Source organism: Helianthus annuus, chromosome 13 (assembly GCF_002127325.2).
Source record: "Helianthus annuus cultivar XRQ/B chromosome 13, HanXRQr2.0-SUNRISE, whole genome shotgun sequence".
NCBI classification, from domain to species: Eukaryota; Viridiplantae; Streptophyta; class Magnoliopsida; order Asterales; family Asteraceae; genus Helianthus; species Helianthus annuus.
The window spans coordinates 1,708,134-1,780,222 of record NC_035445.2 but is presented as its reverse complement, the minus strand read 5'-3'; the positions used below and the strand labels follow the sequence as shown (position 1 = coordinate 1,780,222).

Sequence of the window (72,089 nt, the reverse complement as noted above, 5' to 3'; positions counted from 1 at the left end):
CATGTGATGGTGATTATCCCCGTAGATTCGCCGCCCGAGGCAACGAGGATCCTGACCTTATCTATGATTCTTCTCCCGTATTTGATGAGTATGAGGATGATGTGTGGTATGCTTGGGCAACCGGTGGTTTAGATCGTTGTGGTTTCGATGAAGCCGTGAGATTGAATGAGAATTCCTTGAGTCTAAAGATCGCAGCGGTAGAAAACGGTGGTGTTGCTATGACTCCCCTTGGTGAGGTGATGGCTAATGATGGTGTTAATAAGATCGATGGCGGTGGTCGTGCGATTTCCTTGGCTGACCCACAAATTTCGAAGGTTAGCTTGGTTAATTTATTTACTAATTCAAATAAGTTATCTCGTAATAATGTGAATGCTTTGGATCATTCCTATGGTGATGAATTTGAGGAGGGATCTCATGCAAAGTCTTCGGAATATACCAAATATTATGGAGAGTTAAAATTTTTGAAACACCAATCCAAGGAAAATATTGTTGTTGAGAGTTACCATAATTATGATGAGTTTTCGTGTGAAGCAAACATATTAGAAATTCTAAATGAAAGTGATATTAGTCAAGTACCAAACATCGAGGTTGAAAATAGTGGGAAAAAGGTTGTTAAACTCATTGGCCATGTTATGAAAGAATTCAATGAGTTCTATGGTTTACAACCATATGAGTTTCTAGTTCGGGTTGAGATAATTGAGCAAGTCAAGCCTACAGTAAACAAGAGACGGTTGAATGACCCAGGTGGTACAAATTTAAACTCGGGCGAGATGGTTCGTGAGGTTGAAATTTTTATGTGGGTCGTGATAATAAAAAAATGGAATCGGGTTGATGTTCCTTTTGACCCAGGTGGGTTTGGTTCGAAGGCAAAACTCGAGGACGAGTTTTTTTCGAAGAGGGGGAGTATGATGCAGGGATATCAGATATTATTTTATATTTATTTGAATTTTAATTTCCTAATATTTTGTTATTTAGTTTCCTATTTAAATTGTAATGCCCAACTATAAAATGAGATTTAGGGTTTATTGTTTACTCAGTTTTGTTGAATTTGATTATAAAGAACTTTGTTCTTGGAACCTTTGGTTCGTTTTATCGTCTTTGATTAATCAATTGTTCTTGAGCCATTTGATCGCACGCGATCCGTATCAAGATCATGGATATGTTAAAAAATTCAAACTTTGATTTGAATTAAACTTGCATGGATTTAGGGATGTTTTAATAATTATTTTTAATTAGTTATAAATAAATATGGTGAAAAGGTCTAAATTACCCCTAAACTAATTTTTTATTGAGGGACACTTGTCAATTATATGTTGGTTCTTACGGTTCTTACAAAGACAACTGTTTGTATTTGATCTCATTCCATGTATGTATTACTCATTAAAATTTTTATATGCAATGATATCAGTTTTAACTATAAAAAAAGTTGCCTCATTTAACCAAAAAATAAATTCATGACATGCCCAAAAGATATGTAATCTGAGTTGATGGACACCTGAATGCCGAAACTTAGTGACCTTGTTGGAAAAGTTTCATGGGTCGGCCATTACGTCCGGAACAAGATTGGTCCGACTGATACTTCCCAAAACTAAATTAACTGCAACGAAAGACGATAGAGCTTTGATTATCGATTACATTACAGGTTGGCTTTGACTCTTAATGTTAACTACCTTATCAAAAGATATAAATATAATAGATAATTTTAAACACTAGTGAATATGTTATACTCTTGGTAGCTATGAGTAGTGGCCAATCTCATACTTCGTATTTACTGAATGAGCATTTAGTAGCCTCATCAGTCATCAATGAGACTGTGACCATAATTGAACACCATTTACTTTTACATATTTTGCATATATATATCTTTTAGTTGTGGTATATAACTTTTAACCGATTAACTTTATAGAATTCAAAGCATCACTTATGTTGAAGACACTTAACTTGTTACAATTCAGGTGTACAAAAAAGCCAAAAACCAAACCTAAAATCAAAAGAAAACCAAATTATTGCAAAAATCTGTGTGATATATTTTTTCATATATTTTTTCCCGGCCTGGTTTAAATTTTGCATTATAAGTTAAACTATATAAAATCACACCATTTTTACCAAACAAACATTGTTTAGTGTTAATAGATTACTAACTTGTTTATTTTCTTTCTTATTCTGATCCATGCCATCTAAATCCAAATAGAATCTAAACGCCACAAAAAAAAATGTTATCTACAAAGATTTCCTTCTTTCACATATCTATATTTGACTACAAAGATATTTTACAAATCACATGATGTCTCCAATTTTTTGAAATTCTTACTTGATCTGGAAATATGTCGATTTCAAGATACAAACAAATCCCAAATTATTTTACTTTTGTTTCTCCTTGATTATCCATGATTAAACATACAATATACACATATAAGGCTATAGGGTGTGGTCATGGCCCTTATGACCATCATGACCCTCCATGTTAGTACCATGTAACTCATCTTTAATCCATCATCCAAAACCACTACCCTAAGGGTATGATCATGACCCAAACCATTAGCCCCTTATTTAGTATCTTTGTCTAAACAAAAAGGAAATGATTTGTTGAAAAATGGAAAGGAGGACCATGGTTGCCATGGTTTAATCCATGCAAACCATGGTGGATCAATCAAGGGGGTGGTGTAGCCTTCCATTCATGTTCCTAGATGGCAAATCATGTCCCAACCATGATCCTCACACCCTATAGCCTAATACGGGTTATATATCTAAAATAATCTTATCAAAATATATAGTGGCTCACATCAAAGTTGAAATTCTTAATCTTATTATTATTATAACTTATAGTATTATGGCTCACATTAAAGTTGAATATCGTAATTACATGCTTGCAACAAGTAAATTCCCAAGTTGAATTTCTTAACATGGTTGCAACAAGTAAAATACCACCCGCATAACTTGTTATTTGTGACTCGTATAACTCCTTATATATGACCCGTATAAATTTACATGAGTCATTTAGCTCTGCAAGAAAACACATACTTTTATGATAATATAAATAATATTGTTTACTTATTTTTGCAAAAATAAAAAATAAGTAAACAATATTATTTATATTATCATAAAAGCATGTGGTTGTTATTTTTATTAAAAAGAATTTAAGTTTTTACAAAGAAACTATCAATTGGATGTTTAGTTCTATTAATAAAAGTCACAGTTTTATAAATAATTTTTACTATAATTTACTTAGTTTTATTACAAAGTGTTACGGTGTTTACTTAATTACTTTATTATTAAAAGTGTTGTTATTTCACAAAGAAAATATCTTATGGTTATTTGTTCCATTAGTAAAATCTAAAGAAAAATATTATGGACTGTTTAGTTTTATTACAAAGTCTGAAATTTTTATAAAAAAAATACATGATTTTCCTATAAAAAATAAAATATATACGGACGGACTAGAGTAACCATGAAGATTAAACCTCGTGATCAAGCTCAACGATACAAGTAACTTGAGACAATCTCCAAGGAGAAAATGTAATATACTAATGACTAGTGTATATATTTCGAGTGGAACTAGAGTCCATACCATATTCGTCGATGGGAGTATTAATATGGCCATTCATGGTTTATCTAGTGTGGTGGTACTGTAACACATTCAATGTGACCCATGCAGCAACTAGCATACCATGTGTTATGGGGTGATAGGTTGAGCCTAGTGTATGATCCGATTGATCGATAATGTAACTATCTATACCTTGTATTGTATGAGTACACTATCGGCTCTTTATCATATAGTTTAATGTTATGTCATTATTCTGGACAACGTCTGCACCTCTGGACCTATATTGTGTCTTCTCAAAACTAATTAACCGTAACTAAATTAAGACTATGGAGCATTGATTATTGGTTACCTTGCAGGTCCGCATTGCTCCTCGTTGAGTTACCCCACAGGACAGGAGCTTATTGTAAGAGATTCATAAACTCATCAGATACTTCCAAATACTCCACGGGTTTATTTTAGTAAGAGAATGAGCAAAGGCCTTTAATGATTATTTAGTGGCGCCTCATTAATGAGACCGTGACCACATCTTCTATAAGACCATATGTAATGGGGCTTTATAAGGGCATGAAAGATTTTGATAATGCCCTTACACCATTACTCGTGAGCATTATAGGGGCATGAAGAGTGAGGGGCATTTCTAGAATAATGCCCAATAAGAAGGAAAAATAAGGAAACTAATAAATAAAAGGGCATTATAAAGTCAACTACCTTGATGTCCTCTTTCTTGAATAACATTTGCCTATATTCTAGTTTTTTCATTTTTTTAAATCGTGGTATTTAACCATCAACAGATTAACTTTAGAATTAAATCTTGCATCCAGACCTAAATAAAAATAAAGGCGTCACAATTGCATACTCAAAAATTTATAAAACATATTATCTTATAAGAGAAGAACAAAGTATGCTTAAAATTCATTATCATAAAAAAAATTAAATGACAAGTATTATATTTACTATTGTAAAGTTATTTTATATTTTCAACATCAGTTGATATGGGATACCTGTAGATTTGGAATACTCATATGATTATTATCGTAAAATATATATTATAAAAAATTTGGGGACCTAATCAATAAAAAAAACCCTGGAAATCTGAAGAGCGAAACAATGTGATAGCAGTAAAAAAACATTTTAACGTCCACAACTGATTAGGAGCATCTCATCGTGTAGTTTTATCAGATCATAGCTCAGTCCAATGTTTGATCTGATGGCTATTGTCAATGATACATTGTGTTGCGTGAGGAAGCTATTATTCTATTTGTTGTTTCGGACACCGTGTGTTTCCGAACCAACATTGGTCCAGTTATTCTTTTCAAAAGTAATTAGCCGTAATCCTAGACTATGGAGCTTTGATCATTGCTTACCTTGTAGCCGTATCTTTAGTTTTTTTTATTTAAGTTACCCCAAAAGACCTATATGTATAATGCCTTGTCAAAAATTCATAAATTTTTATAAACATATAGTTCTAAACACTCATGAATGTGCGACACTCTTGGGTAGTTGGGTGTAAGGGAATGAGCAATGGCCATTAATGTAACACATCACATTAAGTGAAAGGTGATTTAGTAGCCTCATTAATGAGTCCGTGATCATATCTCCCATAAAATGTCAACTACCTTGATATCCGCTTTCTTGAATGGCACCTACCTTATTTTAGTGTTCTATTTTATTCGTGGTATTTAACTTTTAGCAGCCGTTCTCAAAAAAAAAAAAAAAAAAAAAAAAAAAAAAAAAAAGTTTAACTTTTAACAATTAGAGTTTATAACCAACAGTAAGTGAAGAAGAAATCTTGTCCAAAAGATCTGCCAGGATTATAGTTATGCACATTGTTTTATTGAGTACACAAAGAAACATACGAACATTTGTGGTATACTGGTATGAGTTAGGTTCATTTGTGAACAACCACTTTGATAGTGAACTAAGCCTAGCCCTTGATTATCAATATACAAGTGTAAATCAATGCTCAGGATTTGATGATGAAAATACATTAGTTATTTTACGATTTGATAATGTGAATCAATGGTCAAGATTTGTTCACTCAGTTCACAACTACACTAATTTTCACTCTAGAACCCCACCTATACTGGTATTGGGGAAAAATGTTATATACCTCTTTATTGTTTCCTCTCTAAGACCATGTGTAGTGGTAACAACTTATAATGCCCCCACCATGGGGCATTATCCGACACGTGGCGTCCTAGTTAGCAATGGGGCATTATAGCAAAAGTGGTGTAGTGGGGATAATGCCCAAATAATGTCCCTTCCAATCATTAAAGAAAAAAAAAGCAACTTAAATCATATTGGCTGGTCAAACATTGGAATAAATGCCCATTGGCCACATGCAGCACATGGAGCGTTTTCATTATGACGCCAAACATCATTTGCAGAAAATTTTTTTTTTTTTTGATATAACGCCTAGTGTAATGGTTAGGGGGGCGTTTTGGGGCGTTATTTTTCAATTTTTTTTAAAAATCACACCCCACTACGGGTGGTCTAAAGCCTATCTTTCTTTTTTCAACAAGAAGTTCCTCCACCCAAATTTACTCGGTTCCTTTTTCTCAAATCTACATTTTTTTTTTTTTTGATCGAGTTACATGACTAGTAAAGACTCAAAGACCGGCTGCTCCAAGCTGGATGAAGAATAGAGTCTCAGAGATCTTCGTTGTAACCTGTAAGATCACAACAGAGAAGGAAACACCGCTAGCCTCGTCACATGGAGGGGGGTCTCTCTGTGACCAAGCTCGGGCGTGAGAATAAGTATGGGAGTAGATGGAGAAGGTCAGTGAAAGAGAAGGAGAGTTAGAGAGAGAGAAAGTAGTGATTACCTGTTTTTGGAGGTCTAAGTGTGATATTTATACCTTTTGGGTATGCTGACGTGGCGAAGATAGTTATGGCCGAACCAGTCATTGTCAGACATTTAGAGTTGTGGGCCCCTAGTTAGTTAGGGATGATCCTTTATACCGATTGTGCCTTTAGAGTTGTTCGACCCGTATCGGGTGACGTTCAATCCTTGTCGGGTGATGTTCGGTCCGGTGCTTTGCACGTTACCTCATCAACTCCTCCTAATTCCTGGCGTTTGCTTGTAATGTTATGAACTAGTCTCGGAGCTTTATTCGGTTTCATATGGGCGGACTTTTTGATTTTTAAATTCTCCTTTTGGCGGTTACTTAATCTGGTGACCGTCAGTCGTTTTACTTTTTCCTTTTGATGTGACGTTTCGAGTACGTCACCATGGTGACGTGCCTGCCTCCTATTGGTGGAAGTAAGGCGGTGATAAGATGTCTATAAAAAGGGATAGAAAAGTGAAAATCATTTACACTTTTTACCTTTCTTTTTCACAATTGTTCCTTCTTGTTTCTTCCATCCCTTTTTCTTCGAGCTTCTGCCATTTTCTCAGATTCGTCACACCTTCTGATATGGGAAACATAAATAATATGTCTGCAAGTTTTAATATTTTAAACCAATCAAGGCTGAACTGGATTATTGAGAAGTATCGGATTCCTTCTTCTCTTAATCCAGTCCTTCCGGAGAAGGACACCGCTATCTACCCTTTCAAACCGGGGAAAATATTTGTATATACTAGAATGTTGACTATTGCAACTATAGTAGGCTCACTCTTACCAAATTCTTACCTGATTTGAACATATGCCGTTTAAGGTTCAACATACAAACAAATACCAAATTATTTAACTTTCTCTTTCTAGTTCTCCTCCTTGAAACTAGAAAGTCAAAAGTGTTTTTGTTTGTATGTTGTGTTACTGTTATCCATGATTAAACATTCAATACACATATCTTTTTAATATTAGTTATCTAGCTAATACAAAATTTAACATTATAAAAACTGATATATTATGAACCACATCAAAGTTAAAAATTTTCAAGTAGTTACAAACAGTAAATTACGTTTAAGAATGAAAAAGAAAATAGGTTTAAATTGAAAAACTACAAAATATAAAATGTTGGAAGTAAACTAATTTACTTATATTAAATGTCAAAGAGAAAAAAAAAATGTAAATGATTGGAATCTGAAACTCAAAATTACTTTTGTTTTTCAAAAATTTGGTACAAAGTTATGGGCATTTTTGAGCATTTCTAAGCATGCATTCGCCATTAAAACGTGCAAACGATGCACATATGAAGATGATGGGGAACAAGGGGTGTGATAAATATACCCATCATAAGGATTAATATACCCAAAAGTCAAATTATGTAATGATTTTGTAATGATTAACTACTTTATTATATTATTTTATTATAAAGTAAAAAGTAATAATTATGTTTTATTATAAAGTCAAAAGTAATGATTGTGTTTTTTATCTTATTTTATTTTATAATACTTTTGTTTGTTTTTTATATTTTGTTATGCTATTATTTGTATTAATATCAGTATTAATAAATAAATAAATACGAAAGTGAAAAAAGTTAATTATAAATAAATAATGAGTCTCTAATAAAACAGTAAACGTGCAAACATTAAAATATTTAATCCCCTAGATCGACAAAATCACTTTCACGACGATAAAGTTGGGTATATCATCTTAATTACAGAATAATAGAAATAGCTGATTTTATGAAAAATAAAAAAACATTAACAGCGAAATTAATGTTGCAAAATTTAAAATAATATTATATAAAAAGAGACCTACAAAAAAGAGAATTTTTGTGCTATCGAATCTTACTTAAAAAAAATCTCCATAGCAATAACAATAGAGTTTTTGTGCTATCTGTTCTTTAAATAAGAATTTAAATTAAATTTAGATAGACAACTAAATAATTATTACGTATGTTTCGATTAAGAGGAAAGAGAATTTTAAATTTTGTGATTTACCGTTAAAAAAAAAAGAGGAAAGAGAATTTTAAGGAGAAGAACCAGCTAATGTTTCAAGACCAAATTTTATTGGGCCCTATAGTCAAACTATAATTAATTATAGTAGATGGGGGTGTTGAAAGTAAAACTTGACTGAGCTAATTTATGAAAAAAAGTAAAAAAAGTTGACTTTTTGGGTATATTTAACAATACCCGGGAACAATCCCCCTCTCCACGTGGTTACTTGATATTTTTCATACTCACCCCTTCCAAAGAAACCATATTTCAGATTATAATATGATTCAAATTATATTCATAAAATAATATTGACAACTTTGTAAAAGCTTTTTAGTATTATACTGATATGTAGTTTTTTAAGACTGTAATTCAGTTCACTTTTATGAAACTCTTGAAATATGTTTTAGTGTGTTTTGATTAGATAATCCTCTAAAGTTATTTGCTTTATAAAATGTTTTTGAAGTGAATTAGAATATGGTAAAAGAATTAAGTTTTAATTTTAAATATTTCAGAATGTGAACAAAAAATGTGTTGTTTGTTTGGTTTATCAGAAAATAAAAACTCAAGTTTAATTTTAAAACATAAATTTGGCTTATTTAAAAATCGATCATATGAAAGTAAAATAAATAGATAAAAACAAATGATTAACGTGCAATTTGTTGAATTTAATTTTATTTGTAAATTTGCCATGACTTATTATAACCGCAGAGTTATAAGTCGTTTTTCTCTCTTGTTACGTCTTGACAATACTTATAAGTTTCTTGACAATACTATCCATATGTATATATTAAAGAAATAAAACCACACGTCTCGGATCTAATATTTCCACAGGGTAATTTTTTAATATCAAAGAACAACACAATCGACTAGATGACTCTGGAAAACAAAAAACACCGTTCGTCTCGTCATAGGAAGAGAGGTCTTCCTGTGACAATGGAAGTAACAAGGCAATAAGAGAGTGGAGAATACTATACCTGTTGATAGACAGTGAGAAATTACTGGAGAAATTACTAGATAAATTATAGGAAATCAAATAATTAGATTGATTACATTTTCTTTATTATTTATTTGTTTCCTTTTTCTGTAATGTCCTATATATAGGACTCTATGTTTTGTATTGCAATTCAATCAATAACAACTCAAATTCTATGATTTATCTTAGTATCACAGCCTTCTCTCTTTTTTTTACCCTACAACAACCTGCAGGCGGCTTCTTTCCCTACCCCTGCCTTCACTTCCCCTCTTCTTCTTTCTGATCAACAGCAAACCACCCAACCAGCTCCATGGCAATGATTTCTGCCTTCACCACTACTGAGAAAACAGCACATAACTCCCACAAATTTGCCTTTAAACTTACCCCTACCAACTATGGCTTCTGGAAAAACATGATACACCCCTTTTTAATCACCAATCACCTCTTTGGTTATGTTGACGGGACCATCCGCTGCCCTCCATCACGGACTGCTGCCACCACCGAAACAGCAGCCATGGACAACCCGAGCTACTCCAATTGGCTCGCGAATGATGCTCATGTTCGCATGGTCATTATTTCAACCATCTCCGAATCCTCTTTTCAACATGTTCAAGGTGAAACCTCTCGTGACCTTTGGCTCTCCTTGGAACGGGCATATGCTTCGCATAACTGATCTAGGGAATACACCCTCAAAACTCAGTTGCTGAAAATAGAGATGAAGCCTGATGAAACATTTGCTGCCTATCTCACCCGTGCCCAAGATTATGCCACGACTCTAGCGAACATTGGGGAACCATTTAAGGACAAGGATATCACCATGTTGGTACTCTCTGGCCTACGTGAGGAATATGATGGCCTCAAAGCTAATCTCCTGGCTTGCTCTCCGCCAATTACTTTTAATGAATTACATGGCCTTCTAAGTGACCATGAGTTCATGATAAATAGGAAGCCACCAAACTCGCTGCAGGCTTACTCGGTCGCTGCACAGCCTGCGAGTCTGCCCTCCCCCTCGGCAGACCTGCTGCCTCTTCCTCACCACAGCCCTACCCTCACTACGCTGCAGCAACAAGTCGCCCTTCTTGGGTACCAACTCAGCCCCGTAATTAATCAGACCAACCAGCAACCACACGCCTATTTCTCCAGCCGCTCCCAAAACAATTCTCGCAACAACTGGCATGGAAATTACCGTGCCAACTCACGTGGTGCTAACACCAGAGGTCGTGATGAGTACCGTGCATCCACCATTCAAAACCGAAATTCTCAGTTTGCTTGGGCATCCACCCAAAACACCGTTTACGGGCACTGCAATCGTTGTGGCATATGACACATTCCTGCTCAATGTCCAACTCAGTCCACATCAGCCCGAGAGTCTTCTCAGGCTAACTATGTTGCTTTTGCTGAAACTGGATCCCCATCAGGCTCACATTGGAAACCAGACACAGGTGCGAATGGCCATGCTACTCCTGATCTTGCAAGCTTGGATAACTCTGAAGCCTACTTTGGTAACCATTCACTTCATGTTGGCGATGGTAATCCTCTTCCTATCTGTCATATTGGCTCATCAAAATTTTATTCTCCTAACAAAACCTTTACTTTAAATAATATTCTTCACGTACCCCAACTCAAACAAAATCTCTTATCAGTCCAGCAATTTTGTTCAGATAATAACGTGTTTTTTGAATTTCATTCTTCTTTCTTTGTTGTGAAGGACGAGTCTACACATACCATCTACTCACGGGCCCAAGTGATAACGGTCTTTACTCGCTTTATCTTCCAAAGTTGAAGTCCCTACCACATGTCTCCTTTACAGCAGTCAAAGCTCCTTCAACAATTTGGCATCAACGACTCGGACATCCCCATGCACGAGTTTTTAATTATATTTTGTCTGGCAATAATTTACCAGTTTTAAATAAATTGTCTTCTTCATTATGTTCTTCTTGTCAAATGGGGAAATCCTCCAAACTGTCTTTGAAACTTTCAAATTTTCGTAGTAATAATGTCTTGGATTTAGTTTACTGCGATGTTTGGGGCCCTGCTCCTTCTGTTTCTTTTACCGGTTGTCGATTCTTTTTACTATGTGTGGACCATCACTCGAGATATATGTGGTTTTACCCTTTAAAACATAAATCTGATGTTTTCTCTACCTTCAAATTGTTTGTTAAAATGTCCGAAAGACAATTCAACACTAAACTCAAACGGGTTCAATCCGATTGGGGGTGAATTTCGTCCTCTTGCGCCTTTTCTTTCTTCACTTGGCATCATTCACCAACGCTCGTGCCCACACACGAGTGAACAAAATGGTATTGTCGAACGCCGGCATAAACATGTTGTTGAAACCGGTTTAACCCTTCTTGCTCACTCTCACACTCCCCAACGTTTTTGGGATTTTGCATTTGAAACATCGGTTTATCTAATCAATCGCATGCCCTCCAGAACCAACTCAAACAAATCTCCCTTTGAATGCTTATTTCACCGACCACCTGATTACTCTTTCCTACGAGTTTTTGGGTGTGAATGCTTCCCTTACCTACGACCTTATAACCCTCACAAAATGGACTTTAGGTCCATACCTTGTGTCTTTCTGGGTTACAGTTTAATCCATCATGGATATCGCTGCCTAGACCTACAAACTGACCGCATCTACATTGCTCGTCACGTACGATTTAACGAGCACCTCTTTCCTTTCAACCCACCTGACACAACCACCTTACCGGAAGAATCCTCACCATATTACTCTTCCTATCCTACTCCACCTCCACCAAACTATGAACCCAGCCCTGTCCCACATCCTATCACCGAACCTGTCAATCAACCCGTACCCGAATCTGTCCAACAAACTTCTTCTGTCCCTACCACCGACCCTCTTCCTGACCCGAACCCATGTTCCTCGGGTGACCATGTCCTCACTTCCCAGCCCTCGACTACCTCCCAGCCCTTGGCTCACACTAATCCACCACCTCGTGCTCGTCCACCCAATCTCCGTCAAAATCCCAAACCTACCATTCGCTATAATCCTTCCGCTTATCATGTCTCTACCGATCCTCCCAATTCTGTTGAGCCATCTTCCTTTACTATCGCCAACAAATCTCCCGAATGGCGCCAAGCCATGGCTGAAGAGTTTGATGCTCTTGTTAGAAACGGAACATGGTCACTTGTACCTTGTGTCAAAAACACTAACGTTATTGATTCTAAGTGGGTTTACAGGATTAAAAGGGATGCAAATGGTAATGTTACACGCTACAAGGCGAGACTGGTTGCTAAGGGCTTTAACCAACGGCCTGGTATTGATTATCAAGAAACTTTCAGCCCTGTTGTCAAAGCAACAACAATACAAGTTTTGTTGTCTCTTGCTGTAACGAATCAATGGTCGCTTCGCCAACTAGATGTTCAAAATGCTTTTCTTCACGGCGAATTGAACGACACTGTTTATTTATGCCAACCACCTGGCTTTATTGATGCATCCAAACCTGATCATGTCTGCTTGCTGCATAAGTCCCTCTACGGACTCAAACAGGCACCACGTGCATGGTTTGAACGCCTCAGTAACACTTTGCATCATCTGGGTTTCACTGGCTCCAAAACGGATCCATCACTCTTTATTCTTAACAATGGTGGAACTTTGGTCTATGTTTTAGTCTATGTAGATGATATTATTGTTACAGGCAACAACACCAATGTTATTAATGATGTTATTTCAAACTTGGGCACCTCCTTTGCAGTCAAAGACCTGGGGGACCTGCACTATTTTCTGGGTATTGAAGTTATTCGTCATGGCAGCCACTTAATTCTCTCCCAGCAAAGATATATATCTGACCTGATCCAGAAGGCAGGTTTGTCAGATTGCAAACCAGTTCCCTCTCCTATGAGTACCTCTCAGATTCTCACTCGCAATGACAGTCCAACTCTTGCTGACCCAACCAAGTATCGTCAAATAGTGGGAGCTCTTCAGTATGCTTCTTTATCCAGACCTGACATTACTTTTGCTGTCAACAAAGTATGTCAGTATATGCACACTCCCACTGAAAACCATTGGTCGGCTGTTAAGCGTATATTACGCTATCTGAAAGGTACTTCTCACTTTGGCCTTTTTATTCGTCATGGCTCAGGTTCCACCCTACACGCCTTTACCGAAGTCAACTGGAACTCAACTTTGAGGGCCTTTTCTGATGCTGATTGGGCTGGCTGTCCCGATGATCGTCACTCCACGGGGGGGGGGGTTGCCATATACTTGGGATCGAACCTCGTCTCATGGAATGCTAGGAAGCAACGCACAGTATCTCGCTCCTCTACTGAATCTGAATATAAAGCCATGGTTGACACTGTGGCTGAATTAACATGGCTAGAGGCCCTTTTACAGGAACTTGGAATTTCCTCAATAGTCACTCCTACGCTTTGGTGTGACAACTTAGGTGCCACGTACTTGTCTGCTAATCCCGTTTTCCATGCTCGGACAAAGCATGTTGAGTGTGATTATCATTTTGTTCGCGAGAAGGTTTCTCAAGGAAAACTACAGGTCAAATTCATTTCAACACATGACCAGCTAGCCGATGTGTTCACTAAGCCTCTACCTACTCAAAGATTTTTAATGCTTCGGTCCAAGTGCAGGTCGTTCCCCGCCCTCAACTTGCGAGGGGATGATAGACAGTGAGAAATTATTGGATAAATTATAGGAAATCAAATAATTACATTGATTACATTTTCTTGATTATTTATTTGTTTCCTTTTTCTGTAATGTCCTATATACAGGACTCTATGTTTTGTATTGCAATTCAATCAATAACAACTCAAATTCAGTGATTTATCTCCTGTGAATAATGATCACACCTTTAATTATACTAAGGTGTTGTTTGTTTTTTTCAGGGGTAAAACGTTTGCAGTCTGCGGACCACATCTACAGGCATCTGCAGCTGAAGAGATGGACCAAATCTCTGCAGTCTGCAAGAAGAAGACTGTTTGTTTTTTAACTTAACAAAGCAAAGATCTGCTGAAAATTCCGAACAATTCTCACAGTTTAACATAATCAATTTCATCACAATTCTCATAGTTTAACATACTTATGAACCTAAATTATATGAACATACATACATCTTCTCAACAATACAACAAATCAATTTTTTCAATCAGTCATAACAAAACTCTCAAAAACAAGAACCTAATCGAACAATTCAACAATCAAATCCACAAAACATAATCAAACACTAACCTGAGACCACATCAGCGGCCTCAAATGAATGTCAATCATATGATTCACTAAATAATGCACATACATACATCTTATCGATTGATCAACAAAATTCCAACACACCACACCAATTCACTAACCAATCACAACAAAAACATAATCAATCATTCAATCACTAACCTGAAACCCTAGCTTTCGACAAATCACTTATGCAGAGCAGCAACAACATGAGTACCTAGCAAACTCGCCTGTTGAAGCTCGAGCTCCTTATACTGAGCCTCACGGTCCATCTCAATGATCAACGGAACCATAAGGATCAAAAACGTCGTTCCGGCGATCCACGCCTTTGTAAACGATCGGTGCTCTTCAACAGCTTTTTGGCCATAAATCCGCCGTCAGATGCGACTCTTTTGCCTCTGTAAACGATCGGTGATTCGGATATTGTTGATGAAACCCTAGCAAGTACTCCGTCTCCGGTTGATTTCCTCGCCGCCATGATCGAGTCAAGGGTTAGGATTTTGATTCGATCGGTTCAAGGGTGGAGGTGACGGAGATGTGGTAGTGGCAAAGGAAGTGGAGGTTGTGACGGAGGAAGTGGTGGTGTCGGCTGGGAGGAAGATGCTAGGGTTTTGAGAAGTCTTGTTTTGAAAGAGCAGAAGAGAAGGAGGTGAGGAAAGATGAGAAGAGGGGAGTCCACATCTTCTTGGACAAGAGGTCTAAAAGACCTTTTTTAATGAAATCACTTCCAAAAAACAAACACCTTGCGGACCCATACATCTGCGCGTGGTCTGCGTGAAGCAGACATAAGAGGTCCAGAAGTACTTTTCATAAAAAAACAAACACCCCCTAAATGTTGTTGGTTGTAGCTTTCATCAGGGATCGGTAGTCCCCAATCAGTTGTAACCAAATCGTGTCGTCACTTGCAAGAATTGATCTAGTGTCACGTCAGCTCAACATATCCAAATTTGGCCATAGAGATTGGATTACGAATGAATTTTAAGCCACAAATTACGAGCTTTTAATGGAAAATATGATACTATTCCACTACATTTTAAATATATTTTAACCACCAAATTGTATATGTTACTAAATACAACCCTCTAGGGCCTCACCCACCCAAATCGAAACTGATACCCAGAAACCATCAACATACAACTTCAACATCACCAAGTAGCATCGCATGGTATAGCAAGACGATGAAATACGATTAAAATAATTGCATGTCACAATTAAAAAACAAACATTTATATATATAGCACAATCCTTTCCTAGTATAGATATTTGATGATGTTTCATATTTTGGAACATAAATGTAAGTTATTTGTAACGTTTATTCGGGAAATCTTTGGTAGGGTAAAATCATAAACACTACAAAAAATGTGAGCAATAGAGGCGATGGTATAAGCGACGACTTCTAAAAAGTTTCTTGTAGTGAAATGTGTGTATGTCATATGGTATGAATATATTTCATTCGAATTCAAAACTTTCCAACTGATAAGCATAGGACAGTTATCTTTGGTAAAGGAAGGAAGTTTTTCGAATTTTAAACCAAATAAATTATTGAATGGGAATTCAAATTTCAATTATTAATTAGACAGGTACTTTATGTTAAAGGGAAAACTTATGATAAAATAATCATAAAAGTGGGGTACGGAGTATTTTGATGCTCTTCATATATCATATTGAGATTTTGATGTGTAATGCATTACCTTTTTTCCCATCAAGTGTAAATAAATATTGACAAAATAGTGTGAAGTTAAAAAAGAGCGAGGTAAACAATTATATAATGATAAAATTTATCATAATTTTAAACTAAATGTCTAAGTATTTATGTGATTGTTACAACACTCTACTAACCATATATGTGATGAGTGTTCCCTTTAATTGTTGTCAATACTAGAATTTTTCTTACGCTCTTTTTTTATCTTTAGGTTTATTTTATACACAAATCTAGCCCTTTTATTTATTATGTCACTCTATGATGTAGAGCGGAAATAAAAATAATGAAAGGAACACTCTTAGTGAGAAAATCGATATGATATCGAACGCTTATCTCATTACATCAAACCTTCTATATAAGCATATAAATTACTCAAATCAAAGATTTCCATACTTTTATTATGAAAATGAAACTATTAACGTGTTAAAGTTAAAGAAAGATCATTGATTTCAAAATCAGGGCTCCGTATGATGTAATTAGTGTATGACAATTGTGACTAATTAACTATCGATGGACGTTTGTCACATGGTTTGGCTCCATATTTGTATAGCACAAGTTATGTCCTTTTAGTTACATCCTATTACGTCTCACTGGTTACAAGACCACTAGCTAGCTGGTAAGATAGACTCATATCACTCACATTACCAAAACAAACATCAACAAAAGATACATTTATAGTAAACTATGAACTATATAATATGCAAAGAATTAATCAAATTCAGATCCATCGTATACATTGCTATAAACATGATATTCTACAGTTTCTACTATCTATCAAAATTTCTAGTTAAAGTACTCCTATATAAGAACAAAAAAAAAAACTTTTGCAAACTTACATGGAGGTTTAAACTTTATACTTTTACCACAACTTATGTCATATCCGTTGCATAAAAAGAGCAAAGGATATAAAGAGCAATGGATAAAAACAAAAAAGCTTATTTTGAAACTAACGGTTTACTAACCCTACTGACATAAAACATTATCCATTAAACTTTAACCAAAAGGAAAACAAAATTTAAAAAAAAAAAGTTAAAAATAAAAATAAAAAGACTGTTTAAGAAAAAATAAAAAATTCATCAACCCTTTTTCCCTCCTCAAATTTACCTCAGATTCACACCTCGTTAAAAGAAGCAAAACACCTTTCAAAGGCATCTCTCTCTCTTTCTTCCTCATAACAATATTTCTTTCTCTCATTCTTATTCTTTCCTGCAACACCTTGTTGTACTCTCATTCATGGCGGTCTTGCAACTCTCACCCTCTCAAACCCACAAAGTACAACCCACAAAGCGTAGAAGAAGACATCACCCACAAAACCCTAAACCAAAACAACGACACCAACAACAACAAACACTTCAAACAGCATCACCAACATCATGGGACCAGATCAAGAATCTTCTGAAGTGCAAGCAGATGGATGCTGGCGGGTCGGATCCAAAAATCCAACCCGACCCGGTGAGGAACTCAAATGGGTATTCAAAGTTGAGTTCTTGTAGCTCCATATGCAGTTTTAGAGATGTTGCTAATGGGAATACTAGGGTTGTTCATAGGCCGGATAACTCGCCGGAAAGTACCACTGTTGTTCAAGATTCCGGTGTCCTCAGGAGGAAGAAGCATCTGAGTAATGGTGTGTCGTCGTCTTCTTCGAATAATGCGGGTTCTGATAAATCTAATGGTCATGGGAGTTACATGTCGTCTTCTAGAGGCATGCAGTTGAGAAAGCTCTCAGGGTGTTATGAATGCCATGCTATTGTGGATCCTGCAAGGTTTGTTTTAGGTTTATTTCTATTACTACTCGTTTACCTGTTATTTGTTTTTAATTTTTTTTTTTTTTGGCATTTTAATGAAAGTAGTAACTTTATAACTAGATTGTAAGCCTAAAAAATAATATATATTTCTATTTAAACCTATAATCTAGTTATAGGTTTAATGATTGGATTAACATAAGTAGTAAACTTAATCACTCACGTGAGTGTGATACTGGACTGGGTGGTCAGACCGGTTTTACTAAAACTTGTCCGTTGGTTCAAGTTTTATGAACTAACGGACCAGGATATAATAAACCGGCTAGTTTTAAAATAACTGCTTAAAACTAGTCAACTATTGGGAAACCGCCTATTTAACTAGTATGGATTAGTTTTCAAAACTCATGCCATTGTGAATCAGACCGGTTCAACTAAACCATGTTTGTGGTATAAGTTTTATGATCTAAAGGAGTGGGCTACAATAAACCGGGCAGTTTTAAGATAACCGCTTAAAATTAACCAGTCAAAACGATTGGGAAACCGCCTATGGTTGCCTCTTTCCTTTGCACATGGATCGGTGACCGGCCATCTGTTGAGCTAGACTGGTTCGGTTTTCAAAACATTGAATAATTGGCCTATGATTTTGTGAAACATTTAACTTAATTATTGTTTAGTTGTTAATTAATATATTGATAAAAGTAATGAAGTGTTACAAAAGCTGATTTGACCATGCAGGAATGTTATTGCAAGAAGTACAATTTGTATATGTTCAGAATGTGGAGAAGTGTTTCCTAAGATCGAAAGCTTGGAACATCATCAAGCTGTTAGGCATGCTGGTATTCATTCTTCTTTTAATTTACATTTCTTTAAGTTATTAATTTTATTCTTTTTATACATATATAAAGAAAAAAAATAAAGTAAATGGTAAATAGTAGACAACTAAATAACGAAACAAATTTATAAATATACTAATATATTTTGTATTTGTCATTATGGAAGAATTATAACACGTAACATCATTAAAGTTAAGCAAATATAAAATAGTGAATTTATAGAATAATTTAAAGTTTAGTTATATATAATTTATAAATTTTTGGCTTTAACTATAACTAGAGTTATAATATGGATTTATATGGAACAAATGTGTTATTGGATTTATTCAATCATGAAGGTGACCTTTTGTGTCTTTACCATGGAGAATTGTGTGCATGTGGGTAATCAATGAAATCACATTCCTTTGGGACCATATTGTATTCATTTTAAATTTGCCTTCATTCTAAGGGAAAAAAAACATCTGTTCATTGAAATGTCAATATCCATCTCATACAAATCATTTTGTATATACTTGTAGTGAGACAAATCAACTATTTTCATGATACCATGTAGTTTTTTTTATCGCCACATCTTCTAACATGTGTTATGTTATATAATATGATGTTATTGATATTGTAACATAATTTTAACTTTTAAGGATTCTTTTGGATAAAAGACACGTTACGAGAAAAATAATGAAAGAAGAACACAAATGAAACTCACCCGTGACATATCCCTCAGATGCTATAAAAATACAAAGAAAAAAAAGCGCTAAACCTAGCGGTCTAGACATTAACTCAAACAACCACCACCACTAAAACAATGGTAACATCTTTTAGATTAGGTGGCAATCCCTCTCATATGTGTAACTTTTGATGTTATGTCGCTATGTCGCATTTGTGGTAATAATGGACCTCTAGAACTTAGTCGACTAGAGCTAGCTAGATTCCGTTGTTATAACAAAATTTACATGTTGATTACCTCTTTGTCTAGTGATATCAGGTGTGTATCTCTGTTAAAATAGTCCGCATTGTAGTCTCACAAGTGGGCATTAGATGCATTTTTGGAGTAAATTTTAAGGACGTTTGTTTGCGATATAAAAACAATGGTAGATACTTTTCATGTATAGAAGGGCTTAATTGCATTTATCATTGAAGTAAATTATTTTTATTTGATTTAGTATCGGAGCTCGGGCCAGAAGATTCGGGTCGAAACATAGTGGAAATAATATTCAAATCCAGCTGGCAAAACAAGGACCATCCGATCTTCACAATCGAACGTATCTTAAAAGTCAACAACACACGTCGAACCCTCCAACGTTTCGAAGACTGCCGCAACACCGTGAAGCTACGCGCTACCGCCACCACCTCACGCTGCGCCGCCGACGGCAACGAGCTCCTCCGCTTCCACTGCACCACTCTCACCTGCTCCCTCGGCTCAAACGGCTCATCCACCCTCTGCGGCTCCACGCCGAGCTGCGGCGTCTGCACCATCATCCGGCACGGCTTCCAAAGCCCAAAATCCGGCGACGGCGGAAGAAAAGGGGTGTGCACCACCGCCAGTAGTGGTAGGGCCCACAATTCTGAAGTGGTTGGGGCGGCGCGTGGGCTTAGGGCCATGCTGGTTTGTCGTGTGATTGCTGGGAATATGAAGCGCGTGAAGTTAGACGCGTCGCCGGAAGAAGATGGGCCGTACGATTCGGTTGGCGGGTATCCCGGGTCATACTCGGGTATTGAGGAGTTGTATGTCTATAACCCGAGGGCCATACTTCCATGTTTTGTTGTTATTTACAAGGTGTTGGAAAGTTGATATATCATATTATTTTAACTTTTGAATTCAGTTTTATATTTAGTGTTTTGATTATTAGAGACCTAAACTTAAGTTGTGATGAGAACTCTTTGATTATCTACTTAATTTGTATATAAAGTTAGTGAGTTTGTATAATGTGTAGCTTTTATATGATTTAACTCATGAGTAGATTTCTTGCTTATATCTTGACATGTTATATAAAACATTATCGGCCATCACTAAACACACCGACTTTATTTTGTTATTAGACTATACGTTGTGGATTGGCACCTCCATGAAAAAGCAGCATGGAGGCGCTAAACACCACGCCGGGACATCAAGGGAGTTAGGCGCTGGAGAGATGGGTCCTCCCTTTTTAGCCAATATGTCCTTTTCATTTACTATTTTATTTTTTTCTTTAATTATATATATATTGGGTTTATTTTTTTTTATCTTATATATATTGGGTGTAGTTATTCCACAACACATAATTAGTGAGTATTTAGTTATCGTTCAATGTCCTACGTGACAATGATATGACAAGAGTTTAGTTATTCCACAACACATAGCCTTAGACGATGTGTTGTTGAATAACAATCTCACTCAACAACTAGCAAAAAGTGATGTTGCCTCAACGTCACGTAAGCAAAGGGCAATAAGTAAATCATCCAATAATTAGGTGTGTTTGGTTGTTGGAGCGGGTCCCACGTTCTTCCCCAAAGTCTTCCTCACTCACGCCCGTCATTAAATGACAATGGCAGGCAATGTCGCCTCCATTAACTAGCCATCGCGGTGTTTGGCACCCCTACATGGTGAGTTGTCATGGGACATCAACCTGCATCACATAGCCTTACAACTATCATGTCATATTGGAGACTCAACAAAATCGGTCATCCTAATGTTCTTGTATAAGATGGCACGTCGGAAGCTAAAACTGTTATATATTACATACGTAACATGTGAAAATACATGGTATATTAAGGGAACTAGAATTAAGCACTCCGCGTTACGATGGGACGTAAATCCATGACAAATATTACCAGACAGCAAAATAAATCTTTTTTTAAACATGGTGTAGCATTACTCAGTGAATGCACAACATTATTGAATTTAAGGTTTTTTTTTTTTTGAACGGCCAACAAACTCAATCCCGAGCACTCTCGGGGCACCCACTGGACAAACGGAGTACTCCGAGAGTAACCCGAGTCCACCACCAATTCCGGGGAAAACCCGGTAACCTACCCGCCCGTAGGCACGACGGTGAAATTACCGGTAAAACCCGTTTGGCTCAAGGATCCAACCCAGGTTTCCCTGGGTCTCCTATCATTGCCCACCAATGCCTCACTCTGCACCAAGTGGGAGTCGAACTTGCATCTCTCAAGAGAAATGCAAGCCCTCCACCACTTGATCTAGAGATCATTGGCAAAATTATAATGAAGCACAATTTAAGGTTTATTTTATGAATACCAAGACTATTTTGAATGCAACAAAAGTAAGAGCTAATAAATGAAGCACATTAGTCCATGCATTTTTGTGAAATTATAATTGGCAACACATGTTGATGCTCCAATTTCTCGACATAACCAACCACTAAAAAAAGATTCTTCTAATGCAAAAAAAAAAAGGTAAATAAAAGTAATACTGCCATAGGAGGATTTTAGTCGAGGTCCGGGTGTCTCAACCCTCTTGTTTTACGATTTGGAATGAAAATTTGGATATTTTCAAAAACATTTATATGTATTGAGTCTCATTCTTTATTATATTTTTCTATGGCTGACAATAGATATCTATATAAGACACGATTAGAATTGTGTACTAAAAAAGTACATTACCTTTTTAAAAATAAATAAAATTATGAGATTAGAATCCATCATTTCTTTTTCTTGGACCTTGGTACATAAAACATAAAACTGTATTATAGACATAAGATATCAAGTAGTTGAACAAGTTGTATTCATATTTAATACTTGTGTTATACGCGTCGTCAGAGACCTGTTAAACTCGGTAAGACACGATTTGCCAACCCTAATTTTTCGTTCGCAGTGTTAACTTTATCGAAAATTTTCAAAAAAGAATATTATTGTAATGTAAAATATTGGATTTTTAAGAGTGTAACCCCCTGCCGATTTAGATTTTAAAAGTCTGTCCCCATCGAATTTTAGCTCACGTTTTGTCAGTGGACTTATATCATCATGGTGTTTAAAAAAATGTGGTTGCCCATGAAGTGCTTAGAAGTTAGAGCTTAGAGCATTCACAAGGCTAATATGTTGTAAGACACTTACTTGATTTAATGATATTTCATATAAGTTTTGCATAAAAATGTGTTTATATGATTACACATACTTTTATGATACGAGTTTGTTAAAATATTTTAAGATTTAAAACAGTATATTCGTGGTTTAAAAACGCGACGACGAAACGTAGTGTGGAAGCTTGAATCTTGATTGTGTTCGGTTCTTTATTGAGCTTGCTCGTCATCCGGTACTTCTAGGCAATATCTACATTTCATAAATCATGAAATGAGTTAGTCATACTGAAGGGGTATGGTCCCAAAACGACCATTACCCGCATCAAACAAACCCCTACCAGTAAGCAAACCGCACCCATGCGGTCACATCCTTCGAACCCATTCGGTTCGAAGATGAATAGCTTGACCCAAGTACGAAAGAAGATGAACATATCGATGCGGCTGGCACCGCATCATATGGCCATTTTCGTCACGACAAGGGAAGCGAGCAAATAGTCTCCACATACGATGATGCGGCCAACACCGCATCTCGCGTATTTCTTGATCACAAGTAGGAGACGCGGTAACTTCAGACGTTACCGCATGCAGCGATGCGGCTCGCACCGCACCCTGCATATCCAACAAGTGGACTGACACGCCAGGCAAGTGGCTGACACCACGAGGCAAGTGGCGCCGACGACAGTCCCCTGTCAGAGCTATTAAAGCAATGGGCTGACGTGGCGTAACCCCCACGGCCGGCGAGACTGACACACCTGCAACGGTGCAGCTCGTCGTCAGCCCATCCATCAATCTCCTCCTTCACTCCTCGGCTATAAATACCGACCCCAAACCAGGTTTGAGGTATCTCTTCACAACTCTTTAACTACTACTATAATCTTGCTTTGCTTCCCAAGCAAACTACTGATTCTCACGCCGGAGAGTGGTAACAAGGAGCACCCCCCACCCCATCCTCCTTGTTACGAGTCACGGCTTGTTTCCTTGTGCAGGAGATCATCCACCGGTGACCCAGCCAGCGATCTCCGAGAGGAAGGGATTAACCCTTCTTGACGAGACCAGTGTGTTAACCCTGCCCGGTTAACCATTGTTTCATCACATACTAAGTTTATAACGTGTCTAATCAAGTCCGTATGTCAAAACGAGCAAGAAAACAAATTTTTGCCAGTTAGTCATACTAAGTTTAGAAGTTAGAGCTTACAGGCTTCGTCAGTGGACTTATATCATTATGCGTCTGCAGCACTTTAAAGCCTCACCACCTCCTCTCTCCTCACCCTAAAGCACCACCACAAAAATCATTTTTTTACACGGTCAGAGTGAAAATCAAAGAAGGATCTTTATGAAATCACATTACTTAACTTTGATGGTCTAACCTTGTTGATGTTTTTGTGCAAGTGGACTAAAAGATTGATTTAAAATAAATAATAAATAGGTTAAGATGATTGGAGGTGTTTGATGAAAGTTTCAAAATGAGGACAAACAAGTAAAGCGAAACATGTGAAATATGTGCCGGCATCTATGGACTGTAAATATGGAAAACTCGCCGGAAACCTGCAAGTCGCCTGAAACCTGTAACTCGTCGGACAACTCACCGGACGCTTCAGAAACTCACCGGACGCATCCTGTGCATCATGCCTCGCTCTAAGGATGCATCCCGTGGCCACGTGTCCATTTTTTATTGGGGTTCACTCCGCAGACGCATCCCATGCTTGAGAGACGCATCCCACGCTTGATGCGTCTCTCCACCAACACAGGAGGATGACATTTTTGAAAAATGTTTGGTCAACTGATATTTTGATAATTTTCCCAATAATAAGGTAAGATATTCATTAGTTAAAAAATGATAGTCATGAAAACCATTTCTTCAAACAATTTAAAACAATCACTAAAATTTAAATAAGCTATTTTATATATAAGTTTTATCAATAACGGAAATTTAGGCATTAACAAAATACATTGTGTTTTGGATTGTCAAGAAAATAATATTTCTTTTCAAGAGTGGAGATACAATAGGAAGTTTATTTGGCTAGGAAAGCTAGTAAATGATCTTAACCATCCATTTAGTTAATCAAGGGCTAAGATTAAATGAATGAAATTGAAGCAAAAAAAAAAGAGGCTCGTGGGTTTGTTAAGGGCATTATAGTCAATAAAGCACAATAGTTTCTCTCTCCTCCAATTCCCCTCCATTTTTTAAACGTTAATAACTTTTTCATACGACATTATTTTTTTATAAAAATTGCACCAAAAAACGAGCGTTTTTTTTTATCTTTAAAACGAGTATACTATTGCTATATTTTCGAATTTTTTTTTGAAAACCCAGTTGCGTAAAACGCAATAGAGAAAACCCAGTTGCGTAAAACGCAATGAAAAAAAAAACGTAAAAAATGACTTTTTCTAAAACGCAACGCACCAAAAACACAAAGAAATGTCTTATTTCTAAAACGCAATGATCAGAAAACACAAATAAATGTCTTATTTCTAAAACGCAATAGCCTAAAAACACAAAAGAAAGTATACTTTCTAAAACGCAATGGACTGGATGTGTTTTACCTAAAACGCAATGCACCCAAAACATTTAAAAATGTCTTATTTCTAAAACGCAATGGCCAGAAAACACTTAAAAATGTCTTATTTCTAAAACGCAATGGCCAGAAAATACTTAAAAATGTCTTATTTCTAAAACGCAATGGCCAGAAAACACTTAAAAATGTCTTATTTCTACAACGCAATGCCTAGAAAACACATAAAAATGTCTTATTTCTAAAACTCAATGGCCTAAAACACAAAAGAACTTGTTCTCTCTAAAACGCAATGAACTGAATACACATAAAAATGTGTTTACCTAAAACGCAATGAGTAAAAACACTTCAAAAATGTTTTATTTCTAAAACGCAATGACCAGAAACTGTTGTTCACAGAACCAGAATCTAACTAAAACGCAATGACCAGAACCTGTTGTTTACAGAACCAGAAACACTGTCTACGAATGCAGTTTTGTATGTGAATTGTCTGAACCAGGAAGCAGGAGATAAAAATCTGTCTACGAATGCAGTTTTCCAAAGGCAATTTACAGAAAATTAATTTTTCTGATGCATTTTTATTACAGCAATTTAATCGGCAATTTACAGAAAATTAATTTTGGCAGCTCAACCCCAGCCAGGGGCTCTGCCCCTTGGACCCCGCCAGGCGCTGCCACCCCTGGGACCCCGCTACCAGGGGGCTGCCGCCCCTGGGACCCCGCTACCAGGGGGCTGCCCCCGGACCCCCCGCCAAGATCGTAAAAATGAAATTAAAGAATTTCTTACATGGATCGAAGTGATTTCTTCAACAATTCACGAAGTTTGAATGATTGAAACACTTATCAGCGCTCGAATGAACGAATCGAGTGATTATCTCCAAAATCACCGGAAAAAACGAGATTTTTTATGAAATTAAACTGGGTTTTCTTCATAAAAGCTGAAGAACACGTTGATCGGGTGTTTGAATCATTGATTGGTGATGAAAATCGCACTATAATGTAGTGATTATTGAGATAGAAAGTGAAGAAATGGTTGAAGATGGGGGGTTTTGAAAAAGGGGGGTTTTGAAGTTACTGGGTTTTGAAAAGGAAGAAGAAAGGGTTGGATTGACTAAAATACTCTTTTTCTTTATTTTAAATGTTGCCACATGTCCTAATCCTATTGCTTCCTACACTTCCTAGCTAAAATAAACTTTCTATTTAATCTTTTCCCTTCTTTTCAATAGTAATATTTTCATTTAAATAAAATAAATTCCTATTTGCTACTCAACACTTAGTAAAATTTTATTTTAATTTTTTGTTTTGAAGTGATGACTTTCTTGTGTTAGGCCACAACACTTCACAAACTGGAGAGCCACGTTGTCTCCCTTCGACCAGACTATGGTGTCTTAACCAGACCCACATTGGCTTCAAAGTTTGGCTTGAGTGTTCCACCGGGAAACCATACCACCGACTATCACTTGACAGACGTGCCACCACAAGAGCTAAACACTCTCTGGCGTAACACACAGTGAGACGAAAACCCGAGTAGACTCAGGATGGAACCTGACACGTTTGCAAAGAGGCTAGACACTATCCATCATTGCTTACTCCATCAAAGTGATACAAGTAAGGATTAAACTTAGGTCTCCATTAGAGAATCCAAGTCTTCCTAATGCAAGGCCTGGATTAAAATCTTATATTAAGTAACTGATTATTCTATAATCTGTATATAAAAAAAATATTTTCAATTGCATGCCATATACTTTACTGTGTGGTAATTTTTCCAATTGATGGAAATGTTCCAGACTTCCAGTGATGTCTGATTGTGTGATGCTCAGATAGCCCACTTTCGGCCCAAACTTCAAGGGTATGACAAGTGGGCCTAGTTAATTGTCGTCTGGTGCATTCTAATCATGTTAGTTACGTGTGGGCTTTATTAGTAGGCGTGTTACTTGTGTGTGTGCTCAGCTCACTTTTTTAAATTAATCACACGGAAAATAAATTCTAATCACTTTTTTCCAAGATACTTACAAGGCGAGCTGCGATCATTCCTTCTTTCCGCTTGGACTATGCGATAATGGTGATCTCTTACTTTGGCTTAACCGTCACATACACCACACCGTTGTCGAATATTCTAATTTCATTCAAGCTTTTCTTTTTCAGCATTCAACCAGCACCCATGACCTAGTGGTCTAGTGGTATGGTGTTTATCTGCAAAAAATTATGTGGGTTCAAATATTTGCAAGTACACGGTTAAATAAGTTAATGCTTATATTTTGTTCTAATCTTATGTTTTTTACATCATTATCAATAGTTGATCTTTGTCTTATCTGTCTATCTTTTTGTTAGGTGTATTTGACATTACTTAAGTTCATTCTAGACGCAGGATTTCAATAAACAAGAGGGTATGTCTTGTTTCTAATTGTTTTGAGATTTAATCAGTAGATGGTTGGTATAAAAATATGAGGTTCTCATCCACAAGTGTTTTGGTCCTTTTACTTGCAAAGGGTCAATTTGAGTGGTGTTTTAATGGGTCAAATGGTTAAGCTAAATAAGTTGACTAAAAATGAAACAAGTCAAACATGCCAAACACGTTGAAAGTTATATAAGTTGCATTCAAATGCATAAAAAATCATTATTTGTTTTGGTGTTTTAGTGCAAACAATTTCATTTTAGTATAACTGATTTCTTCTATAAGACCATGTGTAGTGGTGAACAAACATAATGCCCCCAACATGGGGCATTATCCGACACGTGGCATCCTAGTCATCGTTGGGCATTATAGCAAAAGTGGCGTAGTGGGGCATTATCCAATAACGCCCCTTCCAATTAGAAAAAAAACAAACAAACAAAATGGGCATGTCCCTGTGCATATTTCGGTCACTGTGCATATTATTTTTTTATTGCAAAAGTAGGGTTATATCAAAAGTTGTCAGAGACATAAAGCAATTTGATTGGTGGGTCAAAAGGTGGTACAAACCAATTTGAGCGTTTTAAATAAAACGCCACCAACAAAACTTTTCAAAAATAACGCCGGCTAACGCCGGGTGTGGTGGGGGTAGGGGCGTTTTGGGGCGTTTTTTTTTCAATTTTTTTAAAAAATCACGCCCCACTACGGGTGGTCTAACTGTATTGTCATTTTTGACACCTATGAACCTTGGGGGTTTAGGGGGGTGATGCTCGATTGTTCCCTATGGCATAGTGGTTTCAAGGGGCATTGTCGCTTTGGAGGGGGGCTTGTAGGTTAATAGGAGCCAAAAATCACAATAATCGAAAGACTCTCGAAGTTGTTTTGAAGCCATCGTTGCATTAGAGCTGATTATCAATAGGAATTGATTGCTAGTATTAGTGATCATTAACTGTGATTGGAAGCAGCTATGATCAATAGTAACTAAGTTTTTGCTAACAGAAGAAATCATCAATGGCAACTAAGTTACAGCTTACAGTTTTTCAACTTTCTTAATTATCCGATTAAGATTTCCTACTGTCATTATACTTAAAAGCGAAACACAAAATCCAAATAAATAGATTTATCTAAAAAGACAAGATGATTTTTGTAATAATATCATTATATGCTATTATATTTAGCACATATAATTTAAAGAAGAATATGATAAAACATATCATAAATGTCTTTGCTTGAGGGCATACCAACCCATTTTGACCCGTTATTCAACCAACCTATGTTGTCACCTCAACCCGGAGACTTAGAAAAGCAGGAGTGAAATACAATTTCCGTAGACAGCTCATGACGGTTACACAGTTCGTGTTCTATTTCTGGAAAGCGAGGGCGAATTCTGTTTCGCCCTCTTCTTTGGCTTTCTAATACCTTTAGTCCTTTACTATATAAAACATTACATTTCCATCAATCCTTGACTATCAAAAGTCAATTCCTTTCAATGTTTTCATGACTTATCTACCTTCGATTTTGTAAATGAAATGTTGTATACAAGCAATAATTTCCCTTTAAAACCTTTTTAGTGACTACAAACACTCTTGGTGTCCGATATTACATTCACATGACCTCCTTCACTCTCGGCCGTCTGCACAACCTTTATAAAATGACATATGTAAACATGAACCAAACATCTCTTTTCTAACACATTCTTCACATCAGTCTCTTCAGTTTGATTTAGTGGTACCATGATTGATGACGGTTCCATATCTGAAGTTTTATTCATACAGGTCTCGGTATATGTTTGAGCCAACGCAAATAAAGCTTGGGCTGCTTCTTCTTCATCTTTTGTTATTAAACACAGTTTCGAGTCTTTGTGTTCATCCTGCAAAATACAAAAAATGTGAGTTTAATGTGTCTTTTAGAAGGTAAATTTTCGCCGGCTTTTGAGTTTTAGATTACTAACCATAGCGGTTATGTGCTTCTTTGTGCAATCTTTTAATCGCCACTCGAATCTATCTCTCTCTTTTCTTGAATCCGGTGATGTGGGCACAAAGGTTTTTCGAGACTCATGTAGTCGTTTTTCCAATGCTGTAAAGTGTAAATGCAATCACAAATCCATTAATAACATAAATAGCTCATAAAAGCTGCATAAACATTGTAGAGTTAATAGCCAAAATGGTCCCTGAGGTTTTCTCACTTTTGCCACTTTAGTCCAAAATCCAAAATTTTTAAATCTGGGTCCCTGAAGTTTGCATTTTGTTGCCATTTTAGTCCAAATTTCAAAAACTCTCTTTTTATACTGTTGCAACAAGCCTATTTTGTCCTTTTGTGCAGGGGTATTTTGGTCATTTTTATGAGTTATTATAACAAACTCAGATCAAGAACCCAGAATACCCCTGCGCAAAAGGACAAAATAGGCTGGTTGCAACAGTCAAAAAAGGGGGGTTTTGAAATTTGGACTAAAATGGCAACAAAATGCAAACCTCAGGGACCCAGATTTAAAAATTTTGGATTTTGGACTAAAGTGGCAAAAGTAAGCAAACCTCAGGGACCATTTTGGCTATTAACTCAACATAGTAAGTTTTAAACATTAAACTGCACGAAGGAAATAAGTTGTTCAAAAGTTCATACATTTAGCCATTTACGACAATCGAATATAGCTTCTAGATATGAACATGTGGTCCTGGGCACAGGTCAGTTGGTCAAGAAGTTTGGTTCATGTCGTAAAAGGCCCAAATCTAGTTATTAACCGTCCAAGATGAAAGACACTAAGATTGATTTGGGCCTTAACCGGCCCATAACAAATCATGTCATTTGCGTTACCAAATAAGTCAAAAGTAGAAAACTTTTCATGCGTTAAAGATCAAGTAATTATAAAACATGGCGATAAACGGATACCTGATCGTAGCTTTCGCGGGGTAGATGCATACTTAATTGTATGAGAAAGATTAGAGAACTGCAAAAGATATAAAATAAAAGATTTTTTTTTTTAAACCAAAAGAACAACAATATCATTCCACACGAAAAAGGGCAATTACAAAGCAATGGCAGGTAGTCGGGCAACAAGTTGTTACTTTTTTTTTTCTAACGTGGTACATTTTGACCCGAACCCATTATGATTATAAATGGTTTTGACCCAACCTGCACCACCCGTTTTGACCCGTTACCGACCCAGCCTCCCCAGCCCATTTTAGAGATCATGATATCACCTTTTTTGTTTCACCAAGTACACCCACTGAACTTAATCTTCTCAACCTCTTTGTTTTTAATGATCTCTTTAAGAAAGCATCATCAAGATTACCACCTAATTTCAAGACAAAAGAAATATTATTTTTAAAATAAAAACCAAAAACGCAAGAAAAATCCCAAGAGAAAAGCTTTTTATATCACACAAAAAATAGCTATTTATAACGTTTTTCATTCTGTTACAAACAATAGAAACGGATTCTGATTATTTTCAATGTTAAACAAACAAATAGGTAAAAATAACTAATTACCTGTTGTTGGTCGCATTGGAGTTGAGAATTCACAGTATCCACTATCCACCTTTCTGCATTTTGTGAAACGCAAAAAAAAAAAAAAAAACTAATTAGAAAAATTGATATTTCATCTCTTTATTTTGAGTTTTTATTTATTATATACAGAATTAATCGATTGTTGTTATTGACGAAACTGATTATAAAGAAGATGAATTTCGGAAATCATACCTGTATGAAGTCAGTCGATCGATGATATCAACAACAATCTGAAGATAAGAAATTGGTGAAATTTACGATGTCGATGTATGGAATCATATAAACAGAGTTGAAAATATGTGTATGATTACTAATCTAACAGACGATCATTAGTGAGAGGAAAAAAACGAATCAGAAGCTTCGCAAATGAAATCACACTCACACACTCATCGAATCAAATCATAACGGCCTCTCTCTCTCTCTCTCCACCTATATATATAGCCAGCCTTGAGAAGAGTGGAAAATGACACAATTAAAACAATCGTACAACTTCCAATTCTTATAGTACAACTCAGTAAAGCAATATCATTCTGCACTTGTATATTACATATATGTACACAAGTACAGACCACCAATGAATGGAATGAGTCAAGTTACATATTAATTCAACCATGCATATATATAGTCACTACAAGCTCAGTAAAAATAAGGGCAATTACAAAAACAACGATAGTTACGGGCCGTTTGGCAACTTATGAATGGTTAAATGCTGAACTAGTAAGAGTTCTGAACAATTAAGTGCTGAACCAGTAAAAGGTCTTAACCATTAAGAGTCAGTATAATGTTTAATCGTTTAGAGACAAATGTCTAACTATTTCAGATTAGAGGTCTTAACCTTTTAGACGCAGTATAATGCTTTACCATTCAGAGGCAAATGTTGAAACCATTCAGACATTTGCTTATGAAACAAACAGTCTGAACCATTAAGTGCTGAACCAGTAAGAGGTCTGAACCATTAAGAGCCCATTAAGAGGTAAACAAACAACCCCTTAGACAAAGAAATTTCAAAAATAGATATTCACTCCAAAAAATGCGGATTTTGTCGCTGCTTTTCGCTAAAAGCGTGTGCCTAGCCTGTGTTTTTTCATCGAATTCATAGGCTTAGCCGATAACTTTACTAAAAAGTATAGGCTAAATCCTAGCCGTTTTAACAGACGGAGCTAACGTGTCGACTTCTGAATGGCCTAAACACTTCTAAAAAACTAAAGTCTATTTTGAAAACAAAAAAAAGTTAACTATGTCTTTGTTTTTGTAATCATCCTTAAAAATCACAAATTTCGTATTTTAGAATGATTATACAGTATAATATTTTATTTTATATAATATAATAATGACATATATCACAAAATACAATAAAACTTTACATGTAATCAATGAATTCAATAAAACTATGTATTCCAAAGAAAAAAGGGAAAAAAAAAAGCTAGCAATTGATCAAAATCAAATCTTTGTTAAGTGAATTCTTGTTTCTTTACAGGATTGGCAATGTCACACTACTCCCGAAGGCAGACGAAGAACTAGCCGCCCGCCCATAAAACTGCATTTGAAATAGCTTGAAACATGTTATTCATCATCAAGATCAATGAATTTAGCATCGCGAAAAAGAGAAACAGTAATCGAACCTTTGAACATAGTAGTAGCAGAAGTCTGCAAGTATGAATGTTTGCACAATTTCGGAAAGAAGGACTAGTGAAGGCCACATTCCATAACCTAAGGCCGTCAACAATTGTCCCCGAGTATCCCAAACCTGTTTGAAATAACACGCGCCATATAGTTATAATCGTTAAATTTGTAAAGTATTTATACGACCAGGACTATCCACGATAAGGAGACCCAAAAACACCAAATAACGTGTCTAGTCAACTATCACATTAGAAAAACACTCATTTAAAAAAAATAAATAAAACGCTTGAAAACAGTGCCATATCATCATGGGCGTAGCTTAGAAGGTGGCGGGGGGCGCCCGACCCCCCAAACTTTTCGCTCAGTAGTGTTATATATGTAACTTTCGTATAGAAATTTTTGGGTATATACGTTTTCGACCCCCCGGTTCTATAGAAATTTTTTGGGTCTATACGTTTTCGACCCCCCCGTTATTCGGGTCAAGCTTCGCCACTGCATATCATCACTGCCTTTTTATTAACGACTCATCTCTCTCTCTAGGTACAACTTGCCCAAACCCATCCGTTTTTTCTAGTTCTTGGCCAAGAACTACACTCCAAAAACGGGTGCCAAGATGGTCAAACTAGATGATGTGACGTTTTTTTTTAAGCTAAAAGCGAGTAGAAAGCGCGTATTTTCTATGCTCAAAAGTGATCATAAATGCATATAGAAGCCTACCTGTAGAATCCAATGAGCACAGCTTAGAAACCTTGCGACCCCTAAAGCGAACACATAATGTGCTGTGAACGGTTCAACAATCTAAACGATAACAGATTAAGTTAGAGGTTAACATGTCGTTGAGCATACGCGTGTTAATAACAAAAGTATGTTCAAATAGACCTTGGTATTTTGCATGACCCGAAGTTGCGGGAGAACAGAAACAGATTCGAGATAAACACAAAAGGCCCAAATGATCCTATTCATAATGTGATGTTGTGTTGTTGGATGAACCACAAGAGACAATGCAGCACAAGGAATAACCTGCAACTCAAATCATGAAACATACATTCATAACAAAAACATAAAGTATTTAAAAAATAATGGTTAATAATTAAGAAGCTAGAGGTGGATCTTACCACATAGAGTTCTGAAACATTGTCTTTCTCAAGCATGTAACTAGAATTTAAATTGAAACGCATCATATAGATGACCCAAACTGTCGCGGTCAATGTAGTTAAATCGAGTATAGTATGTACATCATATTCCATAACATAACTGCAGTATAATCTAGCCCCTAAGAACATGGCTGTCAATTCCTGTGATTTTAGTGAAAGCCCTGCAACACATGATCAACCTTAAATTGAGATCCATATTTGATATTCAATTAATATTCAAACAAATCTAACGTGTTGATTCAAATAGATATATCGGAGAAGGTTAACGTACAATAGTCCTTAACGTGCAAAGTGTATGCGAGTAAAATTAAGCATGTTATAAAACTCTACCCTAATCACGCATGAAAAAAAACACCATAATCACGCATGAACAAAAACCATAATCACGCATGGTCACTGTAATGACGCATGTAGTTACCAAAATAACAACAAAATCACGCATAAACAAAAAACCATAATCACGCATGAACAAAAACCATAATCACGCATGGTGAGTATAATCACGCATGTGGTCACCAAAAAACAGCAAAATCACGCATGAACAAAAAACCATCACGCATGAACAAAAACCATAATCACGCGTGAACAAAAAACCATAATCACGCATGAATAAAAAACCATAATCACGCATGAACAAAAACCATAATCACGCATACTGACTATAATGACGCATGTGGTCACAAAAAAACAAAACAAAACAAAATCACGCATGGAGTAAACTCTAATCATGCATGTTATACTCATAATTACGCACGTTATGATTTACTCGCATACGCTTCGCACGTTAAGGACTTTTGTATTTTAAACTTTTCCTATATATATATTAGATAAGATGATCATTGTGTTTGTATGAATTGATATTAAACCATTGATTAATCAAATATGAGATGCATGAAACACAATGAGAAAATATTGCAAATAACAACAACAACAATAATAATGATGATGATAATGAAGAATGGGACGTATGATGATGTACTACCGGCGCATGTTTTCTCGGTGGCGAGTTTGAAAATGAGGACAGAAATGCCGAGAGCGTGGACGGCCTCGGCGGCGATGAAGAGGTTATCGTGATCATAAACGACGAGACGGATGACGATGAGAGCGGCGAGGGCGGAAACGGAGGCAAGGAAGACCTTGATTTTGGGAGGTTGGCGACGGAGCCATGCCTGCAACGCCTGGACCGGCTGTTTCATTCTGCATGCATGCGTCTCTTCTTGACGACGAAAAATGAAAGTTTACATGAGAGGAAGGAGGTGAATAAATTAAAATAAATGGTTTTGTTTTATCCAAAGCCAAAGGTAATTAAGCTTCTTCTGCCATTGGTTTTATATTATATATATGTAATATGTAATGTAATCAACAACCCTAAAACTTTCGTCTTTAATATGCTAAATAAGGAACCGATGGTGCAGTTATTGTTTGTTAAAGCAATTTAATGGTTCGGTTGTAGTTACCAAAATAACAACGTTTTTAACCATTTAACCGTACCTTTAGGTTTTTTCATTGTTAACACACGTAATGTTTACTACCTCCGTCCCACTAAAAGTGTCATATTTTAAATTTTCAAAGTCTTTATTTATAAACTTTGACTTTAATTATATATTTTTGTGTTATATAAAACTTGATGAAAATTAACCCGATAAAAACACTTGTAAATCACACTCAAATCATATAACTTTCATCAAGTATTATCTAACACAAACAAAATTATTTAAGGTCAAAGTTTATAAATAAAGACTTTGAAAATTCAAAATAGGACACTTTTAATGGGACGGAGGGAGTAATATTTTTTTTCTTTACATTTCGGTATAAACTTTTATGAAAATCGAGTTGTATTCCAAATATAGTATTTTTTTACTATCGTAATCTATACGAGTGTTGGTACTGTACCAGTATTTCGACGAACCTAACCCATTCCGAGCGAATAACATTGGTACTATATTATTATGGATTTTGACCAACGTAAAACACGTGTTGATATCTTTTTGGTAGATCACGACTTTATTTTTTGGATTAGTAACCAAATCGATGCGAACACAATTGTTGTCGCATAGCACGGGGAATTATAGTAGTTTATATTATATTATATTGGATATTTGATCTATAGGTGTTGGCAAAGAGATGGTGGGGTTTGGGTGGCAATGCATGGGAAGTTAGCATGTTGGTTGTGGTGATAACCATATGGGAAGAGGTGATGGTTCTGTTGCTACGAGTTGGACATAGTGGTGGTGGCGGTGTTTATTGCAATTGTAACTAGTTTTTATTTATATCATTTTAATATAATAATAGTAGTAGTAGTATAAATAATAATAAATTGCATAAAAGTAAGAAAAATACCTATCTAGAAAGAAAAATGATGAGTCAAATAAAAAATTGGTCACGACAAAATATAAAAAGCTATTTGATAAACCGTTTGAAAAAAGAGTTTATGTTTGTATAAGAACAAGCCAAGTGAAGAAATATACTTTTTAATTTTATATTATTACTAGTGGATCATGAAAAAAGTAATACAAAAATGTAAGTTGATTTATTTAACAAGATAACTAGTTATGTAAATATATATTCACATATAAAAAATATCAATCTTTAACTTATATTAACATAAACATACTACAGGTGTAAAAACCAGTTTGGGCCCAAACCGAACCGCTTTCAAAACCAAAACCGTTTTTTAAACGAGTCAAACCCGGTTTGGGTTATAAACCGATTCTAGAGTTGAAAGACCCAACCCACTCTAACTAATTTGAATCGGAGCATTAAAACCATTTTTTTCTTATCGGGCCTAAATCAATTTGGGTTGGAACCGAATCTCAACACAAAAGTCCCGAACCTATACCTAACCTCCGCATTGGATCGTGGCCCAAACCGGTGTTTTCGGGTTCACGCCGGGTTGAAAACCAGTTTATCAGGCCCAAACCGGTTTTTACACACCTCTAAAGTAGATACTAAAAAGTATTGGGCCAAAACCCACCAACACTTTTCACTCGGTCCACATTCGAAATTCACCAATCTAATCTAATCTTCCCCTTGACATCTTTCAAATTCCCAATTTCCCCAAAACCCTCAATTTCCCAATTTCCAAATGGCATCTGAAAACACAAAGCATTTGAAGCATGAACAAGACGACGATGAAAATGACGAAAAATCCCTCAGCTCACTTCTTCAAAACAAGAACAAGAAACCCAATGGCACCGGTTCTTTCCTTTCCAAATCGCTTTCTTTAAAAGATGCAAAGGCAAAGAAACAACCACCCAAGATGAAGAAAGAAGACAGTGATGATGACGATGATTTTATTATCAGTCGAAAGATCAAGAAAGATGGACCCCCAACTGCTGAAACGGTTGTTAATGCAATCTTTTTTTTTTAATTTGTGGGTTTTTTTTTATTTTGTTAAAGTTTTGATTTTTTTTTTTTTTTTTTTTTTTTTTTTTTTTTTGTGCAGAAGAAGACACCCAGTTCTAAGGTGAAGAAGGAGGAAGCTGGGAATGATAGCATGGTTTGTGATTATTATTATTATTTATCTTGGTTTAGGGTTTGATTTTTTTTTTTTTTTAATTTGGGTTTTTTACTTTATTTATGTAGAAGACACCCAACTCAGAGGTGAAGAAGGAAAAATCTTTAACTTCTGATAAGGTTTGTGATACAAAGTCTTGTACTTTCTGCATTCTTAAACTTAGGTTACATTAATTGTGTGGGCACTCGGGGGGCAAAAAGTGAAACAGTACTAATTTTAACGTTATTTTACTAATTTCTTGCGGTTCTTGCGTTGTGCACATATAATGTATATATGTGTGGGGCGCTGCAAAAGTGAAATGGTACTAACTTTAACTTCATTTTACTAATTTCGTGAAACTAACGTTAAAAGCGGCGGATGGTTAATCATGCATCATGTGGTGACGTTGATAGCTGAAAGACACGGGGTACATGCACCAATCAGTCTCTGTCCCGATTGTTTGAGTGTTATGTGTCTTAGGTCCAAGGCTTGATACAAAACTACAATCAAGCCGAGGGTCTCACTGGAAGCAGCCTCTCTATTCCTACAGGGTAGAGGTAAGGCTGTCTACATCTACCCTCCTCAGGCCCTACCTTAGCTTTGCTATTGGTGGGATTTACTGAGTATTCGACTTTCGTAGGCAGATTATTGGTAAATTTAATTAGCAAGTGGTAGATATTTTTCTGTAGTTTTTAGATGAGTTTATGAATGCTAGAATTATAATTCAAAGTTGTATTTTCAATTGTTTGTCAACATTTACTTTCAATGCACATTAATTTGTTGCCACCAAATGTAAACCACCCATAGTTGTTAAAAGCCATCGCCTTTTGCGCCTAGGCCCATTTTTCAGGCGAGGCGAGGCAGTTGCGCTTTCAGTCGAGGAAATTGCGCTTTAATTCTCAGGTGATGGTTCAGGCGCACATTCCGGAGAGATTCCTAGATTCCGGAGAGCTTCCGGCCAAATTCTCTAAATTCCAACAAGATTCTACCCAGATTTCTACTTTTATTCATAGAAAACTACTTTATAACACTAATACACTAATATTTTGGTACTAATTAGATGATATAAAGTGTTACATAATAGACTTTGTTTATTTTATTTGAAGTAATATTCTTTTTCTAATACATAATATATTTTTTAATTTTTTTCATTATGCGCTTTATTTTTCTCAGGCCCTCGCTTTTTTTGCGCTTTGCGCCTAGGCCCCAGGCGAGGCCTGTACGCCTTGAGTGCGCCTAGTGCCTTTAATAACTATGAAACCACCTACACTATGAGTGATTAAATGAGTAATTTTTGAGTCAGAATGATCTATATTGTGGATAAAGCATTCATCTTGATATAGGTTCCCCTAGTGAATGGCTGTAACTTTTGGGTATCTTATTTTGACGATTAAATTAATGTTGCGGGTTTTGAATTAAGAAACAAAGGGAGAAATCAAGTGAGCAAAATGGGAAGAAGAAAGAAGAAAAGAAAAAGGTTGTTAAAGGGTCGGATTCAAGTGTTAAGAAGGAAAAGAAAGAAAGGAAAGTGTACGATTTGCCTGGTCAAAAGCGTGATCCCCCGGAAGAGGTTAATTTTAATTAATTGATCTAGGATGTGTTGTTTAGGTTATTTTGTTTGTGGTGGGTTATTTTGTTTGTGGTGGAAACTAATGAAGTTTTATGATTTTTAATCTTTCAGAGAGACCCGTTAAGGATTTTCTATGAAAGCTTATACTCACAAATACCAACTAGTGAGATGGCTGCAATCTGGTAAGGATTATGCATCTTTGTTACTTCATGTTGTACGATTACTTGAAATCTGAAATATAGGTGCCTTATGCACGGATGCTAAGATCGTAGTTTTTATGTTTGTTAAAATGACGTGTGCTTGAGTTTTCTATGAATCAAAGCCGTATTTTTTTTTTTTTCTGAAAATTTGTAAAGCATCTTGGGTTATTTTACATCCGGGTCAAAGTTAGGGTCTCTACTCTCCAAGGTTTAAAAGAACGGAAACAAGTTTCGAGGCGTTTTCCCTTCGCCTCACGAGGCGTAAGCCTCGAGGCGAAACGAGGCGTAAGGCCAAGGTGGTATTAATAAATAAATGTGAAAAATATATATATTATAAAAATAATATTACTAACTAATTTCATCATCAGATTCATCAAAATCATCCAAAAACACACTTTAAAAAGACATGAAATGCTTGAAATTGACACAAAAAGTCAAAAACATCAAAAACAACCATCAAAATCCCCTAAGGCGCAGCTTTTATGGCGCCTCTGCCCCTCTGAGGCGCATATACATTAAAAACACCATGAGGCCCGCCTCAGACTCGTTTTTTGGCCGTTTCGCCTCGAGGCGCGCCTTGAGGCGCACGCCTCAAATGATTTTTAAAACCATGCTACTCTCTAGAACCTTGATATGTAAAAACAACAATGGCGATGAAGAGATTAAAGCTCTTGTAAAAGAGATGAGGCACACTACTTTTGGTTGCCCTGGAAGCTATGTAGTTAATATCGTGATATATCACCGATATATAAGTTATCGGTCCCCATGTAAAATATCGGTTAGAATATCGGTACCGATAGTAACGCTGATATTTACCGATATATCACCAATTTTCCCGATATTAGTACCTTTCTTCTTAGTTCTACCATTCGTCTTTCTTCTAATTGCTGTTATTAGTGTTTTAAGTCTTAATTGTTAATTGTTAGTGTTTTAAGTCTTAATCAGTTCCTACTTGCTGCAATTGTAGTGTTTTGCATGTTGCAAAAGGTGAATTTGTTAATGGTAGAAAAGTACACTGAACTTCTAGTGTTAAATTGCTATATATATGAATTCAGCATGATATTTAAATTACCGATATCCCACCGCGATAAAGGGGTGCAAACGAGCCGAGCCCGAGCTCGATTAACTTATGAGAGCTCGGGCTCGAGCTCGGCTCGTTTGTATTTTATCAAGCTCAAGCTCGGCTCGGGCTCAGCTCGTTTATTATCTATTAATTAGTATATTAAATAAAAATAATATAAATAATAGACTTTTTAGGCTTGCGAGCTCGATAAGTAAAGCTCGGGCTCGTTTACTAAATAAGCTTATTTTTAGGTTCGAGGTCGGCTTATAAACAAGTTTAAATAAGCTCGGCTCGACTCGACTTGGCTCGTTTACACTAAGGCTCGATAAGGCTCGACGAGCCTAACGAGCTTCACATGTGAGGCTCGAGCTCGGGCTCGATAAACAAACGAGCTTTGTTTTGAGGCTCAAGCTCGGATCGGGCTCGATAAGGCTCGGCTCGTTTCGAGCTTTTTCTCGAGCCGATCTCGAGTAGCTCGCGAGCCGCTCGGCTCGTTTGCACCCCTAGCGATAATCGATATCTCAAATATCAGTCCTTGACCGATATCCGATTTTTTACCGCATTAACTACTTAGCGTAATGTAAAATAGATGAGACACACTACTTTTGGTTTCTTTAGTTTCAAGAGTTCATGATAAAAATAATTTCTTTTTGTTATATTTTTCGTTTGCAGGATGATGGAATCTGGTTTGCTTCACAAAGATGTGGCGAAGAAGTTATTCGAGGCAAAACGCAAGAAAGCTCAACAACAAAAACTTGGGTCACCGATGAAGACGGTTGTTACTGTGAAGAAACAAAGCGATTCTTCATCGGTTACAGTCAAGAAACAAAGTGATTCTTCATCGGTTACAGTCAAGAAAAAGATTGTTTCGACAGAAAAGAAGAAAACGCCTACACCCCCTTCTAAAGCTCCGACTACACAATCGAAAAAACGAAAGATTGTGGATGACAGTGATGGATCAAGTGATGAAGGATCTGATGATGATTTTGTTATTAGTCGAAAGATTAAGAAACCAAAAGCCGCTTAATTCGTGTTTTGGATTTCGGTCAACTCAGAAACTTGGTAGTGTTTGTATCTGTATTTGATGATGATATTTTTCAATCTTTTAGTTGGAGTTGCATTTGGTGAACCTGCTTTCTTATAACTGTGAGTTAATTATTAACCATCTATGTGGTTTGCAAAAATTCATAATTAATCTCTATGTTTACTGTTATGTGACTGAAATCTAAGGGTAAATTTGTCTTTTTCATATTTTGTGGCAAGAAGCATTTGCATTAGACTTTTGAAAAACGCTCATTTTTTTCCCAATAGAGTATATCAATCACATCCTTAGGTTTTTACTAACCCATCTTTTACTATCTATATAATACAATAATTAAACCAAACTAACCGAGTATAAACAAACAAATGCTTTATCATTTTTTGAAAAGAACAAATGCTTTATCTATATCTAATGTAAACTAATATTATCTAACTTATAATAAAAGAATACAAATAATGTCACATGGCATTCTTTCCTTCAACATCATAAATTTTATTTATACTTATTTAATATATTTTTTAATATATGTTTAATATACTTTATTTATAGATATCACTTATCTTTATCTAAGATTAATAAATAACTTTAATTAATGTCACATGTCATTTTCTTCTTCAATCTTTTAATAATATTATTAATATCTAAATCTAATATCTAATAAATTATTAATATCTCTTGAACTAATATGAAAAGAATTAATTCACAAATATTAAACTAATCAATGAATAAAAAATAAATTGAAACATATCATGTATTATGCAGATAATAAATAAGTATTTAACCGTTAATTAGAGTCTACTCTATTAACATATAATATATAATAGTTTATTCAAGTTTTACAAAAATAACATTTTTAACTGTTTTTGTAATTTACGGTATTATAACTCATGTATAGGGTTTTTTTCTTTTTCATTTGAAAGCCAAAACTTTTCTACTTTTGCAATTTTGACCCTTTGTTTCTTACTTTTAACTCAAAATTTTTCATTTTTTCCAATTTAACCCCAACTCTTTTTTATTTTCAATTTTGGTTCACCATACATTTCATCTTTCCCAAGTTTTTCGTTTCGTTCAAAATTTTGTGAGTTAGCGCACCGCAACGTGCGTGTGAGATTCAGCATTTTTTTTAATATTTTTTTCCCGTTGGACTAGCCCGTCGCAACACGTCTATTTTTCACCGTTGACAAGTTCGTCGCAACACGCGGGTCCTGGATTGACTTAGTTGTTTTTTCTATGTTTTACGTTTCGGTTTAGTTTCACTGCAACGAGCGTACGTGATTAAAAGATTTTACGTCTAATTTTCGTGCGGCGTTATTTTTTCCGTTTTTATTTATTTTGTTTTTACGAGTTTTTCCGGTGTTGGTGGTCGCTGACAATGGTATAACATTGGTACTACTTGATACAGTTTTACAACAACCGCTGCAACGCAAGGGCTTAATACTAGTATATAATAGTACAATCTACTGTCGATCGAAAGAATAAGAGAGAGACGTATGTGTAATCTGTTACAATCTGTAAGTTTTTTCTTAAACAACTACCGTCGTAAAAGAATCTACGATTGGACGATTAATAATACAGAATGAGAGAGACGTTGATATAACCTGTTACGATCTATAAGTTTTTTCTCAAACAACTACTATCATAAGGTGGGTACGCCCCTGAAACCCGCTTTTATTTCATGCTAAACACACATAGCTACAAATAGAATAAAAATGATGATTAGAGAGAAGCTAACAAGATAGATGATCTTTTTAAAGAAAAATCAAATACAAATTCCATAAATATAAACATGATATTGCTAAACCCTAAGATGCCCCCCATCTCTACAAGTTGGACACGTGGCATAAGCCACTCTTCATCCCTTTTTATATGCACAGATTTTCCATATTTTTCTATCCTCCTCCTCTCCAAGCAACGACAACTCATCTCCCTCTCTCTCTCTCTACTTTCTCTCTCTAATCTAATCTCTTCATTCCTCCCATCTTTCTCTCTAAATCCGATCCCCCATCACTTACCACCAATTACCCACTTGTTCTTCATCTGGGTTTCGAATCTTTCCCATCGAAAACACAAACTTTATTTTCTTGAAACCTGCAATGAAACAGATTATCGACGGCGGCGGCGGTGACTTCATACTTCCGACAGACGAAGAGGTTGACGTGGCTAAAACATTATTAATGATACAGAAATTATCAGCCAAGGAGGAGTTAATTAATCGCTTCAGTTTCACGTGGGGTGTCAAGAAGAAACGATCTGTCTTGGTTTCCAAATCGGAATCTTCTCCGTCACCGTTGCCGGAGAAAGTGACGGCGGAGGAAGCCGATAAAAGCCCGTCAACGCCGCTCAACTTCTTGCCTAGTGGTAGCGACGGTGTTGATAAGCGTAAAACGTCGTCGTCTGGGAAGAGAAGTTTGAAGAGAAAGGTAATGATTACTTGTTTTACGGTGTCGTTTTGATTGATTTTCACATCTGGGTTTTTTTCAACTTGTTTATACTATCTTTTTACATCTGGGGTTGTTATGAATTGTTTAAACTTTAGCATTTTCTTGTTTTTTTTTTTATAATTTATATATGCTTTGAATTTTGAATTTAATTCAATTTTGATATCTAGGAATTGAAATTGCTCTCTTATAGTATGATCATTAGATGAAATTTACAGTGATTATAATCAATTATAATTAATTTTGACTTTTTGAGTTGAATGTGTTGACTACTTTAAGCTTGTTTTACTCTAGATTTACTTTTATAATTGATGTGTTAATGTATTTTCCCTAATTATTTACAGGCAACTGATGATTTGGTGGAGAGTTACAATAGAATGCAACAAGAAAGAGAAATTCTCTTGAAGGTATGCATTAAATTTGACTTTATTTTCTTTAAAATAATTCTTGACATAAATTTTATTTTATTAAAATATTTATGTATTTAAATTTTCAACAGGAAACAAAGGCCATGAAAATTTTGCATCAAGAACTTTCTTCTACAAATCTTGAACTAAAAGCAATTATACAAAAGGTAATGTTGAGTTTTTTACTTCATTAGTGATCCCCATTTGATTTTAAATTAATTTAATTAAATTTGAATTTCTTGAAATTAATTTAGGTAAATTATTCAAGAAACATTAAAGATTTCCATGTATGGAATAAATCTATGAAAATATATGATCAACAAAGTTATCCACAAATTACCATGTTTGCCCCTCCAACACAACAACAACGTTGTCAACAATTAGTAGTGGATCCCAACAATGGCAAACTGTTGGCAGTGTCATGCTCCGGTAACAGTCACGGTGGAGGTAGATTTGGGATGATCAATCAGATGGATCCACGTGTCAAGATGCAAGGGGAGGCTTATGATTTCATGGGTTGTTCTCAACCGTTGGATCAAAGTAAATACTTGATGATGGATAATGATCTACGGATGAGGACTGCTGCAGCAGCTGCTAGAAAGAGGAGGATATTGAGGATGAAAGAGAACAAGAATGCTTTGTTGGCTTTGAAGCTAGCAAGAGGGTCTAGATGATGGTGGGTTTGACTTTTGTTGGTCTTGGTCAACCATATTGGGGTGGTTTGGTAATTTTGACTCATTTCTTTTTGGTTATTCTTTGGTTTAGGGTTAGTGATACATTGGTGAATTAGTTCAAAGACATTTTTTAAATACAATCTATTTTGGGTACTTTTTATAGAAGTTAAAAAGAGTACTTTTGGGTATTTTTATTATGATGTTTTAGTGCGAATTCAATCTCGCGTCAAGCATATTTTGAAGCTATTTTTGTTGGTGAAAAGTTAAGCTTTTAATTTGCATGAAATAATAACTGAATACCGTTTGACATTGTCATATTTAGTATGGCCTTAGTATCTTAAATTCGCGCTTTCGGTTTTAATAAAGGCATACCCGTTTTTTGCTAACCCCTAGTAACAAGAATTTACGACGAGAGACAAAAGGAAGCAATTGGCGTATATGTTATAAAGGTCACGTAATTTATTAATACTATATTACTATATCAATATTTTGTAATTATAATGCTCACACTTTTTTAACTTACTACTTAATATCTTTGCATTTTTAAAATACAATCTAGATTGGGTACTTTTTCTAAATGGTAGAAGAGTATTTCACTACTTTTTGCTTATTTTTATTAAAGTGTTTTAATAGGTTAGTACGAGTTCAATCTAGCTTCGAATATTTGAGCAAATTATGTTTTTGTTGGTTAAAAGTTAGGTTTTAAGGAACATTGAATATACAACTATAGATGCACGAGAGGCAATATTAGCACATGCAAATAAGTTGTAGTGTCACGTATTTTATTAATGTTATATTACCATTATATATGTGTTGATGGATGTTTTCTTAAAGTATCAAGTTTATGCTTACACTTATTTTTAGTTTGTTACTTTTTCTTTATTTTTTCTATTATAAACAAGGGTTAGGATCAAATAGAAAGTTTATTTTGGCTAGAAAGTATAGAAAACAATAGGATTATGACATGTGGCAAAATTTAAAATTAACAGAAAGGGTATTTTAGTCAATCATATGCTTTCTTCTTCCTTCTTCTCCCCAGTAACTTCAAAAACCACCATTTTCAAAAACCCACCATCTTCAACCATTTCTTTACTTTCTATCTTAATAATCACTACATTATAGTGCGATTTTCATCACCAATCAATGATTCAAACACCCGATCAACGTGTTCTTCAGCTTTTTTGAAGAAACCCAGTTTAATTTCATACAATATCTCATTTTTTATGTGATTTTGAAGCGAATCACTCGATTCGTTCGATACGATCGCTGATAAGTGTTTCTAACATTCAAATTTCGTCAATCGGTGAAGAAATCTAAAGAAATCGGCTTCGATCTATGTAATATTTTTTGAATTGTATTTTTACGATCTGGGTTTTTGAATTGAGTCGTTACGTTTTACGATCTTAGCGGGGGTCCGGGGGCAGCGCCCCTGGTAGCAGGGTCCAAGGGGCAGAGCCACTGACTCAGAAAATTTAATTTTCCAGAAATTGCCTCATTTCGAAGACAGTAATTCATAGATAGTTTTTGATTTGCTACTCTCTGGTTCAGACAATTCACAGACAGATCAGCTTGTGTCCATTGCATTTTAGAAATAAGAGAGTTTTATGTGTTTTCTGGCCATTGCATTTAAAAAAACATATTTTTGAAGTGTTTTTAGTTCATTGCGTTTTAGGTAAACATATTTTTATGTGTTTTCAGTCCATTACGTTTTAGAAAATAAACTTTCTTTTGTGTTTTTAGGCCATTGCGTTTTTGAAATAAGACATTTTTATGTGTTTTTTGGCTATTGCGTTTTAGATAAACGCATTTTTAAAGTGTTTTTAGTCATTGCGTTTTAGGTAAAAACACATTTTTATGTTTTTTCAGTCCATTGCGTTTTAGATAAAAGACATTTTTAAGTGTTTTCTGGCCATTGCGTTTTAGAAATAAGACATTTCTTTGTGTTTTTTGTGCATTGCGTTTTAGGTAAAACACATTTTTATGTGTTTTCAGTCCATTGCGTTTTAGAAAGTACACTTTTTTGTGTTTTTAGGCTATTGCGTTTTACAAATAAGACATTTCTTTGTGTTTTCTGGCCATTGCGTTTTACAAATAAGACATTTCTTTGTGTTTTTTGTGCATTGCGTTTTAGAAAAATGTCATTTTTTTAAGTTTTTTTCTCCATTGCGTTTTACGCAACTGCGTTTTTTTCCATTGCGCTTTATGCAATTGGGTTTGCGAAATTTTTTTTTGAAAATATAGCAATACTATACTCGTTTTAAACATAAAAAAACGCTCGTTTTTTTGGTGCAATTCTTGTAAAAAATAATGTCGTACGAAATAGTTATTAACGTTTAAAAAATGAGGGGGAATTGGATGAGAGAGAAACTATTGCCTTGTATTAACTACCCAAATAAACTTTCTATTAGACTACAAGGTATGGTGATGGACCATCCTTGGAGGATGATCCGCCACGTAGGCGACACGTTATAGTCCTCCCAAGGATGGATCATCCTCCAAAACTAGAGGGCATGGGAGGATGGTCCTAGTCATAGTCTTCCACCACTTTTATGTTTTTTTTTAATCTTCTACTTTTTTTTAACATTTAACAAATAAAGTAACAAAATATTTTCATTAATATTAAAAAACATTACATCAACTTAAAAAAAATAAACTTAAAAAAAATAAATTAAAAAAAAACATAAACTTAAAAACCTAAATTTATCGTGGCCGGCTATAAATTTAGAACAAAACATAAATGAAATTAATTATAAAATACATTTTAAAATCTATATAAAACATAAGGAAAAAAAAGTAAAATACCTTCTTGGTCTCGGTTATATTTTGCTCGTCTAGTTAGCCGTTGGGACGACCCTTCATCGGCCTCCATGAACACCTGAGCCGCGTTCATAATCATGTTGTGCATAATAGCATCCTCTTCCGAAGATGATGAATACCACTCGGACGAAGACGATGAAGACATAGAAGAAATTGAAGAAATGGAAGAAACGGGTGAAGCCATGATAATTTTTTAGCGAGAGATGGGGTGGTAGCGGGTAAAAAATGGTACAAAATATGATGAGTTTTTATAAAAAGGGAAGAGTGGTTTATAAAATGTGAGAGAGATGGGGTGGTAGTGGGTGAAAAGTTGTGAAAAAAGGGGTTAAAGATGTGAGTATTTATAAAAATGGAAGTGAAATGGGGTGTTTTTTAAAATATAGCCGTTTGAAATTAACTTTTTTTTTTTATTTTCAACGGTCAAAAAGTGGAAGGCCCACCTTTTTTGCTTCGTCGCAAACGACTAGAAGCCGACGGAGAGGACGGGACGGGATGGGGGCGACACGGTGTTTGGACCGTCGCCGACCCGCAACGCACCGGGGCCGCACCCCATACCGTGTAGCCTTATATCCTAACCCTTAATAAACAAATTTTACAAAGTCCAAATTAGAAATACAACTATCTTGTTATAGACAAACTAATATACTTGGAATGTATATCGATTTTTAGATGATTAACGATTTGATATCTTAGTTTCCGTAATTAGATTGGAGTATTCAACAGTCATTGGCTAAGTGGATTTTAGTTCAATATGATATTTTTCGTTTATGCCCTTCATCTTTGTATTACTCAAAATCTCTTTCATATTACAATTTTGTTTCTTAAAATGTTACTCATGTGTTCATAATTAAATCTCTCAAAAACTAGCGTTACACCTTCCATATTCGACCCGGTGTCCGTTGGATACTCGATTACTATTTTTTATGTGTTGATACACTGTAGAGAGTTGCCGGGGTTTAAGTATCGCCATGACTTTGTTCGAGACGCATTAATGGATATTCTCAGACGAGCAGGGATCTCGGCAAAGAAAGAGGCACCAGTTAATTTTCTTACGGACCCAGCGGGAAGGGAGGTCCACCCTACGCCCGGCTGACGTGCTAGTTTTTGGTTGGGAGGGCGGGAAACGTGCTTGTGTCGATCTCACAGGTGTATCCCCCTTAGCCGGGTTCCGGGAAAATGGGTTTGTGGCGGGGCAAGCGGTACTGAAAGCAGAGTCAAAGAAGGTGAAAAAGCACACGAAAGCTTGTGAGGATAATCAACATGCCTTTGTCCCTCTAGCGTTTGACACGTTCGGCTCCTTGGCGCCGGAGGCTGTTCGATTCTTGGCTAGAGTTCAGCGTGTGATCCACAGTAACTTTTCGACCCCTCAGGGGCGAGGCTTTGTTTTTAGTAGATTAGGGTTTTCTATTCAGAAGGGGATGACGGCGCAGTTTGTTGCCCGTCTACCTGTTATGTAATTTGCCCATTATTAATTTAAAATACATGCATACTCAATCATAATTCGATGATATTATAAAAGTATAAACATTTGAATTAAGTGACACTTAGAATTAGGGTCCTAATAAATCCACATGGTATCATCTTATTTACACACGGTTTATACGGGCCGTATAAGGTTATATGGCCGTATAGAATAAAGTGAACCGACAAAGGCTGTGCCAGCAGCCTTTGTCAGTTCACTTTATTCTATACGGGCCGTATAACCTTATACGGCCCGTATAAACCATGTGTAAATAAGATGATACTGTGGTCGTATATATAGTATACGACTACTTTATGCGGGTCGTATATATCTATACGGCTCGTATACAATGAATTTCCTTTATTTTATTGTTTTATTACTATTTGACGCGACGTATTATTCCTCGATTCACGTGCGAGTAGACGTAAGATTCTCTGATTCGATGTTATATTCCTCGATTCTCGTGCGATTTATGTGATTAGACGTTAGATTCCTCGATATTCGTGCGAGTTATTTGATTCGACGTTAGATTCCTCGATTCGCGTGTTAATCATTTGAAACGATGTAATATTCCGTAAAATTCTCTATATAAACGACACCAATTTCATTCATTTTCATTCAACTTCTATTCGTTTCTTCTATTTTTCTCTGTATTCAAATTATTTACGCTATAATGTCGGGTTGGGGTAACTTTTTTAATGTGTTTGATAACGAGGCGAATCAAGGGAGTTATGATAACAATGAAGATAACAAAGCGGGCATGTTTGATCTGAATGCTCCGTTCGATCCCATTCTTGCGTCGGATGCAGGTCAGGATAGTTGGGGTTTGGATGCAATTCAGCCTAATTATGCTGGTTATTATCCATCGCAACACCCGGTTAATTTTGAAGCCCCTCCTGTTAGTTTTGGACCACCGACTGATAGTTCTCAGTCTCCTCCCATAAGTGATGGACCGCCGGAGGGTCCAAATGCTGACCAGGAACGTAGTGAGTTTCAAAACAAGCAGGTATAACATTTAATTATACGTTTATTTGTTGTACGTTAACTATTTTAGTGTTTTTATGTTTGATGTTGTTTTTATTAAAACCTTAGATTAGGGTTGCTCAACGGGTCGTGTTTGCGGGTTGGTGGGTTCAACCCGACCTGAACCTGAAAATTTTACACAAACCCGAACTCGACCCGAACCCGAAAATCGTATCATACATAACAACCCGAACACGACCCAAACTTTCATGGGTTAATTTATGACGTAAAATATATTGTTAAAAAAACATAATATAGTATAAATGTGTAACGGATCAAGCCGCCAACCCGACCATGTTGACCCGAACCCGACCCGTTAACCCAAACGGGTTCATAGGTTCAACCTGAAACTGACCCGAACCCGTTTATACTAAAGCTAAACCGATTGGTTAATCATTAATTGACACATATAAGTGTTTTCGTTAGAAATTCGCTAGCATGGATGAATTGGTAGAGTGGTGTAGAGACGTTGGACGCGTAAATGGCTACGCCCTCGTCACCAAACGCACCATCTACGATAAACAGGGTAGCGGTCAGCCGTTAAAAATCTGGCTTACGTGCGATTGTGCCGGCGAGTACAAATCAACAGCCACGGTCAGACGCAGCGGGACCAGGAAAACCGGTTGCAAGTTCCAACTGATTGGGGCATACAAAAAGAGGTTAGGTTATTGGGAACTAAAGGTTGATGAAGCTAAACATAACCACGAACCATTTCTGTATCCAGAGGGTCATCCGTCCCTAATGAGGCTGACTCCATCAGAAGAGAGGACGGTGGAGCAAATGACGCATCAGAACATAAAACCACGAGACATTCTTGCTGCCATTAAAGAACAGAACCCCCATAATGTCTCAACAAGAAACACCATATACAACGCTCGGGCCAAATTGGGTCGAATGGAACAAGTCGGCGAGACTCCAATGCAGATACTTTTCGACCGGTTGGGGAAGGTTGGGTTTGTTTTTTACCATAGAACATCTCAAAACGGCGAACGGGTCGAGGATGTTTTCTTCATCCACCCGGAGTCGAACATGTTGTGGCGCGCCTTCCCACATGTGTTGCTTATAGACGCCACTGATGTGTGTAAAATGCAACATATAAATTACATCAAATGAGGCATAAAACTAACCCTTTTTAAGTACTAATGTTGGAAAAAGAGTATTTTTGTCTTCCTTTTGAATTTTCAGGATGAAATGAGCTCAAATTCACAAAAGAAGCAAAAAGACAGCTAAATCTAACATAAATACAAGAAAAGGAACATAAGTGGACTGCCCGACCCCTCAACGGCATCCTCCCAAGCAAAATAGAGAAGGCAGAAGACTGAACACGCCCCGTGCTCAGCCAGCACGGGGCCGTGCCCAAGAAGCAGCAGAAAAGACAAACCTATAGAAGCTTCTATTGCCCACCACGGGGCCGTGTCCAGCGAACACGAGGGCATGGCGAAAGTACAGCAGGCGCATTAATTGTAATGCGAATTACAATTAATGAAGAGAGAGAGTGTCAGACAGGCACGGGGGCGTGTCCAGCGGACACGGGGCCGTGCCCAGCCTTCTGTTCAGCCTATAAATAGGAGTGCTTGGTTTCATTTCAACTCATCCCTTGGCACACCACCTCTCTCACACTTCATCCACCACCCACCACCACCATAACACCATCATCCACCACCATCATCCATTGTCCATCATAGAGTGTATGAGTCGTCTCGGGATCCAAGATTGATCGTAAGAGTTCTTGACAATCAAGGCCATGTTTGCCTAAGTCTCTTACATCACTTGGTGAAGACAAGTGTTTAGTATAATACTTTTTATTTTTAATCTTTTGCACTTTTTATTTGGTTTTGTATTAATGACTTTAATAACTAGTTGCTTATGTTGAAGGTGATCTTTCCTTATCGTTTGTCCGTGGTGTCTTGGCATTATTTTACTGTCTATATAAAATAAAAGATTTTCACCATTCATATCTCCACGGTCTATATGAAGATATGTTGGCTACCTGGTCGGGGGTTAAGGGAACGGTTTGGTAAGGGTCTTGCCCTTGTTCAGCGTTTAGAGGTCCTGCAAGGGACCTGGGTCAAATTTAGTAGGATCTCCTTCAATGCCCATAGGTATTGGATGACGGGGATCCAAACTCTTTGACCCCCTCATAACTTAACTACTATTAATACTATAACCCGGCTATTTAGGACTGTATCCCTGCTGACTCAGACTACTTAGCCGAGGGTAACGTCACCGCCAAAAGCGGGGCCTACCATAATTTGCATCAATAACTTAATTCATTATCTTCCAATAATCCAACCCTTTAGGATTGTATCCTTGCTGACTCAAACTACTGGGTTGAGGCTAACGTCGCCTTCAAAAGAGGGGCCTACTACAATAACTAAGATAATCTCTTAAACAAGTGCAAAAGTGCGAAAATAATCAAAGGTTATACTAATACATGAGTCGGATCCAAGTGATTCATCTTGTCTATCTGTTTTTATTTTTATTTTTATTTTTCAGCATTTAGTTAGTTTTTATTTTCTTAGTTTAAAAATCTTTTCTAACATTTTGATTTGATTAGACGTTGAGGATAAACCGGTACTAAAAGCTCTTGTGTCCTTGGACGACCTCGGTATCTTACCAACACTATACTACGTCCACGATGGGTGCACTTGCCCATATGTGTGTTTAGTGTTAGTAAATATCGTGTTTTATAAATTTAAAACTTGGTTAAAAGTGTAAAAAGGGCTTAAAATATACATCTAAACATATACACGCTAACACGCATCACCACCTACAAGACGAATCGGTACAAAATGCCGCTAGTCTAGATTATCGGCGTTATATCCACGTTGATGTCGTTTTGCATTGCTCATGCGTTCGTAAGCAACGAGAAACAGGAAAACTTCACATGGGTTCTACAGAGGTTGAAACACTCATTAGACAGTGTTATGGAACCCCGTGTAATAGTAACGGATAGAGATCGCGCCCTAATGAACGCATGTGCAACCGTGTTTCCCAGGGCTAGACATTCATTGTGTAGGTGGCACATACAGCAAAACATCTTCAAACATTGCAGGAAAAGCTATAAAACAGATGATAAATGGGAAAGGTTTCTTTACAAGTGGGGCGAGCTAATTACCTCAACGACCGATCATGACTACAACTACTGGTACGAGCGAATACGATCAAACTTGCCACGCAAAAAAACCGACGGCAAGTTTTATATAATTTTTGCTTAATAATCGTATTTATTTGACTTGTCTTAACTGCAATTGACTTTGATTACAGAGATTATGAACTCTTTGGATTCAATCTGGTTACAACCATATAGAGACCGGTTTGTTTCGTTCTGGAGCGACCAACATCTGAACTTCGGTCAACGTACAACGAACAGGGCAGAGGGTCAACATGCCCTTTTGAAGCAGTACCTAGGCGACTCTAATTACACCCTGGAGAAAGTGGTACCACTTATCGATAAGCTCATAAGAAACCAGGTGACAGAAATCAAAGGCAGCATTGAAACAAGCAGGAGCCGAACATTGGGTCATCATAACAAACCAATATTTAATCTCCTATTAAAGAAGGTTTCACATGCCTGCCTAGAGTTGATATCAGACGAAATAAATGAAATAGAAAAATTAATGTTATATAACCGTACATGCGCGTGCCGTTTGTATACAAGTTGTGGGTTGCCGTGCGCGTGTCGGTTGGAACCGTATACAACGAATGGTAATACATTATTCGACCAACCACATTTTATAATCATAGCCTTTCATCACGCAAAATCTTATTGACGTTTTATGTTGTTTGTTGATATGTTTCTTAGGTGAAATGATCCCGTTGGAGTTGATAGACCCTTTTTGGAGAAAGTTAAATTTGGACTCCATAGTGGAACCGAGCAATGTGGACTCTTTCGACTTACACGGCGAATTTGTGCTTCTCAAACAACATTTAAGTGCTCAGCCGAGAGAACTCAAGAAAAACTTGATTCAAAAGATGAAGGATTTGGTACAACTCAATAAGACGAAGCTTAAACAACCAGTTGTGCAAAAAAACACACGGGGTCGTCCAACTTTAAAAGCTCAGCAACAAAGGAAGGATGATTCGTTTACGGAGCCTTCTAGACACAGCTTTTTTACAACGCAGGACCAGTATAGTGATTCACAAGATGGGTTTGGCACACAAGAGTCAGCGATCGAACCTACCAGGCACAGCTCGTTTGTCGTGTCACAAAGTTATTGTACTGAAACACCTATGTTCTTCGGCGAGATTGCGAAAGACGCTAAGAATTCGAAAACAAAAAACAAGGTCGCAAAATCAAAGGAAGAGCCACCAGATTTACCTTTGCTGCTGTCGGACAAGTTAATATGTTCTTGCACTACCAAAAGTTCATTCCACCGTGCTTCTATCCACACCTCAGTCACATACAAAATGTGCAGGGTGATGGTATTTGTGGGTTTCGATCTATAGCGGTCGGCTTATCGCTTAAAGAGTGGCAGTGGCCATTCATACGGCAGAATCTTCATGATGAGTGCAACCGGTTCCACGAATATTGGAAAAACATAAATGAAGTTCAGTATCAACCAGTTCTGGAATCATTAGTTTGGTCCGACCAAATAGTCGGAGCACCTGAACATAAGTGGCTACAAATTCCATTCACGGGGATTCTGATAGCAAACCGGTGGAATGTCATTTGTCTCTTATTAAGTGACCTTGGTTGTGCTTCATTTTTTCCCATGTTCACAACAGCCGAAGAAAGTATTCCGCATCGAACAGTCGCGCTTGTACATGTAAACAGGAACCATTTTATTCACGTCAGATTAGAAGGGGAATATCCAATGCCAACCCCATCAGGATACTGGCGACAACTGACACGGAATACGCCAGCAGAAAGTTGGTATCACTATTACAAGGATCGTATTGACCAATATAATACGATCGTTGATGAATATAGGACCAGGGATTACATAGATATAGGGATGTTGTGAATATAAAATGTTATTTACATGTTTTGACAATTTGTAATGATCAACATACACGTTATATAAATGTTTTGGCAACTTGTTGAAATTGAATTTGAAAAAACGTTTAAACGAATCAACGTTAACGCATACCGACCGTATTTTCGTCAGTTCCGCATATAGTAATTGAAAATAAATGAAAAATATTGAATTGTATACGGGCCGTATAAAAATATACGCCTCGTATACAGTGATCGTATATTAAGTATACGACAGAATTATAATAAATTAAATTAATGTATACGAGCCGTATACACTTATACGGCCCGTATACACAGGAGAAAAGATCGTATAAGTTTTATACGACCTCATTTCCACCATACGGCCTCAACATTCCACAAAAAAATCTCTCGGTTTTCTCTCGGATCGTTCTTCGACAGCGTTCTTCGGCGTTTTTGGCGTTTTCTTCTCGTTCTTCCTATACGATACGTTTTCGTATAGTAAACTTTCAAATTCCGTAACATGTTAGATTATGGTCTTGTATAGTAAAGCGTAGATAGGCATAACGATTACGATTGTATAATTCAATTTGAAAAAAAAAATTGAAACAGAAAATTGTAACTGATTATTCAAGTGTATACGGTCGTATAAATTGTATACGATCGTATAATGTTTGATTATTCAAACTGTATACGATCGTATACAATTTATACGACCGTATACACTTGAATAATCAAAGGTTTGTCGATCGTATACATTATATACGCTCGTATAACCTTTGAATATTCATACATTATACGATCGTATATTTATATACGATCGTATACCTGTTTGAATATTCAAAGGTTATACGAGCGTATATAATGTATACGGTCGTATACTCTTTGAATATTCAAACATTGTACGAGTGTATATGATATGTACAATACGTTCGTATACAAGAACAGTATTCGTATAATACGTTAACGATAATCGTATAGTGATTGCTAAGTTGTAATTGTTATTTGTTACAGACGATATGGCTGAGTCATCAGTAGCTGGTGCGGCCCGTAGAGGTCGAGGTCAGGGTCAGGGTCGGGGCCGTGGACGTGGACGCGGACGGGGACGTGGACGTGGACAGGAGGAGGAGGTTGTGCCCGATTTTACTGAGATGGGGCAGTTTGTTAGAGATATCCCCCGAGGTACGGTTGCCTATAAGGTTTTGGGCAAATTACGGGAGATGGTGCTGGATGCGCCTCGGACCATAGATTTTCAGTTTTTGCCCGATATTGGAGCGATCGCTCGGGTCCGGGAGCTCATGCCAGGTAACTCCCCGTGGGACCGCTTATTTGATGCCGCAGCAGAGCGGGCACACAGGGAGATTACTTTAGAGTTTTTATCTACCTTTTCATTTACGGACACCCGGGGTGGGGGTTTTCAGCATTTTTTGACGGCAGAGGCCGTAGCTTTTTCTATTTGCGGCAAGAGTCAGAGGATGACACTTCCTCAGTTCGTTGTTGCCTTGGGTCTGTACTCACAGGAGGACTCAAGGTCCCGCGCATTTTTTGATGCGCCAGTCAGCACGCACACTGACGTGTTGTGGCCGTATTGGCGCACTATTGGGTTCGGGGAGTTCGCGAAACCGAAGCAGCGATCCCTGAAGGCACGGGAGACTGATCTTCACGACCCGTTACACCGATACCTACATCGGCTTATCGCCGTGACGATCGCCGGTCGTCATGATAGCAGGGAATGGGTCACCCAAAATGACCTATTCTTCTTGCACGACTTACTTAGCGGCGGGAGGGCCAACTTGGCGTACAAGTTGGCCGCATATCTCGCCGACTACGCTTTTAAGCGACCCTCTTCCCACATCAGTTGTGGGGCCTTCGTCACCCGTCTGGCGAAGAGTTACGTTCGCCTCCTGTCCCCGTAGGTGGCAAGTGATATGACCCTGACACGCCAGCTTGACAGGGTTGGGAGGGACACAGCCCTATCGATGGGTTTGGCTCGCGAGCTCGAGGGAGGGCAGCTGGTTTGGGCTTATGGTGTGGGTGAGGGACCCCCTGGAGAGGGTGGTGATGAGGGTGGTGATGAGGAGGGAGACGATGGAGAGGGAGGCGAGGGGGAGGGAGATGGAGGCGACGGAGAGGGAGGCGACAGAGAGGGGGTCGGTCATGCTGGCGATCGATCACAGGTAGCTGCGGAGGAGTTACGGGGTGATCGCCCGTACGTTCGACGCAGCGTGAGACAGCGTGTGATGCCTCCACCAGGGGTGGGGGAGAGACTCGTTCAGGTCGAGTCGGATGTAGCTGCAGTCAGAGGGGATTTAGCTGCAGTCAGGGGGGATTTAGCTGCAGTGAGAGAGGATGTACGGTGGATGGTCGAGGCGATTGTGGCTATGCATTCTGCCGCGCCCCTACCTCCACGAGCTGGCGCAGCACCACCACCACCACCGCCGCCGTAGCTGCTTTTTGTTTTATTATTATTTTTTTTTGTTATTTTACGTTTGAAATTTTGTAAAAGTTTATCTTTTTTTTTGTTTTAGATGTAAAACATTATAAATATTAATCTTATGTTTAGATGTTAACTTGTTTGTTTAATAATTGTTGTCGTAGTTTATCATAATCATATCACATATTTATCGTTTTACATACTGGAAACTTACTAAACATTATAAATACGTTTAACTATAAACTCGACTCGTAACATAATCCGATATATACAATACTATTTTAAAATTTACAAAACTTATTAAACGGTTTCCCGATTGCAACAAAAAATTAACTATTCTATACATATGTATCGTTTTACAAAGTGGAAACCTATGAAACATAATAAATACGTTTAACTACAAACTCGTAACATAATGCGATATATAGAACACTATTTTAAAATTTTCAAAATTTATTAAACGGTTTCCCGATTGCAACAAAAAATTAACTTTTCTATACATATTTATCGTTTTACAAAGAGGAAACTTATTAAACATAATAAATACGTTTAACTACAAACTCCTAACATAATCCGATATATACAACAAACGGTTTCGCGATTTCAACAAAAAATTAACCTTTCTTGCTATACGGGCCGTATAACATTATACGGCCCGTATACAGATTTCAAAACTAAAAACCCTTGTCCAACCTTCGAAACAATATGCAAGTATGTATACGACCCGTATATAATATACGGCCCGTATACATATAAAAACAAAAAAACATTCCACTCATTAAATTCTGTGCATAAACATTCTATACGGCCCGTATAATTATATACGGCCCGAATACAAATTGGGATGTGAAAATAAGATTATAGGGGTGTGGAAATAGAAGACCCCTAGAATTATTCATGTGTTCACAGTCAAATCTCTCAAAAAGTCGCATCAACTTTCTCACCCGGCTCAAAGTCAATTAGGTCCTTGATTACTAATTACACATTGAGTATCCAATATGTCCCTTAGTTCGATAAAAAAGTTAGCCTTGTTAGGTTATGGGGTATGGTGGGGCTTGGGTTGGGGCTTGAGTTGGGGCATTGGTTGACACGTGGAATGGAAGTCCACCCACTACTCAAACCCACGCCCATGGGGTATGGTGGGGCTTGGGTTGAGGGCTTGGGTTGGGGGGCATGAGTTTGGTTTGGCCATTGAAAGCCTGCCATGTCACCTACTAGCCCGCCCCATGCCCGGCTTCAAACCCACGCCAATGGGGGCCACGCCCAACCCAAGCCCCCGGGGTGGTGCCTTGGGCGTTTTACCCCAACCCACGCCTAAACCCCCGCCCCATACCCCACGGCCTTAGGGGACGGGACGCCCCATGGTGAACGAAAGATCATGTGTGGAAACGCGTTATACATCACCGCCAGTCATATCGAACACGCCTGGACAATTATAAGTGTGATCGCGAGCACGCGTTGTGAAAAAAACAAAATCAATTACCTAAGCCACGTGGTTGGTTTTGCTTCGTCGGAGAGGATGGATTTTTGGCCGGAGAGCTAGATTTTTGGCCGGAGGGGATGTTGTCGGCGTTGGTCGGAGATCTGGATTCTTGAAGGAGGAGGAAGAAGACATAAATAAAATTGAAAATATTCATATTCCCCCCTATAGTTTATATAAAGTTAAAAATTCCCCTTTTACTTTTAAAAAATGCTCTTTTTTCTTGTTTTTTTTTATATTTTAATGATATATAAATTTAATTATTTTATCAAAATTATATTATATAATTCATATTTCAATTAATTTCATTTCAATTATTTAATTCATATTTCAATTATATTTTCTTTGTATTTATTTATTTAAATTTAATTGTTAAATTTATTTAAGTAAAAAAAAACCATCACTAATGATGGACATTTCCAATTAAATCGATCACTAGTGATAGAATAATGCTCGATGACATGGCGGAACTTGATTAAATGTTATGAGTGATAAAATTTCATCACTAGTGGAGCGCCTCTACCCCTTATTCTAATGTGAATTTCTTATCATCCTAATTTTCATATAAAATTATCAACAAAGAAATCTATTTTATTATATATAATAAATGAAAGTTATTTGGGCCACGTGTCAGTGGATGAGATATACCTTTTTTCCCTTTTCCCGCCCAACAGTACCACACCCCTCTTTTATCTATCTCATCCCTCATTTACTCATTTAGTGTTTCCCCACTTTCTCTCTCGCTCTGCTCTGTTCCGATCAATGTTCAGATCAACGCTCTGAATCAAGGTTAGATTATCAATAACTTCCATTCTATAAGTGTCAATCTTTGTTTTCATTGTTCACTCATACGATCTTCATGCGTTTTTACTTATGGTTGTGCTTTGGCTAGGGTTCCGCTGGGAACTTGATGATGGAGATGATCGGAGGTTGTCGGCTCTGCGGCCTGCAGTTCTCTTGGTTAATTTTTGGTCAGCTTTGCTGTTCAATTTTGATATTCACTTATCTAATTTTCATTTTATTTTTAGACTTTTATATGATTTTGATGTCGATTGAATGGTTATGTTGTAATGGATTTGAGGTTTAGGGTTAGTTATAAATATATTTTTTTTTATTTTTCCATCTTGAATTTTAGGTTAGGGTTTGTTTTATTTTTGGGCTTCTATATGATTTTGAGGTCAATTGTTTGGTGACTTGCTATTGTTGTTTGCTGTTGTTTGTTAATTAGGCTGCTGACATCACCAACCGACTCCAACGACTTCAAAAGGTTGTAGGACTATGAGGACCAACTCAAAGATTCGAACGACAAATATCAGGTGTTTGTTTTCATTTTTTTATGTTTTACTTATTTTCATATTATGAAATTTGTGAAATAAGGTAAAAATGGCCATTCTAATTACCTGAAGATTGCGTATGATATCCTTTTAATTTTAATCGCCCAACAAGTTTATTGGTTTGTTTCTTTGTTCTTTGATTATTTGTTAGATGTACACATTCTACAGAATGTAGTTAAGAGTCGCACATAAATCTGACCAGTTATGGTTTCGGCAAGTATCATATGGTTGGATGGTTGAATTAGTTTTATTTTGGGTATTTTTGGATGATTTCATCCATTTCTTTAAATAGTTCATGATTGAAGATGCAGTTGAAGGTATCTTTTGAGTGAAATGAATGTTGATTTATCAAAAGATGCAGTTGAAGGCATCTTAAATAAGGTAATAATGCATTACATCCCTGTTGAAAAACAGAATCAATAAATTTAGGGAAAATGAGGTTGAAAGATGATAAGCCAACAGTGAACGATCTCATTCTACAGCTTCGATAAATTCAGGGGTATTCTCAAATAATGCTTCCTAGATGCTTCCAAAGAAGCAGCACTTTGGACATTTATCGGTTTTCAAACATCTATTATCTATTATCTATTATCTATTATCTATTATCTATTATCTATTATCTATTATCTATTATCTATTATCTATTATCTATTATCTATAATAAATGAAAGTTGATTGCTCCACGTGGCTCAAGTAACTTTCTCTCAAAGGGTTATGGAGTGGTTATAACAGCTGATCATGCTAAGGACTGTTATAACTAACCACTGTTCCTTATAAAGACTGATGGACTTAAAGACTGATGAGGCATATCCACTGTTGAAGACAAAGCCCTGTTAAAGACAAGCACTTAGGTACCTAAAGCCTGATCAACCAAAGGAAAACCACTGCTCAGTAACAACAGTGGTTCAGCATCTACAGCGGATTCAACTTTAGTATTTATGTATCAGTGTTTCTTTTGTAACAGTGTTTAGTGTATCAGTGTTTAGATTTTCTTACAGGTTCGATGATGATTGTTAGATTTATGAAAATGTCTAACAATTTTGGATTAGGTATATTCATTCATAGTTTTATGATACTTCAGTGTTTATGATGAAAATTATGTTGGTTCCATGATTGACTGTTTCCCATGTTGATTCGTGTATATGTTATGTATATACAATCTCTCTAGACAAACCCTAGACAAACCTAAAGGTGAACCACTGCCCAACAACAACAGTGGTTCAGCATCAACAGCAGATATTCTACCTTTGTTTATGTTAACAGTGTTTATATGTAACAGTATTTATCACATCAGTGTTTTATACTCTGTTAGATGTCATATGACTTCAGTGTTTATATATAACAGTATTTAGCACATCACCTCAGTGGTTTGATCTGTACTATAAATAGAACAGTGTTTTGATCTTTATACTATTAACTAAAAATGAAGTACACTTGGATGATATTAAGCTCCTCATTTTGATTGTTTGGGTATAGTATTCTTGAAATTGGTCTTTTTTTGCAAACAGATGTTTATGAGCAAACTTCTGTTTAAGGTCAAACATTTGTTTAAGGCCAAACATCTGTTTATGTCCAAATATTTGTTTAAGGTCAAATATCTGTTTAAGTCCAAACAACTGATATAGAAGGCCAAACATCTGTTTAAGGTCAAACATCTTCAAAATAGTTAAAAATTATAGTTTTCATTAATCCTTAAAAGTCTGCTACAACCATTGTTTTGGTTCAAAAATCTAATTGTTAAATGTTATCCACCGCTGAAAGACAACCTCTGTTTCTTCATTCTTCATGTTGACCACTGACTGACCAAACATCAGTGTTTCAATCACTGTTGGCTATCCACTGATAGTTAAAAAATAGTCACTGTTCACATTTTTATTGTTGACATCCACTGATATTGACCATCATTGGTTTTCCTAAAAAACATCCACTGCTCACATTTTTATTGTTGATGTGGTTAATTAATTATAGAATGAAATTATCAAATGAAAACTAGAATTACAATGAAATTACCATTTACCTAATCGTTACATTCCAATGAGATAATAGTTCCTCCAATATTGTTTTGGTGATAAAAATTAAAGTTAAAATAAAAAAAATTGTTGATGACATTTTGTTGCATATCAAATGAGTAATTAATGCTAATTTCTTGAGCTTTGGACATTGAAAATATGCAAAATGAGAATTTCAAATTGACGGTTATTTTCTCTTAATTAAAGTTAAAATAAAAATTAGAAAAGTCATGATGACAATTGCTTTCAAATCAAATCAGTAAATACGGATAATATCAATAACTTTTGAAATTCAAAATATGCAAAATGGTAATTTAAAATTGACGTTCTCTCTCTCTTTTTTTTCCTAGAAACGCAACATAGATTCATAATATTAAAATTTATTCATTTATTCATGACATTAAAAGTTCAATTATTACATAACATACTGAACAACTAAACTTTTAAATCTAACAATAACCGCAAGAATTAAGAAATGTTAGCTTCAACTCCATCGATTGCTGAACATCTCGATGTATGTCCTTCAGCATCACCATGAACTCCACGTCTCTATCACCGCATTCTATATTGCTGACAACAGAAAGCTCACGAACGGAAGTTGAGGGCATCCGCATAAGATTTCTGGAAACTTGCTCTCTCGTGAACAGGCCAACTTGCAATCCATCAAAACATCTCTTCATCTCTTGAAGAGTAGCCCTATAATCATACACCTGTTCCTCTATATGCTTGACAAAACACTACTTTAAATCATCTGATTTTACAGAAGTGAATGACGCCATTTCAATAAACTATATTACTCGACTTTCCTGAAAGTATGATATCTTCGTAGGAAATCGTGATGAAAAACAGGTGAAGTGGCCATGAGTTTATATACTTAATCAATCAAAACATGTAGATTTAACATAAACATATTAATGTATATTTCAAAACAGCTAATGCAAAAACCTTTTCAAACCCCAACTTTTTTGGGAAAACTTTAAAATTAAATATTAAGAAACCCAAGGGACAAATTTTTGAAGTTCAAAGAACAAAAGCAGATTATCATAATTACAATTAACCTCTTCATTTACCATGTAGACGCGTTTTTAAACTCTATAAAAGACCGATAATTACTTTTGATTCAAAACATCAACAAATTGTCCTACAAATCACTGTCTGTGAAAGATTGTTCCACATCAGAAAATCCAACAAAAATCTACATGGCAAACTTCAGCTTCTACCACTGGTCAGCCACCAGCGATGTTAAAACCCAATTCTCGATGTGGTCACTCAAAGAAAAAAGAACAGACGAAGAACTAAACAGTAAAGTCAACATAATCAATGACACTAATTACAAGAAAACCTAGAACAGCATAGCATTGCTTGATGAAGTCCTCCACTCTCCTCCATCAGATTTCTAGAAGAATGCAGAAGAGTTTCACACACAACTTCTAAAACAGGATCAGAAAATCTGCAACATGCTAACTGACCTGAAAAACAAAAGAGAGCATGAAATCACATGGAGAAAGGCCAGAGTCTACGAAATCCTAACAAGTGTTAACTCTAGCGTGTAATAGTTTATAAATATTTCATTAAATTTCTATTTTTCTATGTAACAGTTTATTTTAATAATCTCAACATGCATCTTAACATATTCTAAAATGTGAGTGTCAATAAAAACTCTCAACGTCATCAACAGTTAATCAAAATAAGAAACAAGCCTAAAATGCAAAGGTCTCCTCTCAACTGTTGTATCACATCTAACTTTTCACGATATTCATTCATAATTTTATGATACTTCAGTGTTTATTCATTCATACTGTTTAATCTAACATGGGTTTCCATCCAACTGTTGACCAAAAGTCAATCAGATGTTCAAACCACTGATTGTGTTATCCAAATTTCTGTTGAATACTAAATGAGATGTTGACGAAAACTCAAACAGATGTTCATCAAAAGTCAAACTGATGTTCACCAATAGTCAAACAGATGTTGACCTTAAACAGATGTTTGGTTTAAGACCAAACATCTGTTTATGGTCAAACATTTATTTAAGGCCAAACATCTGTTTATGGCCAAACATCTGTTTAACTCCAAACATCAGTGTTTCAATCACTGTTGTCTATCCACTGATAGTTAAAAAACAGCCACTGCTCACATTTTTATAGTTGACATCCACTGATATTGACCATCAGTGGTTTCCCTAAACAACTGTCATCCATTTTCATTAGAGATTGTTACGTGGACAGTTCTTAGCCGTCCACGCTTTGTAACCGCTGCCACGTTAGCCTCCACTTTTCACTTTTATAAAACCCTGATCAAAACCCCAAACAGGGTTTTAACTGCCATTTCAAATTCCAAACAGAGTTTCCATCAAATTCCTTCAAACTCTTCATCTTCTTCTTCCTCTCACAAATTCCTTCGAATCACCATGGCTCTTTCTCTCAAAAACCCTCATAACTATCTGAATCGTAAGATCGGTTTGAAGACTGTGGACGCGGAATGTGCTGTTTGGGATGTTCAAGTTGCTATAGAGGCATGGTTCCAGGTCAAGCATTTATACTTAACTTCATGAAAGGTAAAAAGCTTTTTTTGTTTGGATGTATGTTCATGGGATTGAAGAAGGCAAATGCAGAAGGATAGATGGAACCAAATTTTTGGTTTGTAGTTGTTCTCTTTTAGAAATTGATGGTAGACTTTGTTGTTTTAGTTTTGAAGTTGTGGTTCTAAAACAATACATGTAGATGTAAATTATTGGGTCTATGTCTAACAGAAACAATGCGGGCAGCCAATGCTGAATTTTGTAATAACCGTTTTTTAAAGTCAGAAACTTACAGCCATTAATCTTAGTTTTAAAACCGGTATTGATGTTGATGAATTTTGAGACATCTGTATGTCCACAATTTCCAAACTAAATCTGAAATTGATCAAATGAGACATGTTAAATATGTCTAAGAAATCATGTACGTGTAAATTCGTTTGACTCTTGGTCAACATCTGCTTGACTTTTGGTTAACATCTGTTTGACTTTTGGTCAACATCTGTTTGACTTTTGGTCAACATCTCATTTAGTATTCAAGAGACGTTTGAATAACTCAAACAGTGGTTTGAACATCTGTTTGACTATTGGTCAACAGTTGGTGGAAACCCATGTTAGGTTGAACAGTGTTTTGAAGAGGAAAACAATGCTAAAATATAAGAAGACAGTGGATCTGATTAAACATCTGTTTGACTTTTGTTCAACCACTTTTTGACTTTTGATCAACATCTGTTTGCCCGATTAGATTGGGTGTTAGATTATAGTTCTTTAAGTCCTTGTTTCGTTTTCTTGAATTCTATGTAATTTTGTAAAGAAGTACAAGAACAAACATTTTTGCAAAATCCCAAATCACCCGATCACCTAAGTGCATTGAAGTAAAAGTGGAAATGATGTTATTCATGTGGTCCTGTTTTGCTTTTGTTTGACCTCTAATATGGGTTCATGATCTAATCCGGTGAGGTGAAGACATTGTTGTTGAATCCAATGAGATGCTTGATGTGAGGTCGTATTAATAACAAATAATAATTAATATAACTAAGTTTCTCGAGCCCGGGAATCAATCCCGGGTAATAACCTAGTTAGAAATATAAATACTAAAATGTTAGTAGATGTTTAAATTTCTCTATTACCAAAGGAAAAAAAATTGTTTACATGTATCCTACAGATAAATACACCGACGGAGTTTGAACAAATATATAAGGGGGACCGATGCAAAGGGTTTGGATGTTTTGGGTAAATGGTTGAGTATACCCATCCCACTTGGTGTAGAGTGAGGCACTGGTGGGCAATGATAGGAGACCCCAGGAAACCTGGGTTGGATCCTTGAGCCAAATGGGTTTTACCGGTAATTTCACTGTCATGCCTAAGGGCGGGTGGGTTACCGGGTTTTCCCCGGAATTGGTGGTGGACTCGGGTTACTCTCGGAGTACTCCGTTTGTCCAGTGGGTGCCCCGAGAATGCTCGGGATTGAGTTTGTTGGCCGTTCAAAAAAAAAAAAAAAGTATACCCATCCCACTATCCATTATGTTTTGGAATTGCGCATAGGTTTGGGCTCATTTGTTATCCCCAACTATAACTCTCTTCGTACAAACCATTGTTAACTCAAAAAACCTCTTTTAGCATGTATTCATGAAAGAAGCCAATAGACAACTTTTAGCTCTATTTCTACTTTAGGAGATTTGGAATTTTTCGATAAGTTAATATAATAGAAACTATCAAAGAATTAGATGATTAAACTCGAAATCTCTTAAGTGAACCTAAAATTAATTACTAATGACATTTTACGTTTTATTTTTAATTTACATATTGTTGAAATCTAGAGCATGTAAATAAGCCATTTTTAATTTTTGAAAACTTTTTTCAAATTTTCTAATGACTCAAGAAAATATGTTTTTTTTTTTTGATATAGTATAATAGATTAAAAAGTTCAGTTTCTTAGGGAAAATGATGTAATTTCAGTTTGATGCAAGCCCTTTTGGTTGTTTTTGGTGGCTGCCCAGCCTGCCCCTAGTTTAGGGGCGTCAGCACCTATGTCCTCCTTATATATTTGTGGGTGCTGGTCTGCACAAGAGGCAGATTTGTTGGAGTACAACATGGGGGGTCGAAAATTCACATATCATTCAGATAATGGGGTCAAGCTGAGTAAACTGGACAGATTCTTGGTATGTAGGGACTTCCAAAATACATGGCCATCTGCAACGTGTGTCGCTTTGGCCAATGTAGTGTCGGACCACAGCCCCATATTGCTATCTACGGTGTTCGTGGATTACGGTCCGGTGCCGTGTCGTGTGTTCAATTCTTGGCTGGAAATTCCCGGCCTTGTGGAATACATTAGCGGGTTGTGTCAAAGCTTTATTTTCGACGGGGCCGCGGACTTGGGGTTAGCTACCAAGTTGAAGTGGCTCAAATTCAAGGCCAAAGATTGGGTGGAGGAATACAAACGATGCCAGCAAGGGTCGTACTCGGAATATATGAATAGTTTAAACGCCTTGGAAATGGTTGCGGAGTCTAGAGATTTATTTCCGCACGAGATCGATAAGCGGGTGGAATGCAAAAGGCTCATTGCCGAGGCGGATAAGATTAAGGCAATGGATTTACAACAAAAATCCAGGATTCGGTGGGCGGTAGATGGGGATGAGAATACCAACTACTTTCATGGTGTGATAAACGCCAATACGAGTAATAATCGGATCAATGGCTTGATTATTAATGGTGAATGGATGACGGCACCTCCGCTTGCTAAAGATTATGTTTTTAATTTTTTCATGCAGCGTTTTCAGGAGCCTTTGATGCTGAGGCCGACTTTGGAGTGTCCGAACCTGAGTCGGTTGTCTGCTGAGGAAGCGGAGGCTTTGGTCGCCCCCTTTTCTATTGAGGAAATTAAAAATGCGGTGTGGGATTGCGCGGGGGATAGGGCTCCGGGGCCTGACGGCATTAATTTTCGATTTATTAAGCGGTTCTGGGATGGGTTGCACCAAGACTTTCTCAAGCTTTTTGAGGAATTCTTTGAGAATCAGCAGATTAGCATTGGGTGTTCGGCTTATTTTTTAGCGCTTATTCCAAAAGTGAGTGACCCAACAGGTTTGTCGGATTTCCGACCGATTAGTCTAATCGGGTGCATCAACAAAGTTGTGTCGAAGGTGTTGGTGACCCGGTTGAAGTCGGTTATGCACAAGCTTATTTCCGAAGAACAAACAGCATTCTTGTCTAACAGGAGTATTTTGGACGGTCCCCTTATGTTGAATGAGATTGTGGCGTGGCTTAAGCGGGCCAAAAAGAGAGGTTTGTTGTTCAAAATAGATATCGAGAAGGCCTACGACACCTTAAATTGGGTATTCCTTGACTCTATATTGGATCAAATGAATTTTCCGCTAAAGTGGCGAAGGTGGATTTGGGCCATAGTATCGTCTGCCCGGGCCTCGGTACTTGTAAATGGCTCACCGACACAGGATTTTGGGTGTCAAAGGGGCATAAGACAGGGTGATCCAATTTCCCCGTTCCTTTTTATCATCGCTATGGAGGCTTTGTCTGGGGTGATAAAAAAGGCAAACTCTCTAAATCTTTTTCGGGGCCTTACATGTGCGTCAGGTGGCCCGGTGGTGTCGCACTTGATGTACGCGGATGACGTTGTCTTTATTGGGGAGTGGTCAGAAGATGGGGCAAAAAACCTAAATAGGATCTTGAGGTGCTTTTACCTTGCATCCGGGTTAAAGGTCAATCTCGCAAAGAGTAGCATTTATGGGGTCGGGGTGGAGGATACCCATGTGCTAACTATGGCGTCTATTCTTAGATGTCGCATTGGGACTTTTCCGTTTAAATACCTGGGTTTACAAGTAGGGGCAAATATGAATTTGGTCAAACATTGGAAACCCGTGATGGATCTGTTTCGTAAGAGGTTATCGATTTGGAAAGCCAATACGGTATCTTTTGGTGGAAGGATTACACTGGTTAAATCAGTCCTTAGTGCGCTTCCAACATTCTATTTTTCGTTATACAAGGCACCTTTACAAGTAATCAAAGCTCTGGAGAGGCTAAGACGGGATTTCTTATGGGGGGAGACGTCGGAACATTGTAAAATGAAGTGGGTGGCTTGGAACGATATCATGGCTCCAAAGGAATTTGGTGGGATTGGGATCGGTTCTCTCCGGGAATCTAACACTGCCATGCTAGCAAAATGGTGGTGGCGTTTTAAAGAGGAGTCGAATTGTTTGTGGCGCAAGGTAATTTGGGCGCTTCACAATACCTCTAGAAATTGGAATTTCATTCCGGCGAGACTTTCTCAACCGGGTCCGTGGAAGCAAGTAGTAAGTATTTCGTCGGACTTGAATGTGTTAGGCATCAATCTGGTGGAATTGATTCAGGGCAGCCTTGGGGATGGTTGCGATATTCGGTTTTGGATCGATAGTTGGGCTATAGACTGTCCTCTTGCGGTTCAGTTCCCTGCTTTATTTGAGTTGGAACAAACAAAATCTGCAACAGTTTCTAGTCGTATATCATGGGGTGGGAGCGGATGCACTGTGAATTTTATGTGGAGTAGGCAACCGGTTGGCGCAGTCGAATCAATGGAGTTGGACTCTTTGCTCGCGGTCATCAGTTCAGCGTGTGGGCGACAGGGTAGAGACCGCTGGGTTTGGACCGTTGACCCAACCGGCTCATTCTCCGTTAATAGCCTGAAAAGGCTGATGCAGTCAAAGGCTTATCAGGCGCAGCCAGAAGTTTTTTTGTGGAATCCGTGGGTCCCTATTAAAGTTAATTTTCTGGCGTGGCGGGTGTGGCGTGGCCGTCTCCCAACTTTGACAGCTCTAGCAAGTAGAAATGTGCCAGTGACGTCTACTTTATGTCCGCTCTGTCAGGAGGCGGAGGAGTCTATCGACCACTTGTTCGGGTCGTGTGGCTTTTCTCTTGCCATATGGGAGGCGATATTAGGCTGGTGTAGGCTGCACTCTTTCTTCTTTTTTGACAGCAAAGACGTGCTCAGATTCCATCAGTTTACGAGAGGTTCTTGCGGTTGGAAAAAGGTTTTATACTCGGTTATGCTCGTGACGATTTGGTGTATATGGCGGAGCAGGAATGACCTCATCTTCAACCATAAGTATCCAAATATTGGTAGTGTGGTGGAGGAGATAAAATCAATTGGGTTCATGTGGGTCATGAACAGGTCAAAAGCTAGAGGTGTGTCCTGGGAGCAATGGAAGAATTTTGAAATAGGAAGTTTGTACTAGTTTATCCTCTGTTTTGTTTTTTTTGGCCTTTATCCTCTGTTTGTTTTCTGGCCTTTTGGTGAGTGATGTATGTATTTGGTGTGGCTAACTTTCGGTTAGCCGATTTATAATATTATGGTTTTTGTTGGCCGTTCAAAAAAAAAGTTTAGGGGCGTCAGCTATGAATAATATATGAAGATTTATGAAAAATGATTTCCATTCCCTTTGCTGCTTCCAACCGATTAGAGCATTCACATCCAACCCACCATTTTTTCACCCTAAATTACACTAAAAAACACTACATTTCATCTCTCCTTTTCAATTAAATAATATTTTTTTTATACATTTATCATTACCTTTTCTCTCCTCCACTCACAACCACTTTCAAAATATATTAAAAAATTATAGGGGGTGAACAGTGTCCCCCCAAATATACAGATGAACAGTAACATTTTCTCTCTCCTCCACTCACAACCACTTTTTATACTCTTTATATTTTAAAAACAACACACACATATTTAGGTTCCTTGGATGTGAATGCTCTTACAAACAATATAAAAGAGATAAAACCAAGCCAACTATCCTACAAAGTGGGATCAGATAAATATTGAGTCTCAAATAAATAAAACAAATAAATAAATATAAAAGCTATGCATTAATATTCCCCCTCAGCTTGAGCGTGGATAGGTAGTAACGTGCAAGCTGCACCGAAAATCATCGAAGAGACATCTAGGCAAGCCCTTGGTAAAAATGTCGGCATACTGCTGAGAAGAAGGAACATGAAGTACCCGAATGTGACCCAGTGTGACCTTTTCACGAACAAAATGGATTTCCATTTCCACGTGCTTGGTACGTTGATGTTGAACGGGATTTTGGGAGAGGTAGACAGCAGATATGTTATCACAAAAGACCACCGTAGCTGTGTTTGTAGGAAGATGTAGCTCAAGAAGAAGATTTCGAATCCACGTTGCTTCGGCTACAGCGTTTGCGACCCCGCGATACTCCGCTTCGGCACTTGATCTGGATATGGTCGGTTGCCTCTTTGAAGACCATGAAATAAGATTATCACCAAGGAAAATGCAGTAGCCAGAAGTGGAGCGACGTGTGTCGGGACAACCACCCCAATCCGCGTCCGAGTAAGCAACAAGGGACCGAGATGGAGAAGCGGAAATACGTAGACCCATGTCAATGGTACCATGCAGGTAACGGAGAACCCGTTTAAGAAAGTCGAAATGGGTATCCCGTGGAGCATGCATAAACAAACAAATTTGCTGAACCGCGTATGCTAAATCCGGGCGAGTGATGGTGAGATATTGGAGAGCACCAGCCAAGCTGTGATATAAAGAGCCGTCCGGAAGGGGGCTACCGTCAGAAGCACTAAGCTTGGAGTTCGTGTCAACCGGAGTATGACAGGGTTTGCAAGCGGTCATGTTTGCTCGGTGTAGAATGTCCCGAGCGTATTGGGTTTGAGCTAGGAAAAGGGAGTTATAATCTCTTGTTACCGTAATACCGAGAAAGTGATGTAAAGATCCCAAGTCAGACATGGCAAATTCAGTTGATAGTTGAGTGATGAACTGTTGAAGAAGAGACGTGTGGTTGGCGGTGAGCACGATGTCGTCGACGTATAGAAGAAGATACGCCGTATGAGAACCCCTCTTGAATATGAACAATGAAGTATCACAGGTGCTGTTTGTAAAACCCAAGGAGGTGATAAAAGAGGAGAACCGGTGATACCAAGCCCTTGGCGCTTGTTTCAAACCGTAGAGCGATTTCCGTAACCGACAAACATGAGTAGGATGAACCGGATCCACGAACCCGGTGGGTTGTTGCATGTAGACTGTTTCCTGAAGAGTGCCATGTAAGAAAGCGTTTTTAACGTCTAACTGATGTATAGGCCAATGATTGGAGACTGCGATTGAAAGTACAGTACGAATAGTCGCTGGCTTCACAATGGGGCTAAATG

General features: G+C 37.0%; 5 protein-coding genes across 6 annotated transcripts; 3 read left to right on the top strand and 2 right to left on the bottom strand.

Moving 5' to 3' along the window:
* The first annotated feature begins 17,380 nt into the window (after positions 1-17,380).
* On the top strand, positions 17,381-20,766 carry LOC110897287. The gene is made up of 3 exons (XM_022144039.2): positions 17,381-18,007; positions 18,722-18,822; positions 19,980-20,766. Exons 1-3 carry the CDS (start codon positions 17,478-17,480, stop codon positions 20,606-20,608), a joined length of 1,260 nt encoding a protein of 419 aa, XP_021999731.1. The 5' UTR covers positions 17,381-17,477; the 3' UTR covers positions 20,609-20,766.
* Positions 20,767-29,206: 8,440 nt separating this feature from the next.
* On the bottom strand, positions 29,207-31,664 carry LOC110902385. The gene is made up of 6 exons (XM_022149062.2): positions 31,435-31,664; positions 31,225-31,277; positions 30,937-31,031; positions 30,626-30,683; positions 29,691-29,815; positions 29,207-29,609 (listed from the first exon to the last, which is right to left on the bottom strand). The coding sequence occupies exons 2-6, from the start codon at positions 31,238-31,240 to the stop codon at positions 29,307-29,309; spliced, it is 597 nt and encodes a 198-aa protein (XP_022004754.1). The 5' UTR covers positions 31,241-31,277; positions 31,435-31,664; the 3' UTR covers positions 29,207-29,306.
* Positions 31,665-32,681: 1,017 nt separating this feature from the next.
* Positions 32,682-35,215, bottom strand: LOC110897290 (ER lumen protein-retaining receptor erd-2.2). Its single transcript, XM_022144042.2, has 6 exons — positions 35,002-35,215; positions 33,981-34,180; positions 33,745-33,885; positions 33,583-33,663; positions 32,865-32,989; positions 32,682-32,779 (listed from the first exon to the last, which is right to left on the bottom strand). The coding sequence occupies exons 1-6, from the start codon at positions 35,213-35,215 to the stop codon at positions 32,731-32,733; spliced, it is 810 nt and encodes a 269-aa protein (XP_021999734.1). The 3' UTR covers positions 32,682-32,730.
* Positions 35,216-37,013: 1,798 nt separating this feature from the next.
* LOC110897288 (nucleolar protein 58) lies at positions 37,014-41,532 on the top strand. Of its 2 annotated transcripts, none has more exons than XM_022144041.2 (6): positions 37,014-37,362; positions 37,465-37,518; positions 37,608-37,655; positions 38,936-39,085; positions 39,197-39,267; positions 41,021-41,532. In XM_022144041.2, the coding sequence occupies exons 1-6, from the start codon at positions 37,105-37,107 to the stop codon at positions 41,373-41,375; spliced, it is 936 nt and encodes a 311-aa protein (XP_021999733.1). In that variant the 5' UTR covers positions 37,014-37,104; the 3' UTR covers positions 41,376-41,532. The 2 variants fall into 2 exon arrangements, with proteins under 2 accessions (XP_021999733.1, XP_021999732.1); XM_022144040.2 differs by having other exon boundaries at positions 37,605-37,655.
* A 1,738-nt stretch (positions 41,533-43,270) lies between these two features.
* On the top strand, positions 43,271-45,106 carry LOC110897291. Its single transcript, XM_022144043.2, has 4 exons — positions 43,271-43,810; positions 44,173-44,235; positions 44,328-44,402; positions 44,490-45,106. The coding sequence occupies exons 1-4, from the start codon at positions 43,484-43,486 to the stop codon at positions 44,907-44,909; spliced, it is 885 nt and encodes a 294-aa protein (XP_021999735.1). The 5' UTR covers positions 43,271-43,483; the 3' UTR covers positions 44,910-45,106.
* Positions 45,107-72,089: the final 26,983 nt, after the last annotated feature.

Coding starts and splice junctions, on each gene's coding strand:
- LOC110897287 (XM_022144039.2), top strand. CDS start 17,478: ATGGCGGTCTTGCAACTCTCACCCTCTCAAACCCACAAAGTACAACCC. Junction 18,008..18,721: donor GCTATTGTGGATCCTGCAAG/GTTTGTTTTAGG, acceptor TTGACCATGCAG/GAATGTTATTGCAAGAAGTA. Junction 18,823..19,979: donor TCAAGCTGTTAGGCATGCTG/GTATTCATTCTT, acceptor TATTTGATTTAG/TATCGGAGCTCGGGCCAGAA.
- LOC110902385 (XM_022149062.2), bottom strand. Junction 30,684..30,936: donor TACTTGGTGAAACAAAAAAG/GTGATATCATGA, acceptor TATCTTTTGCAG/TTCTCTAATCTTTCTCATAC. Junction 29,816..30,625: donor CCCGCGAAAGCTACGATCAG/GTATCCGTTTAT, acceptor TACACTTTACAG/CATTGGAAAAACGACTACAT.
- LOC110897290 (XM_022144042.2), bottom strand. CDS start 35,215: ATGAAACAGCCGGTCCAGGCGTTGCAGGCATGGCTCCGTCGCCAACCT. Junction 33,886..33,980: donor ATGTTTCAGAACTCTATGTG/GTAAGATCCACC, acceptor TTTGAGTTGCAG/GTTATTCCTTGTGCTGCATT. Junction 32,780..32,864: donor TGCTACTACTATGTTCAAAG/GTTCGATTACTG, acceptor TTTCAAATGCAG/TTTTATGGGCGGGCGGCTAG.
- LOC110897288 (XM_022144040.2), top strand. CDS start 37,105: ATGGCATCTGAAAACACAAAGCATTTGAAGCATGAACAAGACGACGAT. Junction 39,086..39,196: donor AGCGTGATCCCCCGGAAGAG/GTTAATTTTAAT, acceptor TTAATCTTTCAG/AGAGACCCGTTAAGGATTTT. Junction 39,268..41,020: donor AGTGAGATGGCTGCAATCTG/GTAAGGATTATG, acceptor TTTCGTTTGCAG/GATGATGGAATCTGGTTTGC.
- LOC110897291 (XM_022144043.2), top strand. CDS start 43,484: ATGAAACAGATTATCGACGGCGGCGGCGGTGACTTCATACTTCCGACA. Junction 43,811..44,172: donor AGAGAAGTTTGAAGAGAAAG/GTAATGATTACT, acceptor AATTATTTACAG/GCAACTGATGATTTGGTGGA. Junction 44,236..44,327: donor AAAGAGAAATTCTCTTGAAG/GTATGCATTAAA, acceptor AATTTTCAACAG/GAAACAAAGGCCATGAAAAT.